At 39.6% G+C, this 65,931-nt stretch overlaps 2 protein-coding genes and 1 non-coding gene across 4 annotated transcripts; all 3 read left to right on the top strand.

Annotated features, from left to right (window-relative positions):
* Positions 1-4,341: 4,341 nt before the first annotated feature.
* On the top strand, positions 4,342-7,763 carry LOC109857005. Its single transcript, XM_020432827.1, has 4 exons — positions 4,342-4,381; positions 5,399-5,632; positions 5,914-6,167; positions 6,954-7,763. Exons 1-4 carry the CDS (start codon positions 4,342-4,344, stop codon positions 7,749-7,751), a joined length of 1,326 nt encoding a protein of 441 aa, XP_020288416.1. The 3' UTR covers positions 7,752-7,763.
* Positions 7,764-19,620: 11,857 nt separating this feature from the next.
* LOC109856993 (mucin-5AC) lies at positions 19,621-59,607 on the top strand. Of its 2 annotated transcripts, XM_020432808.1 has the most exons (8): positions 19,621-20,001; positions 45,148-45,205; positions 48,848-48,888; positions 51,147-51,300; positions 51,419-51,466; positions 52,813-52,928; positions 53,327-57,791; positions 58,191-59,607. In XM_020432808.1, exons 2-8 carry the CDS (start codon positions 45,175-45,177, stop codon positions 58,484-58,486), a joined length of 5,151 nt encoding a protein of 1,716 aa, XP_020288397.1. In that variant the 5' UTR covers positions 19,621-20,001; positions 45,148-45,174; the 3' UTR covers positions 58,487-59,607. The 2 variants fall into 2 exon arrangements, with proteins under 2 accessions (XP_020288397.1, XP_020288398.1); XM_020432809.1 differs by lacking the exon at positions 51,419-51,466 and having other exon boundaries at positions 51,147-51,279.
* Trnaf-gaa lies at positions 43,270-43,342 on the top strand. Its single transcript has one exon. It is a non-coding gene; the product is annotated as a tRNA-Phe (tRNA).
* Positions 59,608-65,931: the final 6,324 nt, after the last annotated feature.

A 65,931-nucleotide genomic window follows, 5' to 3' on the forward strand; every position in this document is an offset into this window, starting at 1 on the left:
GAATCTCTCCGTGACTCGACTCGATGCGTACCGATGGACGTGTCGATGGACCGGTATACAGGTCGTTATACAGGCTGTTCTGGAATTCGCCGTTCAGGATCGAGGGAGGGTGCGATTTCTTTTGTCAGAGAGCGTCGACGGTAATCGTAGTTCTCGATGCGTTTTCAGAGATGGACTTGAATACCTTGTTTAGTTTTTTTTTTTTTTTTATGACGAGAGCTTTTTTTTGTGACGAGACGCTTGATAATAATTATCTTCTCTCGCGCTACTGTGAAAACATTTTATAAACAATTATTTAAATTTTACAATAATTTAAATTAAATTGCTCGCGCGCTTGTGATATAATTCTCTGAAAATACTTAGCGTATATATATAGTATTATAAGTCACGGCTATGTTTGGCTAACGAAAATCCAATCTTGTTCGCGCAATTAAGGTATCGCAATTAAAATAAGTACCTGCAAGAAATTAGAACTGAGTTGATTATACATTTATAATTGTATCACCAAAGCGAAATATGTGTATTTAATTAGAAGCTCTATTTGATATTATATCCCATTATTTAAAAAAACAAATACAAACTAATTTCTCGCGATTATGGCTGAACGATAATAATCTTCTTTGTGTCTTTTATTGTGCGTTAAAAATTGTCACGTGTCTTTTTGTCGGGGTCACCGCGACCGTCGCTAATCTTCAAAAAAACGCTGCACACACCCGCGCACCTAACTATATCTATAAAACGAAGTCAAAATTATCACAACAATTACAGGGTGTTTAAAAAGTTCGATCGACGAGTTCATGCGAGTTTAGTGATATCGTCGCGAGATGCGGATTGCGGCGCGGCTTTTGCTCCACAAACGAGAGAGAAAGAGAGAGAGAGCTCGCATGACAAAGTGTTATCTTCCCACTTTCGCGAGAACGCGCAATGCGAAAGCATTTTATTTATTTATTTATTTTTTTCAAACGGCGCAATTTTCTTCGTTTCGAGAAAAGCCTTGAAGAAGCGACGAAAGCTTCGCGGGAGCGAAGAGCTTTAAAGAGTATAAAGTGCTTATTTAAGAGGCCTATATTACATGGGTGTGTACTTTTTACCTCACACAGATTTTCCTGCTTCTGAAGATTTGCCGCTTTTTCGTGGCTTTCATCTCCGTCGTGTCTCTCTCGAAATCTGAAGAACTGCGCTATTAAAGTAACGCTTTGCTTTTACTTTTTTTGCGGTCGGAGGAAGGCGGTCGCGATGCTAAAAGCAAAAACAGAAAAAACCAAAGGGGATAATTAATATACCGAAATTCATTCCTGAATGTATTCTTTGCAATCTTGCAACTCCTTTGACGCATTTAAAAAAAAAAAAATTCAAATCCTCCAATCCGCGTGTCTTACATTTTTCCGTCGAGTTTTCTCCTGTGACATATCAACGGAAGCAGTCGATTATGCGACGGTCGCGTACAGAAAAAAAGTACGTGACCACACAAACGCGAATTACCACCGTGCGATAACGAATTTTAGCGTCGAATAAAAAAAATAAAAAATAAAAAATAAAACAAACAAGAACGGAATAAATAAGAAAAATTTAATTTTTCTTCTCCATATATTTGTTCTACTATTCTATACGTACGTCGAGTAAAAAGAAATGCATGGCGTTTGTTTTTCTTCAAGATTCAAGCGACTCGCATTCGTCTTGAAAGTTCTCGCAGTTTCTTTACTTTTTCCGTTTTCTCTTTGTCACATCACGATGGGACACACATACACTGTGTTTCAACGTAAAAAGTCTTGCTCCGTGTGCGCATCGTACCACTTAGAGATATATAGAGTTCTACGAGATACAATAGACTTGATCCTTTGCACGCACTTGGACGTCGGTGTATTGTAGGCGAATAATATTTTGTATTGTTGTTGTGGTGCAATCTAGTTATACGATATCCGAAAAAAAAAAAAAACTTAATGAGATAACACAAATACGTACTGATATGTGAAACGAGTGCTCTCTTGTTAATTAAATCGAGCGCGTTATCGATATATCAAAAGAATTTTAATCTCGAATTTTGAAATAAAAATAGAATTTTAATCTTGAATTTTGAAATAAATATAAAAAAAAAAAATAGTTCACGTATGTGATACACTATTGTGTTGTGTTTTTTATACAAGAGTGTTAATAAATAAAGTAATAATTTTCTTTTCAAATAGATAAAAAATATAAAATAGATAAGTTACATCACATACGCTTTTTTATATCCTATCTACATTATATTTTTCATATTTTAAACAACATTTTGTATATTTCTCTCAAATATGTTTGCGTTTTACTCTATTCTTGAATTGGGGAGCGCAATACTAAAAACGACGAGGAATTCGAGACCTTCGTATTTCTTCTTTTCTATTCTTTGTTCGTGCGTGCCTCTTCTCCGGATTTTTTGTGTTCTTGAAATAGAAAAAAGAAACCTTAAAAAAGAAAAAAATTTTGTATGGAAAATGCTCCGCAGAAAACGACGAAGAATTCGAGAACTTCGTATTTCTTCTTTTCTATTCTTTGTTCGTGCGTGCCTCTTCTCCAGATTTTTGTGTTCTTGAAATAGAAAAAAGAAACCTTAAAAAAAAAAGTTTTGTATAGAAAATACTCCACAGAAAAGTGAGAGCACTCGATGGATTTGAATATCCGTTCGTATAAGTAGTACGTTTTTCGAATAATAGGTGATAAATGGGGACGAAGAGTATTTTTTCTAGGAATGTTAGTGGACCAGGCAGCAGGAACATAAAATATCGTAAAACCGCGGGGCAAATTTTCATAATTTAAATTGCAAGAAAACTCCAAAAAAAAAAAAAAAAAAAAGGGAAAGAAAAAGAATGCAAAATCGAAAACTATGTAAGTAATGGAGGAAAAAATTATACAGGCCAAAATAGAAAACGTCGGCCATCGGCTAAGGAGGGAGGGGGGAGAAAGTACGGTGGGACTTGTAAGACAGTCAAATGATACTCGAATGATAGTATAAATGCAGAGTTTGTAGGCAGTAAAAAAAAAACTTTTTTTAGACGTCCTTGAGAGAAAGGGAGAGTGCATGAGAACGAGAGAAAGAGAGAATGTGAGAAAGAGATAGAGAAAGGTGAAAATGTGTATGGAAATGAGAGAATAAAATTAAAAAAAAAAAAAAAAAAAACCAAAAAAAGAATGCAAGTGAGAAAACAAGATAAAGAGAGAAAGGAAGAATGAATTAAGAAAGAGAGGCATTACCAGAGGTAGAGAAACAATATGAAAACGATAATATTATAAGCAACATGAAGTGCTTTTATGAAATACAATATTATTTATACCATCCTGATGACGCGTATACATATATATATATACATATACACACACATATATGTATATATGTATATCTTATATACATTATATCTATATTACGCTAAGTGATAGGATAAGAGAGAGAGAGAGGAATCGTGTATTATGTAACAACAAGGTATAGAGTTAAGTATATTAATATATTACAAATATACATATATAAAAATATACATATATATTAAAAATTATGACCTATTATGACTATGATATATATATATATATATATATATATATATTATTAATATTGTAATAATACGTAGTACTATATTGTGACTAGAGCCAGCATTAAGTAATAAAGGTTGTCCTGTATGTGAACACGAGTATTATTACAGATGCGTGTATTATAAAAAAAAAAAAAAAAAAATACGACTCCTTATTTTTTCCCATTCCACTTTTCTCTTCCTTACAACATTTTCTCATTTTGCGATCGTTAATATTTTTATTTTTACGATTTTTCGTGTACGTTATGCATATTCTTTTCTTTTTTACATCAACAAAGATCTGTGAAGACTGAATTTTACAAAGGTAAGTGCACGCATTCCTGCATAATAATCAAAGTAAGTTTCTACCTTGATTATTACAAAATGCTATTTCACGTCACGTGTCATGGTTTTCGGTTACAAAAGAGATTTTGAGATATGGTGTCTTCCTTTTGTCGATAGAAGATTACGACCGGAAACCATTTTTGAGCCGACTAATCTACATGGAATTTCGTTTGGAAATAGAAAAAGATTTTTGGGGAAAAACGTTTTATCTTTCAGTGAACTGCCAATGTCGTTGTAGCTTCGTACGAACGAACGAAGTAATTGGTCGAAATAATTATCTGTAGACCTAGTATGGGTTTTACCGCGCGTTGATTCGTCTTCTGTAAGAACTGTGTGTGTGTCGTCTGTGCGATTATGTTTCACAGGCTGAGTACAACACACCGTAGTCACTACAGCGCGTTGTACCGCAAAGGTAGGGTAGAGAGTAATATTGTGATTATACGTGATTGTGATATACACAACCATGGCATCGATGACGATCAAGTGTAACATCTCCGAAACACGTATGTATAATTTGAACGTACCTATATACGGCCAAGCGTCGACTTTGGTCACTCAATTACAACACAGGACGCTGAATCTAGCTACGCGGCTATACAGACCGATTAAGTGACGGTACGCAAAACACGTGCGCCGCGCCAAAGAGGTTAAGATAAACGTGATTTGTATTTAGTTAAAATAAAAAAATAAACTATTTGCAATATAATTAAGAATAATTTGGTCACAATATGTTAATATTTTGGACAAAATACTCGACGATCAGATCGCGACGACAAACAATACTCGAAAGAACTTAATTCACAAATGAGAAAACAAAACCAACACGCGTTTGTATCGATTATAAACAAATGTGAAAAGTTATTGTATTTATTTTACGGAATATGATTGTGAAGAAGTTGAAGATCGTTTTCCTGTTTTTTTTTTTTTTTTTTTTAATTTTAAATAATGTTGCAACTTTTATCATGATATCGCAACAGATCTTATTTTTTTATTATCGTATATTTCTTTTTTACGCTTATACAATTATAAATATTCAAAAAGTTTCGAGAGTAAAGTCTTTCATTGCTTAGTAATTAGTAATTACTGGCGTTGCGACGACGCGATAACTAAAATAAACGTTTGTTGCAAAAATTTCTGCAACAAATAAATATTATTTTTATCTTTTCGGTTTTCGTTGTGTAGCGTTTACAACAGAAAACAAAAAGCTATACGGACAACGCCTTGTTATTTTAGTAAGTCAGCGATATTCGAATATCTCAGACGATCGTACTATGCTACGTCAACAAAATTACATTTTATCGACTAAACAAAAAAATAAACCCAGATAATGAAACGTTGGAAAATAAAAAACTTAAGGAAGGTCTCGCACACGTTTTTCTACAAGTTTTTTCATTCAAAAAGTTCGTCATTTGATTTATTGTAATTCATCGTCTGTCGACTGACGTCGTCAAAATCGTGACATCAGCTGTTCCAGGGTAAAAGAGACACGGATAAAATTTGAATACACGTTTAATTTTCAGACACAATAGACAAAGATTCGGCGAAAAACGAAATTTCAAAAAATGACGAAGACGAAAAACATATGGCGGACGAAGATACGGCAAAAAAATTTCAGGAATATTTGAGAAAGTACGATAAAGATGACGAATTAGTGATCGAGAAGATTGAAACCATGAATGGGTCGAAATTCGGTGACAATTACATGTCGAAATTGATCAGAATAAAACTTATCGGCAAACAAGGAAACGGAAGTCGTTAGTATCGTTTTTTTTTTTGCGTAAATGAGTTTTTTTTCAAATACTATTTTTAACGTTGAATTTTAGTCTCGACTGTCGCGATTGATTTATTTTTTTTTTCATAGTTGAAATTAGAAAAATTTTTATTATGAAACGAGCATAATAGCGTCGCTCTTGTTTGTGTGACGTGAGCGATATGCAAAAGATCGTTGCATGCAAACACGCGATAAATGCGTGTCGTAAGAATTATGAGGACTATTTCGAACTATTTTTTTTTTTTCGCACATGTGTGTTAACAGCGTATAACAAAACACTTATATGGAAAAAGTTTATCGATGAGCCCGCGATCACTGAAAAGGTGGATCTCAACCTTTTCTTCTGTCAGGAGCAGCGGGTTTATCAGAAAATACTGTCTGTTCTTAAAAGTTTCGCTCCCGACTGCGTACACGCTGACGAAAAGAATATAATAATGGAAGACCTGGCGCAAAAAAAATACGTTCTCTGCGAAAGGCGCAATTTTCTAGACTTGAAACACACCGTTTACGTTTTAAAGGTGGGTTTTTACACAAAGCGCTGAGTTAATTAATTATTTCTAAATTAATTAACCGTTTTTAAAAATAGTTAATTAGTAAATGTACATTAGTAGGGTTAAAATTAATTTAACGGTTAAATAGTTAAAAATAAATAAAAAAGAGCTCATATACAAGTGTAAACGTATTTGTATTTATTTTTTAATGTTACAACATTGGCGGCAAAACGGATCGACTTTCGGATCGGATCTTCATTAGAGACAGTGGAATCAATGCTGAGATACAACAAATCAAAATTAAGATGTCATGTCAAAAGCAAGTTTCAAGCACAAAGTGCGGCGGAAGTCATCGTAGATTATTTAACCGTTTTGGTCAAATATTTTGTAGAGTGAAATGTATGAGTCATAGTGAATGTTATATTATCTTAACAACGATAATGCCGGTGACATCCTAATTTTGATTTGTCGTATCTCAGCGATTTCATTAATGAGGATCCCATCCGAGGATCGAAACGTTTATAGTCGCTAATGTTGTAACATTAAAAAATATGTACGCTTATTTAAACTCGTATATCGTCTTCTTTCTATTTTAGTATTTTAAACTTTCACACATATTCCTTGTTAATAGTTAATTCAGAATTTCTTGTTAATAGTTAATTAATGTAACTATTTTTTTAAAAATAGTTACTTAAATTAAAAATAAAATTACTTTTACATTAATTATTTTTCAATTATTTTTTATTAAATTAATTTATTTATACAGAGTTGTTGCAAAACACCGAAGCGTATATTTGTTATTGTTTTTCTCAGACACTTGCCAAATTTCACGCGTCGGCTTTGGCGGTAAAAATTCAGAATACACAGCTCTTCAACGAATGGACGTCTGCTTTGAAGGAAGTGATCTATATAGATGATTCGCCCAGTTCAAAGATGAGAATATACACCCAAAAAGCTTTGGAAACAACAATCGGTTACATGGAAACTATCCTGCCGCGAACTCAGGAACTGGAAGATGTCACAGAGCACCTTAAGATCAACGTCAACGCTTACGATAAAATGCATGAAATATTCAACGCTCCGAATCACAAGTATCACACAATCTGCCACGGTGATCCGTGGATCAACAATCTGCTCTTCTTGCACAACGACGAGGGCGAGATAATCGATCTGAAGATGCTGGATTATCAGATATCCCGTCACCATTCGGCGGCCACCGACGTGCTTTATTTTATATACACAAGCGTGCCAATATCGCTGATCGAAGAGAGCTACGAGAGTCTTATCAAGATCTATCACGATGAGTTTGTCGGAGAGCTCGGCCGATTACAGGTGAGCGAGGAAATATTGACGGAGCTCAGTTTGGAGTGGCTGAACGATGAATTGCGAACGTTCTCGTTTTACGGAGCGAATACCGGTTGCTACTTCACAGATCTGATGTTCGCGGAAGAGAAAGACGCGTTATCCAAAATTGAAGCGTCTCGTATGCATGAGATAAAACAGAAGAAATTGAATAGAATTAAACGTATCTTATTCCATCAGTACAGAAGATACGTCTTGGGTATTGTCGAGAAAGATCCCAAACCGATTTTCTCATCACAATTTTTGTGATGAATGTCTTTAATTAGCGACATTATAATGTATTAGCATTTTCAATTATTCACATAGATAAATTTCAAAGTACAAAGTACTTTTTTTGTAAGAGCTTGGATGTAAAGACACTTTTTTATTGTAAATTAAAAGTGACTGAGAGAAACAGCAAGCGAGATTAATCAGAATTGAAAATAAAAAATTGTATTTTACCACAACTAATTTCTCTCTTTCATTCCTGTGTATACATATGTGCGTACATATATATATATATATTTTTTAACAGGGTGCCATTAAATAACGAGAAAAACGAGAGAGAAGGGGAAAAAGATTTGGAACAAAATGGTTCTCTACTTTAAAACACGTAAAAAATTGTATTTTACGCTAAATATTTTTTAACGCTTTGGCAAGGCTGTAAAAGCAAGCGGTATAATTTATACATTGATTTCACGTTTTACCAAAACCCGTAAACTTTCTTAACAAAATCGTTGAGTAACGATGTTCTTAAACGGTGGTAGTTTGTGCAAACAACATCTTTTCTCATTTTGCCATCGAATGTGCCGAAATCTATCTTCAACGCCTATCTATTTCTTTTGTTGCGGTATTATTTCATTGTTTCAAAGCGATATACCGTGATTATCGTTGCCGAGACAAGACCGCATTACAAGATATCTCGGCGAGTGAGGTAACTCTTGATGCTTATTAATCTCATTATTTTATATTACGTGAGCAAAAATTATGCTTACTTAACGACGATATTTGACAAAATTGATATATTTGATAAAAATAACGTAGCGTGTATTATTATTTTTATTACAATCGTGTGTATTTTTATTTTAGATTAAAAGAAAAAAAGTTATTTTAATTGCAATAAGATTGCAATGATAAAAATATGTCAAGGAGAGAGATAATTTTTTGAAGCACATTTTATAATTAAAATAATTAAAAATGAAAACAATAATTGTTGTCAAAACAATGTTATTTGTAATTTTTAATAATAGATTTTGTTATTATTATTATTCTTTAGATATGATATAGATTTTTAATAATATTTTACTTAGAGGAAGGAGCTAATCGAAGTTAAAAAATAAAATTTATCGGCGTCGCGAATAATATTCCGAATTGGCACGACAAATATAGAGAAGAAGCACATTGTTCGACGAGTGAGGGGGATGGATGTGTTCGCGATAAGTTAAAGGTGTCAGTTTCGCAGCGTGTGTACGGGCCAATGTCCCGGGGCGTGGGAAGCGCGTGTCGCTTAATTGCCACACTCTTTTCTTCGTGTCCCACCGCTCTATCACGGCGGGGTGTTGCATTGTGTGCCGAAGGCACAGGCACGCGGAAACACGCGTGCAACACCGAGAGAAGAATATTAAAATGCCGGAAGGACGCGTTTCTCGCGCCTCGACACGTTACGTGGCTTCTCTCTTGTCTTTCCATTGTTCGAGCGACGCGCGCCCGTTCTGTGTCCGCTCGTTGCGGAGAGAAGCTCGGAAAGAGCCATCGATAAGGATCCGAGCAGTCTCGTTGCCGGATTAAGGCACCGACGACGTAACGTTTTTTTTTTTTATATTGTTCTCCGAGCAAGCGATATTTTTTCGAGAGTAATTTAGCTCCGAGCTCGTTTATCTCGTCGGGGGTGGTTTAGCTCGCCACGTGTTTATTTCGGAAAAACCGACAGTAAAGAAAAGCAAACGAATACCCGCACCCTTGAGTTAAATGAAAAATAAATAAGTTATTTTACTAATTTTAATTAATTAATTCAATAAGAACATCGTGAGAAAAACCACGAATCTTGTGCTATATATTTAGAAAAATTACACTAGTCGTTTTGTACATGTCGTTATAATCTCGTATAAAAATGTAAGCGAAGATCCGTCATTACTCATTAAAAATAAAACTTTCGCGTGTGTTTTCAAAGATATTAAACGCGCAAAAAAAAACAATAAAGTCAAAGAGAGAACGTTCCCAAGATTCCCAACTTATTCCTTTGTTTTGAAATGAAATACACACACACACATATATACACATACACACGCAAGAAGTCTGAAATATTTTTTTAATTAATTCGCAAGGTATGGATTATATTTGAAAAATACTCGTCACGGACGAGAAGAATTGCGAGACACACACAGTTTTTTTTCTTTCAATGAATTTCAGAAACCGCGCGCGCGTTTTCTTACAAATTCTCCCACACGTTGCGGAAAAACGTGGTGCCGCGCGCAATCTTTCCGATAGTAAGTTTGTGTCGACTCGCGGGTTCTTCTCTCCGCGTGCGCGCAATGAAGTTCAAAAGAAGATTAAACTCGTTTCTAAACTTCGAACGTAGACGTAGAACTGGAGAGAGAAAACCACCGCCGGTGGTTTACCGATATGCACATCGCATAAAGTCCCGAGGAGATGTGTTTCCGTCTCTCCCTTTGGTCGATCAAGATTCTTTGGTCACCCGTCGACGGATCGCCGCGAAGATCGATGTGACGGCGATGAACTTTCGTCGGCGCGATCGGTAATATCACGAAAGGGCGTCCTATTTTCCGCGACTCGACGAACACTGGTAGGTACGAGATGGCTTTTTTTTTTATTCCTCCCTCTTTCAGCTTGATGTTATCCGCGAAATCCCATCTTCTTCAAGCATAATGGATGTCCCTCCGCGTTCGTCGGTGACATTTCGCCTCCTTCTCCTTACACACAGTGAGGATTTCAGATTGGCTAACGGTCGTAATAAGTTTCACGCGGTGATCATTATTCTCTTATTAGTTCCCCCCCGCGTTCGATTGTTTGCCGCATCGCGAGCGAGCACAACGCAATAGATGCAATATTGTATTACTTGTACCGTTTTGCCACTATCAACAAGCGAGCGGGAAAAAAATCTCAGTTTGTTTCTTCTATAAGTCGCGTCGAAAGGTAAAGTGTAAATACATAATTTTCTAGAATTTATTCTGCGAAAAAAAACCTAACTATTGTGTACAAGAGAGAGAGAGAGAGAGAGAGAGAGAGAGAGAGAGAGAGAAAAGACAAAAAAGATTTTTAATCCGTTAATTTCAATTCCTTTCTTTTGTGTCCCATTTTCTGAAACACACGAGCAAATAGAACGATGCACCATCTTTCTGCCCGCGTCGAAGGAGAGAGAAAATTCTACTGTGTAAATAAAAAAAAAAAAAAATCTGAATATTCAACCCCCGTATAACATTTTTTTTATCGATGTGCCGTCACACTGTTTACGATAGATTTTCCGTGTATTTTTCGGAAATGTTTCTCATGTCGATGGGAATATATTTAAAAGCCTTTTAAAGCTACCAATCCAAACTTTTCTCCCGGAGGATATTTGTCAATATGCATATTTTTTTCTTTTTCGTTTTTTTTTTCTTTTTTTTAGTGCAATCTTGTGTTTCGACAGCGAGACACAAGATTGCACTACAAAAAAAAAAAAAAAAAAAAAAAAAAAACAAGAGAAAAAGAAGAACCACGGTTTCGCGCGCGCGCGCGTAGTTATTGCGGCTGTTACATACGAAGACGCTTGCTCTCTGCTTACAATCCTTTACTATTAGTCACTGCAGAGCCATTGAATTTTTATGACGTTACCAGAGATAGTAAACATCTTTATTCGCGCGGTCGCAATAAATGAGTTTTTACGCTCTTTCTATATAAATTGAACTTGCAAAATGCATACCGCAAACTTCTCTCGTTTTTTTGTCGCATTTGGCTATTAAGCTACCGTGCAATTTATCTCCAGGAGTGTGCTGCACAATGAGAATGAATGAATACGCTGGACAAGTCGGTGATTAAATTATTTAGAACGAGACCGCGAAGAACGAGGAACACAAAGAAGACGTTTTCGCGAAATTCGTTTTGCACGAGTGTATATATTCTCTGTTCGCGCGAGAAGAAATTACATGTGATTTCGCGCTACCGACGTCGTTGGATTCAATATGGTCGGGCCGACGCCGCCGCGAGAAGGGAATAATAGCCTCGAAGCTGCGATACTAATTCTACGTTAAGGCACGCTATTCGATCCGCGAAATTACACCTCCTCGCTGATTTGTTTCCCATTGCTGACATCGTTACGAAGTATCATAAATTCTCATATAACTGCGCGAAAATGCTTTATGCGCCACGTTGCTGTAGAATATTAAAAAAAAGAAAAAAAAGTGATCAACACAAGTACCCACGGGATTCTCGTTGATTGCTTTCTTAGCGATCTGACGCAGTCGTTTTTTATTGCGGCGCTCCGATAATCTCGTCGAAGCGCATTTTGCACAGTACTCTTATGTTATTTCCATGTATACAAAATGTTGATATTTTTGAAATACTTCGCGCGATTTAAAATATTTTTCAATAATTTTACGTACCGCAACGCCGTATAATTTTTAGAAATTTTTAAAAAGCGACACTGATAATAAAATATTTTGAACGTTAATAAAAAAACGCAGAGCAACACAGTCTCGGCAAACGCGTTATTTGAAATATATTTATTACATTTTATTATATTTTATTACATTTTATAACGTTTCGTCGTTATTACATTATTATTTTCCCACCGTATGTATATGTGACTGTAAATAATATTTTCCGCATCTATATTACGGAAGAAACGTTTGTTGTGTGAGATACGTGCAAGAGCATCTTTCCGCACACACGCGGTAGGCGCATTTACGGCGCTTGATTAGAAGATTAAAATTTTTTTTGACATTTAATTAAAATATATACTACCGAAATTCTCGCTTGTTTGAAGATAGCAGATGGCAAGCTAAACGAGAAGGAAGTCGCCGCTAAAAGAAGCGGCGACGCGGAGGACAACGACCGAGAACAAATTATTGTACGTCCCAACAGAGAGAAGAAAGTAAGTCCTCAGACCGGCTGACGCGACGACGTCAACAAACGTCAGCTGTAATTTATAACCCCGCGATGAATAATTCCTCGATTCTATGGTCGCGCGAGGTTGAGACACGCTTGCTTTCCAAAATGGAATTAAATGTTCCGGATTACCGCAACGCGCGTAACGCGCGCAAGACGTTCATCGTCGTCGTGTAATAAGAGTCGTCGCGCGCGAGAACAAAGGGAGGGAACAAAAGACGATAATCAACCGAGAGTAATATATGTTATTAATTAAATCGAGGTTCGCGCGCGCGCACGAATTGTTTCCGAAATAAACCGAAATACATACCGCTACATGTAGCGCTTTTATTTGTAACTCTAATAAGCACCACGTTCCGTAATTGCGTTCGTTAATAGTAACGATTATTATTGTTGTAATCGTTAATAAACACAATATATTACGGATCGTTAAATTTTCAAGCGATACATTGCGGCGACTTTATTAAATGCGCCGCAATTGTACAACCGCGTTCTCTGACCGCTCTCATTGACATCGAGAGCAATATTCGATAATTGCTTATCTTCTCGGCACGAAATTATCGTTCTCGTTGACGAATATTTAATTATTTTCTCGTTTAATTCTCGTTGTTGCGTTGGAAATTTGCGCTCCAATTTTTTTATCGCGCGGATACGTTAATTCACATTGTTTATTAATTTGGTTTACATGTGATATTGTCGTATATTGTCGCAGTTATCACGTCAAGTTTGCGCGGTTTTTTTGTTGATTGTGTTTCGTGTTTTCGTCATATTGTTGCGTTTCGAAACGCCAATGTGTCGAAACAAACAAGAATGTTTTACTAAGCAAAATAAAAAACAACGAAAAAAAAAGAAAAAAAAAATAACACGCCTGCTAATTCAACTCTTAATTCGAAACTTCCACGAGGGGGTTTCTCGTTTCTCTCGGAGTGGCGAGAAACGTACGTTTAAAAATATACCCTCTTTCTCGTACTTCAACGCTTCGCAAGTGTGCCGCCCCGGCGCTTCGGCCGGTTACGTCGCGTTTTAACCACATCCGCATACGTTATTCGAGAAGAATACTTCGTCGCGAGTTGCACAGCCATCTCAACGGTAATTGGACTTTTTCGCGAGGGGTGTGATTTTCTCGTTTTTTTTTTTTTCCAACACGTGCTGCTGTTATTACTGGCACGAAGAGGTGACTCGCGGGAGAGACAATAGTAACAACGCAGCAGCAACGCAGTTTCGTTTGCATGTGTTGCGCGGCAGCAGAAACAGCGTAACGTGGGATTAAATACGAATACTGACTTTCATATCCTCGTCACTTGTAGCGTTCGCATAGATAGCAATCGCTTGTGGCTTGTGTGTGGTGTGTATTATAAAGTAAGTACGAAAACAAAATTTTTTTCAACATTGTGCGAGCGCACGATTGAACCTTGTTGTGCGAATAACAATTGAATTTCGCGTCGATCAGTTTGGAAATCTAAATTCAAGTCGTCGTCAATTCTCGTCTTTTTCCGCGATTTTGAGGTTTTTTATGTTGAATATGGAGATTGGGGATTTTCTTGAACAATAATAAGTTTATACTTCTCGTTTATAGAGTCAGAAAGTAAATTGCGAGAAAAGGAAAAGAAAAAAAAAGCAGAAAGCGATCAGTTTTGATCTTCATCAAAGTTTTAAGCGGAGCTTTCTGTGGCGTAATCGACTACGTATGTGTATTTAATTAATTTTTATGTGTATGTGCGATAGATTGTCTTTCTTGTTTTTTTTTTTTAATATTGAAAAAGAATGTTTCAATAACACTAGCACAGGCGCGTGCTACGCGCACGTTGTTATTGTTTTTATTTTAACGTGGTGTGCCAGTAAACTTAATTCGTCACCGCGATAACAGCTAGTATATACGTCTCTACAAACCATATAATACACATGTCAGAAATAACGCATGAAAATCAAACTCAAAAAATAAGAGAAAAAGGGGAGAATGAAAGAAAAACAACACGTGACAAGGAAAAGAGTAAAAAAGAGAATATTGTACATATTATATATAATATTCTATATCTATATATAATACATACACACATGTATATATCCTGATACGAAAACATTTACAAAATTATGTGACAAAATCTTGCACAAAATTGTAATTTGCAATTATATAGATATATTTAAGAAAATAGATGTAAAAACATTGATCTTTTATAAAATATTTGTAGTTGTTTCCAAAATTACTTTTCAAATACTATTTCGGCAAAAGAATAACGATATTACGAATCATCTTAACAGTATATTTTGCAAACTTAATTTCAAAAAGAAATTGTCTAATTGAAGAAAAAATTTCAGCTATATATATATGATGTTTAAAATATGTAGAAATATAATTGCACACATATGAAAAAATCACAACTCAATTTTTGACAAATATTATTTATAAAATTGTATTTCGACAAAACTGTTGCGTTACGGCGAATCATCTTAGTGCAATCATTTCAGAATCGTCGTTATTCACGATGCCATTTTTGTGCAATATTTTCACAATTTGCCTATTAGGGTATATATATACAATAATCACACGTGACCAAAGTCAGAAACTCCGCCGCGGTCACCCGGCCAAGATCAGTGACCCCGCCAAGATCGCGCGGCCGAGGTCAGTGACCCCGCCAAGGCCGCGCGACCGAGGTCAGTGACCCCGCCGCGGTCACGCGACTGAGGTCAGTGACCCCGCCAAGGCCGCGCGGCCGGGTCAGTGACCCCGCCGCAGTCACGCGACTGAGGTCAGTGACCCCGCCGCGGTCACGCGACTGAGGTCAGTGATTTTACTGTAGTATATATGTAATACATATAATGCAATATAAAATATAATAGTATAAATATAAATAATAAATAATAAATTATATATGTATAATATATATATATATTATATTAAAAAAATGTTATATATAATATAAATTACAGTCACGTTACTTTAATCATGTGTTGTTTTTCTATTCTTTCTTGTCACGCGACTTTACTTTAGTCACGTTTTTAATTTTCTGTTAATATTTACTGTCTCGATTTTACTGATTTGATTCGATCTTGACTCGACTCGACCAACCAACCAAGAGGCAAAAATAGATGCGATATATTTGATATAAAAACACGCACTTCATGGTACATATGGATTTTTTTTATATAGGACTAGCAGACAGTGGATTTTTTTATATATAGGATCATTACGTATTGCAGCACAACCTCATCCGACCAAATACACATATACATTAAGTATATTATAAAATATATCAGAAAGAGAATGTGTGTGCAAATATAAAATATTTCTCCAAACAAAAACCCCTGAAACTTTGTTCGTTGTCGGATCTCTCTCCGCGATTTCGGTTACGTGTAAATCGCAATCTGGAAATTGCAATGCCCACGGCGCGACGTGTAGGAGATGCCATCGATATTTTGTGCCGTGAACTCGGAAGATAGCATTTTCGCTTCTTTCCTGATGCCTGCTCTCGTCTCGGTGTCAAACAAACACCCCGGGGTTAATCGTCCGAGGACGTTTATGGACGACGGTCGGGTTTCGATCGTGTCACGACCGAATCGAAAGGCGAATCGCTTGCCTTCGTTCGCTCGCCTTGGCTCGGCTTAATATCACAGATGAAAGTGAGTTTACTGGCGCGCGCGCGCGATGCGCGTCCATCGGTAAAAGGATGCGGGTCGCCTGCCTCTCGCTCTCTGCCACGGAGGAGAAGACACTTCCTCTCGACCGCGCGCTCGCAACCCGATAGAAGACGGATAGAGAGGCGTGGGAGACCGTGTCATTCACTGTGGGCAATAGCGCTTACTATACGGTCGAGAGCTATCGGTACGTCGCATCGCGAGAAACGATCGAAAAGCTAGCTGTTGCGCGCGCCATGCGGTTCTCCTCCGCGCGCGAGATTCTGCCCGCACACAATATGGCATCAGTTTAATACGTGACCCTCACGGTGCAATTCGCAAAACGTTCCGGATGTCTAGTCGGGTATGACTACATCACCCCGAGGCGTTCTCGCATGCATTTCCTCTTTGTAATCTTTCAGTTCGCGATTCGAACATGACTTTCCATCGCACGAACTCGATTCGCACCGGTCTTTTTCGCACAACTTTTTTTTCGTATCACCTTATGAGAAAATTTTTTTTTTAAACGGTAATAAATAAATTTAATTTTGGTTCGAAGAGTCAAGAACGAGAATCGAGAAGTATATATTGCGAAAAAAAAAAAGAAAGTGAAAAAGAAAAAGAAAGCGATCAGTTGGTTTTGATCCTCGTCAAAGTTTTAATTGAACTATTGACGTTTTCTCATTGAAACTGTTTCACGCCTTTGACATTGAAACGAGAATAGGTACTAGTTGCTGTGTTTTTTTTTTTTTTTTTTTTTTTATTATATCAGCTTCAATACATCTTACCGAGCGAGAGAAAGCGCGTGCGTGCGGAGTACTTGAAACAGTAAAGAACTCGTTTCGTAAGATTTTTGCGATCGATCTTTAGAAACGTCAAGTCTCTGACGAATTTGGAAGGCGATAAAATTGAATTTCTTTCGCGGTATCAAAGAGATACGTTAACTTACTTACTATTTCGTAACGCGCATTATGATGTCATTCGAGATGAGAAGAACAAAACTCGAATTAATAGAAGAGTTAAATACGTCTGTGACTATGAGACTACGTAAGAATAAGAAAAAGTGAAAGCAGCAAAGACTAGATTGGACTAGACAAGCTGTTGTTGATCGCAAACGCAAAAATGAAATATTTCGCACGTCCTTAACATATTATTATTATTATTATTATTATTATCATCATCATCATCATTTTGGGTTTTACGAAATTTCTCTTTTTCGTACACGCTTTTTAGATCGCAATTTTCACGCGTTTCTCTCTTACGAATTTGTGCGCGAACTTCAAGTTTAAAACCGTATAATTACTCCTTGTCCTCGTGCTGCAATTAATAACGATTAGAAAGTAAGAGTTTGAGTCAGTCTGCATATGCGCACGTGTAGCGTAAACGTGATAATAATACGACAACACGTATATATATATATATATATAATATGCACACACGGTAGGATCCTGGAGAAGAATCCTAGATAAGAATCAGAGAGTCGTGACACACCGAAAGTTCATATAGCGATAGAGAACGTGCGCGCGTCCTGAATGGAGCGTTTGCGGTTTTAGATGTAGTCGAAGAAACGCAGTATCGGCGACACACGTAAGTAAAGTACGCTCGGAGCAAAGTATTACGGGGCGGGAGAATTTTATCGGCAAATAAATACTTAACCGCGCGTTTAAATATTTGACGTTATCTTCATTGCGCCCGCGATAGATTTACGAAACCCGGAGGGGTACTTTTAGAAACTTGAAAGAGAGAGAGAGAGAGTTAGAGAGAGACAAGCGCGTTCGGAAACATAAACACGACGAATTTGCGAGATGAAATTTCACGATGCGGCGCATGTGCGCAAATAAACGCACGAATTTAGAAACGTTATTACTCTGGCAAATTAATATGTATTTTGGAATATGTGATACGTGTTGATTTAAACTTGTAAAATGTCTACGTGTGTGATACGGGAAAGAGAATCCGCTAGCATAAGATCTCGGTGCTCCGTATCTCCGTTACTCGAGTATATTCCTTCCTTTGCTCGCGAGTGTGTGTGTTCGCAAGAAATCTATTAAACCCGTGATTTGCTTAGAATACCCGAGAGTAAAGCGAGGAGACATTGTCGATTTGCGTTGCAATTAGTCACATCGATGATAATTTCTGAAATTAGATTTTAATTGGCCGCGTGGAAAAAAAAAGACCGCAAACAGCTCCGACGCTGTAATTGCATTTTATACACAACACACACATTCCCATAATTAATTATTCCATCATCGCGTTCTTGGTCACCCTGTATCTCTATTATCCACGCATTTTTGATATCGCTTACGTAATTTGCATTTCGCTTGAATCGTCTGGCAATCGCCGCCTCCTTTTATGCGATTATAGCAATTAATTTCAGTGATTAAAATTCAAACGGAGCGCACACACTTTAATGACGCTCGAAAATCGAGAATTATTCAGCGTTTAGCGTTAACGGCGACTTAACGACGGTTTAAGTAATCCCAAATATAATGCCTCTTTTTTTTTTTTTTGTGTAACCACCCAGCTTTCTCCGCTAATTCAGCCTCCGAAGATTGCGCGCCTTAGTTTTTTTTTTTTTCTTTTTTTTCGCCACGATCGCGCAACTTCTAATTTTCTCGATCTCAGCTCATTCATTTTAGACGCTGTGCCACGCTGTGTGTCGCGTACGTGTGTTCACGTGTGCGTGTGTTCGCACCGACGATCTAATTACTCACGTAGAAAAAAAAAAAAAAGTCTAAGACTATATAGGAAACGCGATATAATAATGAGAATCTCTCGTGAAAACTGAAGCGTCCTTACTAAAGATAACCATATATATCTTTTTATAACATAGACCTGTGTGATCAAACATAGTGTTTTAGCCTCTAGAAATATATATTATCCCGTTATGTACTTAATTAATTAATTTAATTGACAAAAGAGATACAATGCATTTTATTTCACAAAAAGCGTTCTGTTGAATCTCTCGTAACTCGCGAAATGTACGTTTTGTACGCAACGAATCGATTACTCAGGCGTATGTCGAATATATATATATATACGGTTTCCAAAATTAATTAACTCTTTTCCTATAGAAAACCTGTGTGTGTAATCAACTACTCATGTGACTATTAGCTCACCCAACTCGTTATCGTATCGCTCGACTGTATCGTGTTGCGAGAACGTGTTTCTCGGCTGCGAAAGGGTTGATAAACCTCTTATCTCGTTCTTATCAGAACGCGCCGTCGTCCTCAGGACGACGATGTCGTGATCACGATCTAAAGCGTTGGAATCGTCGATCAACTCTCGGCCCTGCTGAATGTCGACGGTGCGCCGCGCCGCGCGCTGCCACGCTGCCGTCGTCGCCGTAGTCGGTGGGGATGGAAATCCTGGCGGCATGAGGTCCGCGCGCCCCACGGGCGACTCGTCAGTATCGTGCCGCGACTCCCTCGACGACGAGCGAGTCCGCTCTCTCCAAGTTCCTCTCGACGGCTTCTCGACTCGGAGACTTCTTCGGAGACTTCTTTCTTATCTTCTTTCTTCGTTTCCTTCTCTTATTTTTGTTTATTTATTTTTTTTAAATTGTTCTCTTCGCCGCCGATCGTTCGTTTGCCTACACGGGATCAGGCGCGCCGTTCGCGCGCGTGCGACGTTTTTTGTTTTCACCACCTTCTTCGATTGCCGCGGGGGACTCCGATATCGGCGTCCCGGAGCCGGCCGCGTGTGTGATCCGCGGGAGAGAGATTTAGACGAGGTCCGAGAATCCAGGGATAGTGGATCACCGCCGAACACTTTGATTCACGAGGCTCGAGAGAGAGAGTATTAGGTACGGCATGTTTTTTTTATATATAATTTTGCAGATACATCGCGCGCGTTAAACCTCTGAATGTTGATAATTTACGTCGACAAAAGGTTTTGGTCGAAACACAGGGACGTTTGTTCATTTAACCGCTTGTCTCAACAATTCGCATTATTCTTCACGTTCGAGCGGATCTTCCTTCCGAAATCCGGAAGAGCAGTTAAATTTGCTTTTAATGTATTGATAATTTTGAATCGTACGACGCGACAGTACAATGAGATCCAACGGAGGTACATACAATATTTGCGCAATTTGAAAAGTTGCTAAAAAAATTGTGAGAATGTTTATTCAATCAACGGCTTATTTTAACATTCGCATTTCTCTTCGCGTTCAAGCGGCTCTTCTTTCTTGAAATCCCGAAGGGCAATTAAATCAGAACAAACATGCGAAAAGAGAAGTCTTATATTTCACTTTTAACGTATTGGTAATTTTGAATCGCACGAGAACGATGAAATAACGCTGAGGTATACAATATTTGCATAATTTGAAAAGTTGCTGATAAATTTTTGCGCGCGTATAGAAAATTTATAGTTAGGTCTTGCGATCAATGAATGTGAAATGTAAGACACACACAATTTTCTTTAGACAGACGTTAGGAATAAGTAGAATGAGCTGACATTTGAACCGACAGGTACGTAAAATTGAAACTGACATTTGCATCGGAGAAACGATTGCAAATGAAGAAACGATTCTATATTCGCAAAGGATAAACACACAAAAATAATTCTGCTCCACATCCGATCGATTGTCACATTTATTCTTTTGCGCTTTAAATAATAATAATCAAAGTCTCAAGTTGCGGTATATATTCGCGATTTCGCGCGCGTGACTTTGAACATATAAACGAAATTATAATTTCTCGTTTAAATATTGGAGCGCGCAATTTATTCCCATCCCCCCCCTTGTCGGGATTTGTTCGCCGTCGTTATTTATCTTAAAAAGTGATCAACGCCGCTCCTCTCTTTAAAGTAGCGCGCACCACTTACGAGAGGATTTCGCGCTCCAAGTTCTCGCACACACAGTTCGTTATTCGGAGTAGAAAAGGAAAAGGGCGATTGCAAATAGTATCTCGCTCTCGTTGCGAGATACGCAGCGCGCGGCGGTAAATTTCGTCGAAATTCACAAAATTGCGCTCGGCACGAAAATTGTTCTAATGTGTTTTCGAGTGAAGGGTCATTTTCGCGAACTCTCGGGAAAATTTCAATAGCTCGGAGAGATAGCACCCGCGAGCTGATGCTACTCTCATCTCGCGACGGAACGGTCTATTGTTTTTTTTTTGTTAAGACCGTTGAGTTGTTTAACAAGCAATCTCTCTTCTTCAGGCTCTCTTGGCAAGTTTTTTTTTTTTTTTTATCTCAATGATAACGGGTCGAATATATCGCGTGACAAAAAATTTGCGAAAAGTTTTTGTTCTCCGCTGTTTTGTTGTCTCGTTAATATTGATTTTAAAAACGCGGGGATGTAAATCCTGACGCCTCCCCTCCGCCCGCGTGTTGTTTTTATGCAATAAAAATAGCCGACGATATTCCACGTTTATTTATAAGTGCGCGATAGAGAGCGCCGCGCGTATAAAAGCCGCTGCGTGAATGTTGTACAAAAAAAAAAAGAAAAACTATATAACACACAAATGAGGAAAATGTTTGCATGCAAAATGTTCATCTCTCGGCGCGCGACACACTCTAGCAATTAACTTGGGCGTGAATCGGATTTTGATTGGAAATCGTTTTTCGCATTTAAACACCATGGTTGTGAAACTTTTTCGCGACTATATATTTCCGAGCGTTTTGCCGCTTAATTGAACGACACTATTACCATTCGCGGGAGAGGGTTACGCATCTCTCCTCCGTCATCGATTCGGGGGTTTCCCGTTCCCGAATCGAACAAACTCTTTGGCGCGTTTCCACGCATGTCGCTCCCGCGCGCACATGCAGCGCCATTTTTTTTTTATCGCTCTCGTCGTCTCTCGACGCGCCAGGAAAAGCGCAGTTTTTTCAAATTTACATAGCAGTCGCCGACGTCATGAGGAACGTTTTCCGTGCGATAACTTTTTATTTGTTGTACGAATACGGTTCATTACACGTACGCGCGCGCTCGACATCGGTGATATATTGTTCGGCGTTCGTTTTCGGATTTACGAAAATGTTTATCTTTTTCGCACATCCCATGTTTGCATATCCACAGGAGTAAGAACTCCGGATAAAAATGATTTTCGAAATTAAAAAAATAGTTCAACCATCGCGGAATATTCGCGGGGAATTGCGTTAAACTTTGATTTCGCGTCAAAGGATTTCAGACAGTTCGTGAATAGTTTAATATGGAAATGCCTCGAGTATTCATGTTATTTGTAATACATCCGACGTCACATATACGCGATACGCTCGAATACCGGGGATACATTTGCCTCTTCCGCGTCCATTTGTTATGTTACGCGAAACTGGAATATCGCATAACGCGGTTTAATAATCGTAAGATTGAAAATCATTGGCTGTCAGCAACGTCATGTCGGCAATGACACGCACTTGTCAGATTATCGTTATTGCCTTTTCGTTGTTGTTGACAGGCTCGGTTCAGCCGAGCCTATATATATTCGCTAAAAGGCTAGTTCGCGCGCGCGCGCGCAATATAAAGGAAATTTCACTGCTCCATTATTACAACAACGAACTGACAGGTCCTTCCGAACGTCCTTCGCTTTCTCTTCTATCTCTCTCTCTCTCTCTCTCAGCTGAAAACCGCGTGCTTATTAAATTATGGCTACGACGTTCGTCGATTAGAACTGAAACAGTTTTTGCATTTTGTTTTGGTTTTTTTGTATTTTTATATAAATTTTTCACGTGACGTCAATTTTTTTTATAAAGTTATCTCGATTTCGTTCGAATTAGCTTGAGAGCAAATTTTTTTTATAAACATATTGCTCTTCACGTTTGGTATTTCAACGTTTGAATTTCAATTTTATACTTGGAGTCACATGTGAAAAAAGAAATTTGCTGAAAATTAGTTACCGTTTGGCTGGCAAAAAATTGGTTAAAACTATTGAGATATTGCCGACAAAACTGTTTGTTTATGAAACAAAAACCACAGTAAGGTCAACCATTTTTTTGCCGATCGCATAACAGCAAAACTGAACTTTTTTTCGTGTAGCAGAGAGAGAGAGAGAGAGATAGATAGATAGATAGACTGCTTTATTTATATTGCGCTCTTTGGGATAATCCCCTCAAGCGCACAAAAGTAACAAAGTTCAATGATATATAAAAACAAAATTAAAATATGTATAACAAAAGAGAGAAAGAGAGAGAGAGAGAGTCTGCGAAAGAATTAAGTGCGCAGTAATTACTTTGTACTTGACAATTTATCTGTAAGTCTCCGGGCTAATGTTTTCTTTTTATTTCCTCTGAGTGGAGATAGAAATAATACATTATAGAGTAACTTGAAAGCCTGCAGGTGCACGGTGTAAGCTAAATTTCACTTTCTTATTATCGAGGCTCTTATAAGCAGACGGGGCAAACTCAATTTGCACGATCACGCCGACAGATCCTTCCAAAAGTCCTTAACTTCAGCTTCTCTACTCGTTAGAGAGGAAACCGATGTTTCGCATAGAGTCTGAATATAGTTAAAATCCACACAAGATGCAAACACGTTTGATCTGTATACTTTTGTGACATATCACGTTCTTGTGAACGACGCGTAAATATATATACGCGTTTGATATATATTTTCTCTAATTACTATTTTAATTGTATATTTTTTAAATTACATTATCGCACATACACGTGTACACAAATCTTTTTAACGAAACGTAAATTATATTATTATACGAAACGGTAATAAATTAATTAGCAATCAGTATTACTGCAATTCAGTATTATCTTCACATATATTATATGTATAGATAGTAATTATAATAATCATCGAGCGCGCGCGGGATAAATTGCGGAATGCAAACTAGCGGTAGAAAAAAAAAATTGTCGAAAAAAAAATTAATTTACAATTTTTTGGAAATTGTTGATTTAAAATTCAGTGCAAAAATTTGACACTGAGATATTACATTTTACGCGTTGGCCTTTAGAATCTCGTTCTGTCTTACAACTAGGTTACACTCGTAAAGAGATATTACACACTTACATACATATGCTAATTAATACACGAGCGATCTGATTAAAACGAATCTCTTTAAGTTTGGTCTCGAGTCTTTGAAATGAACTCACGCTCTCGATGTCGGGAGCTTCGTGCTATAACGGAGCGCCGCCCCTGGGTCGAATTCTCGTCGAGGGTCGCCATAATTAATTAATCCGGTCTGGCTAATTAATCTGCGCTCGTCCGGGCGCCAGGTGAATGAAGCGCGCGCAGAATGCGGTGTCGTCGGACAAAGCGCCGAGGGATCGTTAGGCAATACGTCATAACGAAATGTGTGTGTGTGTGTGTGTGTGTGTGTGTGTATGACCGATTTTTGCACGCGAAGTTTTAGAACGCACGCAAAGTAGTCTGTGAAAATCTCGTCTCTTCTCGCTCGTCCTTTTCCTTTCTATACTCTTTCATCCTCTCTCTCTCTCTCGTTTTGTGTAGTCCTGACAGAAACATGGCGCAAAAGAGTCTCACGCTGTGTGTGGGGCCAACACCGCGCCGCAATTACAAACGAGCGCGACACGGGTGTAACCGCTGCCGCTCGTCGCGCTTCTCTTCTCGCGAGAATGCGAGAGAACGGCGACATTCTTGGCCGCGTTAATAAAGCAATCGAGAATTTCTTCATCTCGTTAATTGTTACACGTGTACGAGGTCGGAGAACGTTTTTTTACCTTCGCGCGACCCCCAACAAAAGCGACAACAAGTTTTTTATTCGATTTATATATTCGCGTGTGTATTTCGCAAAAATTTAATTCCCTAAGTTTCGCGAAACGCGTTCTAACCCTGAGACATCTTTATGTGTTTGCACTCTGGGGTTTTTTTGGGGTAATGCGCGGAATGTTCTACTTTCTTGCAATTATATAGCTCCTGGTTGTTTGCCTCGTTCAAATCTCTCGCGCATCTGATCAAGATCTTTTCTCTCCGAGAAAAACATTCGATTTACAAAATTAGTAAAAGTTACAGACAGAGAGATACGCGCGGATTACAAAGTTCAGAAAATGTTACATAATTTCGCGATGAACAGACGTTTTACACATCTCATTTCGCTCCCTAATTGCAAATTATAGCTTAATTAATGAGAAATGAGAGATATATATACGCGCACATTGAGTGACATATCGTCTATTCGATCCGTCTATTTCTCCATTTGTCTTTATGACTGTGATTTGGCACGTATCAGTTTCCGAGTTATTATCTCTCCGGATCGATTCAGGCGGAGATATCACTTGCTGCCGCCAACACGGCGCGTGATCAGATTAGACTCGCGGATTGCCGCGATTAAATCCGGATTTTAACCGTATTTAACCCAATTCCAAGAGTGCGACACCTCGAGAAAGAAAAATCGCGGAAAGACGATCGTGAGAATTATTAACGGGCGGTTGTTCGTCGTCAAATCGGCCGTTTAATCGAACAAAACAGCGGACAAAAAAAAAAAAAAAAAACGATTTTCCGGCGCAATGAATTAACGCGATTGAAATGAGCGAGAATAAATTCGCGCATGGATATTTATTTATAACCATATCGGCGAGATAAATTCGCGCACTTATATTGATTGTAAATGGCTCGCGAGATATATATATATATATTTTTGCGTCGCTGTGATACATCATTTTATTGGAGTTTTTTTATTTTAACGTGAAATTGCACCTCGCGACTCGATATATTCTCGAGTTGCAAACCTCCCTGACGGACGCGTAATCACGTTATATCGCAAAAATAGAATCCGCGTATCACAAAACAACACAAAATGTTTTCCATTTTGTGATTAAAACACATTCGCGCGTACGATGTGACAATAACACATTCGCGCGAATGAATAATTTTGCGTTTTTTTTTTTTTTTTTAGTTTTTATTTTCCGCGAATCGAACGTTCGTCGCTTTACAGAGATAGAGAAAAGCTTTGGAAATCAAATGGATATAAGTATATCCACGTGTTTTCCTAAATTGTGCAATTATCACAACGATCGCGGCGATCGCGTTCGATGATAATATCGCGCGGGCGCGCTTTTGATATGTAATTTAATATGTAACGCACGAATCACAAGACCACAAAACGTAATAATGAGATCTCTCTCTCTCTCTCTTTCTTTCTCTCTCTATAGCATATCGAGATCCGATGCATTTTCGAGGACGTGCTTTTGCTCAATAATTCGGCCGAGTGACGTTAATCGCGCGCTCTATGTAAATGCCTCCTGCTTAGCATTACGCGCCACGTTCATAAGCTCGTTTTGTGACAAAATTGTAATACAATGCGTGTGTATGTGTGTGTGTGTGTGTCTGTGTGTCTATACAGAGTATAACATAGGGATTTATTTAATAATCTCTCATGAGGCAGAGGGTCTATGATGGATTGCGACCGCTATTTTATACCGCAGTTGTACAAATAATTGAAAACCAAAAAAAAACAAACTGTCTCTTGTTTCTCTTCAATGTGTTTTTGTTAATTACAAACAAAAACGGAAATGTGTGCTATCTCTCTCTGGTGTATCAATTTGACGTTGAACATTGTGCGAGAGAGAGAGAGAATTTAATCGCTCTCGATTATGTCTCGAAAATCTGCGATAAATTAGCTATTTGCTCCCTTCGGAAATTTCATTCTCGTGTATCGAAGATGCGCGCGCGCGTTTATTTCTTGGCGATTGCACGCGCGAGCTTGCATTCGTACTTTAAATTGAACCGGGAAATAGCGCCGGGACTCGGAGGGGAGGAAAGGGGACTTACATCAAAGTTTCGATATAGCCGTAATTCCCAATTTGCCGAAGGTACTGCGCGCGGAACGTCGGCGGCCGGTCGTCCGCTAATGCGATAAACGATCACCGGACGCCTGGTTTCTGGGCTGTACTACTAGCTGCGTCCGGCCAGTTTCCACATCAAAGTGGTGTGACTCCCCCTCCCATCCGCCCTTCGCCGCCACGGAACAGGATTCGCGCGACGGACGCGAATCCTGTTATCGATAAAATGCAATAGCTTTGACGTGGGTATCGAATATAATTCTTCGCTTTATGAAATCTTCCTTTATATTTGAAATTGCGGAGATTTACTCCAACGATGCGTAACGACAAGGTGATTTGCGTGTACGAGAAATAATGGAATACTGAGTATTTTTTTTTTTTTTTTTTTATAAATGTGCTGTTTGTTTGTTTGTTTTTTTTTTTAACAAAAGACAAAACGATTGATTAAAAATATTATGTATGTGCATCGTGCGACGATTTTGTAAATCTATATTTTGTGTTGAGAAAGTCTTTTTGGCGAAGGTGTGATTGTCTCATCAGAGAGATCTTTCAAACATTACAAAAAGATCAACGTCTTCTATTAAACGGGACGATGAGCAAACTGCGGCGCTAAATTTATGCGTTAGCCGGTCGGTGTTGCGTTATTATATTTTCTGATCTAACAATATACGTATGAGGGTGTGTATATAGTTAAGTAATACATTTATAACAGGAGGACGCAATTTAGATAGATACGATAAGGAGAAATCGATGCCATCTTGCTTTTCCAACAAATCTACGCAAGATGTCAATAAACAAGAATATATTCTAAATATATTTTTATTACTTTTAGTATATATTTTTTCTGAGAAAATGACATTACACACGAGGGTGTCGATATAAAATATGAATTTTCAAAAAATAATAATTAAAAATATAGAAAAGTTTTACCTATCGTTCGCGAGATATCCGCGAGTCGATTTCACTTCGAGATACATGATAGTTCGCGCATCTCAAAGATTTCTTTCGAGCAAAATACACTGTTGTTCGAGTACAGAGTATATGTGTGTGTGTTAGACAACTGAAAACTTATAAAAATTCAATTCAATCAATGCTTGCTGTATAAATTTTTTCTGTTCGAAATGTAAACAGGTTTTATTTCAAAGCATTTTAAATATAAAAATATTCTATTCAATTAAAACAAATTGTTAGGGGAGCAATTTTTTATGCTTGGAGAAACGCCGCGGTTGTGGGACGCGTATCGCACACGCAAAATTGTTTATTAAAAATATCGTGCGCACACAAATTTTATTAATATCAAAATGTTATTAATATTGACATGTTATTGGTGTCAAAAGCAAACAAGTGCGCTGCTATGTTTACACGGGGATCTTTGAATTTTTCGTGGTATTTGCCAGTAGCTCAAGTTCGACGATAACAACGACCGAACAACATTGATCGACACTCGTGTGCCACCGAGGGAGTATATCGGTGAACACTTAAAGTTATTGATCTGATGTATATCGATATATATATATATATATTGTATATATAATATATATATATATATAGCGCGCAATGTGCAATGTGGATCCCGCACGTACGCGACTTGATGCCGCAACCATATCGATATCGATATTACACCCCGCGGCATGGCGTTTATACTCCGCGCGTGTGTCTGGCTGACAAACTTTACGTGCCAGGTTTTACTTTGACTTCGAGAAGTTCGACGATAAAACGTCGTTGTGGGAGAACGCAATTCCAAGTGTTGCCGTTAAATTTCCAAATTTATTGTCCCAAGCGAAATATCGAACGAAATGCGTGCGCACGCATTTTGCGACGGGAAAAAAATAACGTTTACGAAAGCACATTTAAAAGTTAAATTACTTTCTCGAAAGTCATTTGTTCATGAAATTGGCTCTTGAGTTTTTTTTTTTTTTTCGTGCGCGTCTCTTTCCTCATACTTGCGCTCCACCCACTTCTCTTCTCGGTTAAAGCTGAAATAATTATCGAATTAGCATCACAAAGAAGGAAGGAGATGTGTGCGTATGTTAGCCTTCTCCGAGCTAAGACGCGCTTAGGCGCTTAGGTTTGCCTCGCGTTATCTGACCGTCTTTGTTCCGACATCGGACTTCCCTTCTGAAGCGACTATCAGAAACGTGAAACTCGCGTTGTGTGTTCGGAGAATCCCCCAGGCTAGTTGTGTCGCGTTAATTTCAAATTCACGCAGTGACTCGCGTAAAATCTCGTTTGACTCAAATTCCGAACTGTTCTGCTCCTCCTTCTCTTTTGAGCAAAAATTTGACGACAATTTTTAACATATTCGGGAAATAAAATTTGATTAAAAAAGTGCGGAATTTTTGACCGTAATCGAGGAGAGATTTAAAGCTGCAGATATATATATATATATTCGTTGTTAAAAGCGCGAGGATGGACGGAGAGAAGATTTCCGTGAAGTGAAAAACTCGCTACAGTCAAATTAAGCTACAAACCGCGCTAGTTAAGAGATAACTAATAGAACATAAGTGAATTAAGGCTCGAATTAAATCTCCTCGCCGCGGATATTACAATGCAAATTAGTTGCGGAATATTTTCTCCTCGTTACACGTGATGTCCCAGATCCACGTGGACGCGTTGCGCGTCCCTCTTCCCACGCATTATTTAACGAATTCGGAAATTAATTCTTCCGCGAGAGATGTTCTCTCTCTCTCGTTCGTCTTTTTTCTTTGTTTGCGCGCGCGGACAAAGCGAGCGCGAAAAAATAAAAAAGATCGACGATCGCTGATTCGCGCGAATTTTGAAAAAAAAAAAAATTTCTCAAAAAAATCTCTCTCAGCGACGGAAGTTATTTCTCGCGAAATTGCATTTGCATAGTTTTGCAACATTTAATATATCGTTAAACTTTGCGAGAGAGAGAGAGAAGTATGCAAAAAGGCATTTCCCCGGGGCTGTACAGAGTTGAATAGGTGGACGCGCTAAAAGGAAATCGTTGTTGGTTCGATCTCGAGATTTCCTGAAGCTCTCGGGTCGTGCCGTCATTATGAGCTTTTTGCGCTTGAATACCGCGATATAAAAGAAAAGCTCAATATCTTTGTACAAAAAACGGCGAACAATACATTCTTGCGAAAAAACGTTACAGTGTTATAGAGAGAAAGAGAAAAGACCAGAAAAGAAAAGAGAGAGAGGGAGGGAGAGAGAAAGAAAGAGAGATTGATTGATTGATTAAGCTTCATTTATTAAGCGCTCTGGGAAAAGTCTCTTCAAGCGCAACATAGTCAAAAGAAAGATAACAATACAAACGATGTAAAGGAAGGTACACCAAAGAAAAATTAAAAAATGAATTTATAAAGAGAGAGAGAGAGAGAGAGAGAGAGAGAGAGAGAGAGAGAGAGAGAGAAAGAGAGATTTAGTGTATTGTATAATATTTCTTACAAATTCTTCGACATAGTGTTATGTAAAAGCAATAATTTTACAATTATTACAACTAATATTATGCAATTTTCACATATCATGCAATTTATCATCTAATACGCGTGTATACATGTCTCTCAATTACATGTGGACGGTAAAAATCACGACATTCGTCGCGCACGAGACGCATCATGACAATGTGGATGCGTTGCAACAGACGGCCGTATAAAAGTATTACGTACGCAAGCGATTTCAATTATAAAACACGAGGCGAGATCGACAGGAAACGTGTCAAAAGTTAACGGTGTACGAAGAGAAATGCACAGCCGGGGTATGTAACCGCGAGGGAATTACCTAAAATCCGATCCCTCGTCGAGATTCCGCACGCGAGATCGCGAAGAAGTCACGTGCAATGCGCAAAGTATGGAAGGTAGTGGAAGAGTAGAAATACCCGGAGATCGCGCGACGTCGTCGTATATATCCGCGCGCGCGCGCGCGACGCGTTGAAATCCGCGCGGCGCGGATGATTAGTCGGCGCTCGCCCATGGGTTTTTCAAGACGACGCGCGTGGGAAAGAAAGTCTTTTATTTCGCGTTCGTGAAAGCAGGAAGGCCGTATATCCCATTATACGCGCGCGATTATGGCACACACGTATCTGCGGCAACGCGTCTTCTCTCTGACGTGGTGCCGTCTCGCGTTACCGTTCCTTCTTGTTTGAGTTCGAAATCAGCCAGGCATGCCCACGGCGGCGCTTCGTTACACGCGCGTGTAAAGCGAGCGCGCGCGACGTGTACATGGCGCGCGAGGAAATTTATTGTACCTATACACAATTCGCGCTCGACGACGCCGCGGATCCTCTTTCGCGGATTCGCAACAATTGCGAAAACCGGAAGATTTAATTCAAAGCTGTCGATTTAAATTTAATTCAAGCGCCGTTCGAGATTTAATTGCATGTCATTAGCGACCGGCTCCGATAATTTTATTCATAATGCAACTCTCGAATAATTAGCTATTAAATCGTTATTTTGGTCGTTTTCGACGATGACCGCAGGGGCAAAATGCCCCTGCCGCCGCCGGTGGATAGGAAATTGGGTCACGGGAACTAAACTTTGGCCCCTTGTATCCTCTCTCGCCGCATGCTAAATGCGGCTGGCTTCCCCCATCTCTCGCGCTGTCATTAAACGCGTTGGCCTCTCGCGCGCTCTAGAACAAATAACGCTAGAAATCAGAGATGTGAGAGAGCGCTAAATGCAACACGCTATTAAACAACACTGGTGAAAATACGCAATATGCATTAATGAGTCTTTGGCTTATTGCTCGCGAAACATTTGGTTTCAAACTACGACGATGACAAACGTGTGACGGTATTTTATTTCGCGTCAACAACGTTTGAAGTACATACACGCGCGTATATATGTTTCACACCAACTCGAGATAGTTAAAATTATTGCGCGAGATAAAGTTACAAACCGGATGAAAATTATATCAAAGCATTTTTTTATTTAATATATTTTCAATGTTTCGCAGTATTTTCTATACTATTATTGCACTGTTTAATTTTCATTTTATATGTTATTTAATAAAACGACACAACGGTGTATCATATTTCAAATTAAATATAATCTAAAAAGAGAAAATGATTGAAACTTTGATTTTAATCAATTTTGACGTAACAAAACATATATTAAGAGAAAATTGAAAATATTTTAATGAAACGCATCGGTTCGCGTGGTCTTTTCACGTGTTACGCAGATTTATTTCCTAATTCAAAAAATTGGCTTTTTTCTAGGTTTTTTTTTTTTAATAATTTGCGACTGTACGAGATTGTTCAAAAGTTCTAATCTCGCGCGCGTTGCCAGGGACAATGGCAATTGCCTCTCCATCGAGGAAGGAGAGAATAAGAATCTCACCAACGAATCCGCCGAATATAATAGCTTCTGGCTTATTATCTGTTTTTCTGATCCACTGATGCGAATTTTTTTCGTCGAAGGCGAAACTTTCATAATTTCTTGCTAAGACACTTGGTATTTCGAAAAATTTTGTGGCGCGGCCTTCCTCCTTCTTTTACTCGCGATTGCGTCATTTCCCTTAATTCAAAACATGAGATTACACGAGTCCTCCGCGCAGAGCTTGCGACACAGTGACTCAATATGAGAAAATGTAATACCCTGAGAGCGAAAATTGGCAGTTCGAAAAGCAAAACGACCTTAGGGATTTGAATACGCGGATACCGTGATGATAATGACACGTGCGTTCGAAAAAAAAAAAAAAAAGAAAAAAGTCGCAACGAGCAAAACGACGACAAGCGCGGATCAACAAAAACTCTCGCGTTTGTATTTTCTATTTGCGTTGATAATTTGTATAATTTGTTACAGGAAACTCCAATATGCAGAATAAATTATTTTCTATTTGCTAAAAGTATCAAATAACGATGATAAATATACAAATTTAGGTACGGGCATAAACGCGTTTCAATATTGGATAAACGTTGTTCACATCATGCATCTGGTTTGTGCGCTGCTTGTGAATATTTTATATCTGCATTTGCAGTTAGCAAAGCGGCTCACGACGAATTCGGATATAGCCGAGAGAAAGAGAGAGAAAGAGAGAAATTTTCTCCACACATAATTATGAGATAGTTTTTTCCATGCGAGAAAATTGCATTTGGGAGTTAACGCGATTCGCAATTTCGGAGTTGATTACGAGAACGTCCGCCCTTCGATTGAGTTGCGGTATCGAGGTCTGTATTACCATAAGCGAATGCGTCCGAGTGAAGCTCGCGCGGAGCGAGTATGAAACATTTTAAAAATCGACTCGTTATTTCATTTATTTCGCAAAATAACACGAGACCGTTTTTTCAAAAAAAAATATATATCGTATTTTTTATGTTAAAATAAATGTCAAAGATTTTTCGAAAAGCGCGCGCGCAGTAGGAGAAGAAGCCCAAGATCGTAAAAATAAATCACAATATTTAACACGCTCGTAAAAGCTGTTCTGGCTAATAATCATTGTTAACTCAATTGGATGTAATTATCGTTCTCAAGTGTTCCAAATCAGCATATAACTATCGTTCTATTGAGGCAGAAGAGACGAGAGAGACGAGAAGAGACGTTAGAGCGGGACGCGGGGTGAACGACAGAGCAGGGGAGAGCGTTGGCATTTGCATAATATGGGAATCGCTCCTGAGGCCAAGCCATTGTTCCGAGCGCGTCTATGCGCGTTGGCGTAGTATGTGAGAAGATTCGACGAGCGGAAGAATATCCGAATACGTAACCCGGCGATAATAATTACGTTCCTGTTCCACGTAGCGCGCGGCGTGCTGCTTGGGCAACGCTCTCTTCCTTTCTCTCACACCGAATTGGTTGCACGGGAAGGAAATTCTGCCTCGTACTCTACTTGTTTAAAGACCTCGTTTCGCCACCGATTGATCCGGCGATCTGAGAAAAAGGAGAATTGACGACGTTGAGGGAAGGAAAGAGAAAAAGGAAGGAGAGAGAGAGAAAGGGAGGAAAAATCCTTGTTTGCGGAATGGGAAAAGCCGAGGATTCTGTGCCGGAAGCGACATTTCCGATTTTATTGGCTCTCGAACGACTCATTCGCGAGCACTCGAGCGATTAGCGTCGCTCGCTAATATATATACCGATCAAATGTGAAATCTGTACCATTTTGAGTCCGCATCGCTCTTTGAGTCAAGGATCTCCGCGCACTTTTTGAAAACACACCGATAATTTCCGTGCCGAATTTATAGGTCGTTGAGCGAGTTGACCGAGTACTTATACAGTTGACGATTTTCGCAACCACACGACGTAATCTATTCAAATGACGTAATTTGATTCGATGTCAAACTTCCGATTTCGTTCGTTTTCGGTCGGAACATTACGCAGAGGAAGAAGTTTTTCAGAGCAAATGTTTGTCAAAACTTTGAACGCGTTTTTTTTTTTTTTTCAGCGACACTGATCAAATCAAATTTTAATATTTGCGCTGAGACCCCGGTGTTTTTTAAAAAAATATTTTTTTTTTTAACGAAAGCGAATAAAATTCCGTCGGACACGAACTAGACAATTTGACGTATTAAATTGTCATGTGTTTACATAAACTTTTTCGGAAGGACATTATTTATATTTGTTGGTACTTAGCTTTAACGCGCGAGTTTGTTAATGTTTTTTTCTTTTTTTTTTTACTTTTTCTCGAGTTTCAATCTCGAAACCATGTAGAACATCAACGGGTATCTAAGTACATGTGGTACACGCTAGTCGCTATACGCTATCTTTTCTCACTTGTATGTTTTGCATTTACATACAAACCCACGTTAGGCGTGAATACCTTTGAAGATTTATTTCTATGTGTGTGTTCACAGACGCGCAAGTGCTCTCACGACTAAGTCAACATAACCGCATCGAATTTAACAAAATGATCGATACCAACTGTGTCTCTCTCTCTCTCTCTCTCTCTCATCTTCTATTTACATTGGTACTATTTCCGATAGTACTCGACCTTCCGTTGCATTTAACATCTTATCGCGAATTCACCGAATCATTTGATACTTCTCTTATATTTTCTCTTATATTTTCAAACGAAACCCAATTTTGTGAGAAAATTAAAATGTAATATAAAATATACATAGCCACCCGCGCGCTCTTTTAATGTGTGTTTACAATATAAATGATGTTTAATAATGTTTTCAATTTTCCATTAATATCGCTTGTCCGTAATGATATTTTCTTTTTGCTTTTTTTGTCCTTTTTTTTTTTTTTTAATATAAACTTAATGAAAAACAGGTTTTTAATTTTCCGGGAAAATAACAACAAGATGTTATCGCAGAGTTTTTATTATCTCGTCCAAATATTGAGTTAAAGCTGATTAGTAAATATTATACGTAGTTGTGCGGCGGGTTCTGCGATATTACAAATTCCAGCCGCGTGAACCGCGCGCAAGACAGAAGCGCAGCTAGGGAACTGCAACATCTGCTTAAGCTAATAATGCATCTAATAGCTTAACGCGTCACGTGGAACAATCGTTAATAATAACGGCAACACGTCTCCGTCATCTGTGATCGCTATATCGATTGATTCGTTTCGCGAATCCACGATGCCCGCGGAATATGATGGCGGAAATTAAAAACACCGTTGCTATTACAGCGCGGATTATGAGCTAGGAGGTCGGCGGGTCCTCAATTACGGTATGACCGGTAGCGCGATAACATGACGGGTCGTTACGAAAGCGAACCGTGCGATTAAACGTAACACAACGAGGAGGTGGCAAAGGATCTCTCCGTGTCGTGATCCGCGTTCGTTGGCTGATTTCGGCTTTCCGATCGCCGGCCGACCTTTCGCCATGTCATAATCACACGAGTCGCGGCTTTTTCACCGGAGCCTAATCGACACGAAAAACCAGCTGCGACGAGGAACGTATTTCGTAATAACAATAACAACCGGGTGTACCGAGTATCGGTATAAAAAAAATTTTCCTCTTCTAATAGAACATACGCGGAATTACACGGTACGTTTTTAAAATTCGATACCACGCCGCCGTGATAGTCGCTTTATTGCCTTGAACGAGGATCACTTAAAGCACACTCGCGCGCGATTATCTTGTTTCGTACGACGAAATGCCATGGCGATCCCAGAAAATGTGCGGGGGCTTCTTCTTCTTCTTCTTCTTCTTCTCGGTCCTTCTCGTGCCGCCGATACTCCGTGAGGAGCTATAGAGGAAGTAATCACCCGCGCTGATTGCGAAAAACCGCCAACCGGCGCGAGCGAGGCCCCTCGTCCTTTCCACGGTTGCTTGCACGCCACCGTCTCTCCTTCTCCTCTGCCTCCTCCTCGTCTGTGCTCGCTTCGTTTTTTTTTTTTTTTGTTTCTGTTGCGCATCATGTAGAACGGTAATCGATCATTTACATTGTGTCGATTAAACTGTGGGATCGAGCGTTTCTCTTCAACGAGACGGGATTTCGGTTCTGTTGATCGACAAGACTGATACATCTTCGTTGCCGTATTATTTTTCTCGAATTTATTTATTTTTATTTTTGAAAATAATCCGCAACTATTTGCGCGACGCGATTTTTATTTTTATCTAAAAAAAAAAAAAACAAAAAATCACCACGCAGAGATAATGAAGTAGAAACCATTTTGTCCGTTTTGTGACGTGAAACGTTGATATATTTGTGTCAGTAACAATAAACTTATTCCATTATCGAGAGAGAGAGAGAGAGAGAGAGAAGGAAAGAAAATCAATAAAATGTTTTTAATATATGATTTATACGATGTATAAAAATATACAAAAAACGAAACGCTTCGAACAAACAAATAAATATGTTACATAAAAACAATTTTAAGCCAATAAGAGAATGCTCTTCTGGGGATTGTTAATTAAATGAGATTTATCATCTCTCTCCATTTGTGTGTTCTATATTTGTTCGCTTACAATGTGAGAAGAATATGAGTAATCGCACATCAAACTTTGATGTCGCAATCGCGAACAAATGGGACTTCGTTATTAGTTCTAATAGAGGAGCAATTGCTGTTTCTTGTTTTAATTAAATTACGGATTCGACAGTCGCATTGCTTGCATTTGCATTGTTAACCGATGACGTGCGCAAGGTGCGCAATCAAATCTTCTTCTATTACATCCAATTATATTTTTTCTCTCCTTCCGTTGCTTGTTTGTTGTTTTTTTTTTCCGTATGAATGTCAGCGCGTCCAACTTGACGAAAACACAAAAGGGACTCGACTCCTTCGTTTGATTCGTTTTTTTTCCTTAATTTTTTTATTATTTTCGAAAAGGGCGTGCGATAAACCGTGAACTTTCTCGACGTGTGTGTGCGTTGAAGAAACAAATTGACGCTCTGACGTAATCGCACTAAGGTTAAATCCACCATTAAAAGGATTCTCTCATTGATTTCTCTCCCCGTATCTCTTTTTCTTTCTCACCCTCCAATTAGATTTTTTTTTTTATTTACTTTCGCCTCACCAAAGCTGCGAGTTATCGCGTGAAATTCGAGATAATATAAAAATACGTGTGTGTGTGTGTACGTGAGGAGACCTGACCCATCCTCCCGGTATATATATTCTTTCCCAATCGCTATTCAGCGCGGAAGACGCCAGATGGCAACGATAAGCTAACGAGCGCATTGCGCGTCGGAGAAACGCATCGGACGAACTGAAGTGTAACTCCGTAAACACGGGAGAAATGTGCCGCGACAAAGAAAAGGAAGACGCTTGAAAGTATACGCCACGCGGAAACTCGGCGACGTAACAATTATCTCATCCGCGTCATTACTTTCTAAGTTTCTAATTAACCGCGGCGGCGTCGGCGGCGGTGGCGGCAGCTCGCCTGCCGTGTACGCAGTATCGCTTATTAGAGAGAGGTGTTAAACGCGGATCATCATTTCAAAAACCGCAAAATGTTTGTTTCGAGAAAGTTAATTCACATCTTGCATTAGTGAGAGAACTTAAATTCGCGCGTTACAATCTCGTTCGGTTTACAATCGCGCGCAATATTTTTACGATGAAATGTGCGATATTTTTTTACAACACGCGTACACGTAACCCGTGAATGTAATGTAAAATGTGTGCGTACGTTTTAGATGCGGGAAAAAATTAGTTTTAACGTGTATCATACTAGGTAGTAGCAACAAATCATTTTTTAAATTAAAAGTCGAAAACACATCGCGGCTAACATTTATAGACCATTGACGTTTTGTGAATTCTGTTTTTTTTTTTTTTTTTTGTCCGGCATGTTGCACATTTTTGCAGATGTTTTTTATTTTAAAACAAATACAATTAAATTCGAAAAAAAACACAAATCTCGCAACGTTTTTATTTTTAACATTCAACAATTTTGCACGTAAATTTTAAATTGAAATTTCATTGTTAACCGAGTAAATTTTTGAAAAAAAAAAAAAATTAACGGAACAAAAACTAAAAAAACGTTTTTGTTCTCAAAGCGTCAAAAAGTATAATTTGCAAAATGTTACGGATAATTTTTTATTATTTATATAAAAAAAAAAAAAAAGAAAGAAAGAAGACGAGAGATGTGCTCTACGAGGCGGCGCATTGTATAAATTTGCCGGGAAATTTCCTAAGAGACTTTGTGGTGGAGAAAGTGCGCGACTTCCGAGACATTTTGCATTCACATGCAGAACTGTATCTGCGGCGGGCGTTGTGCGCGCCACATTAAGCGCTCCATTAATGAGCAGCGAAGTTCGACGCGGCGAAGCTGCGGCTCGTAAGCCCGGATGGAACAGCCGGAGAGTCGCACTTTCTCGGCCATTCGGGAGTGCGGTCCGTTCTCGTCTCGGTGTTCTCTGATAAACCTGGAAGATCGAATCGTACGGCGGAGTTGCGGAATTTCTCTCTCTCTCTCTCTCTCGTCGCAAAGCGAAATAGAACGAGCGAGAATAATCTCTCCGCGATTTATCGTCTCTCTTAAATTAGACGTCAAAACCGCTTTAGATTTCGAACGTGTTTAATTCTTCATGTTCACAACGAAGAAAATGGACTTTTGTATGAAATTGTGCGGTACACGTTTTCATCATGTGAACGCCCGAAAGCGCGCGCGAGAATGTAGGTGACGATAATCTACATTATCACAACTTCACACCAGAAGAGAAATTGGAATAAACCGTTTTCATAAACCGCTGATAATTAGCGGCACAATTAGGGATGTTGTTTATACGTTGAGTTGGAAGCTCCCCTCTCTCGGTTTTCGTTTGGCACACAAGAACGATTGCGAGCAGCCACGAAGCGAATTAAAATAATAATCGGTCGCCGGCAACCGAGAGAATCGTCAGGAATTCGAAATTCCTAGACCGCCCCTAATGACGGCCCGTTTTCACAGTCGTGACTGACGACAAATGACGATTCCCCTCCCTGTCTTGGCGAAAATCCCCGGGCTTTTCGTCGTCCCTGCGCGTCCGCCTGCTCACTCCCTCTAATCGAGACATCACAACGTGAGATTACGCGATATTACGCGCGCGCGTAAGATAGTCTTTAATATTTCGAATTAAGCGATTGCTCAACTACTTACTTAGGGTGTCTCGCTGATTTCACTTTCGGTCGTCGATGGTTGTTCGTTGATTTTGACACGCAACCTAACGACGATTGCGAAACTCGCGTGCGCAATATGTCACGGGAGTAATTATATCGCGTGTTGGCACTGATAAATGCAAAAGAGAGACGAAGTCTATTTCTCGTAAGAGCGGCATTTTGGCAAGCTCTTTAGAAATAGAAAAACAAACGCATTGTGCGCGAACTAACTGTTAGTTTGTGGATTTTTCACACGAATTGCGTGCATTCGGTTGTTCCGTTGCGCAATTAGCAGTCCAGTCCGACGCGAAAATGTTCGTTCGAAACGAAAAGCGAGAGATGCATACCTATATATCTACCCGGGTCTCTGTTTGCGTGCAGTAATTTTGAAGTTCGTCTGCACGCGTGTCTATATACGCTCGACCGGCCAGAATCACGAATGCATAACGGTTAGCGTAATGCTATCCGACATAATTTAGCATGTAATGTCTCAACACTTTTCAATTATTTTGTTCTCCCGTCATTATAATAATTACGGATTAGTTAAGTTAATTAACCAATTTTTTTTTTATTAATAGTTTAATTATCAAAATGACGTCATCCCGATATTGCATGTTGAAACCATTATTCCATCCCCCTCTCTCTCTCTCTCTATATATATATATATATATATATATATAAATTAATTAATAGATATATTACAATGTGATAAAAGTTCCGCGAAATACAATTAAGAAAAAGATTAACGTCACAAGACGTCGGTGAACTTTAACATTAAATGAGTTTTTGTTTTTTTATTAAACAATTCATCCATTGAGTGACATTTATTGCAAACAACAATAATAAAAAATAATTAGTAAAAAAATAATGAATAGATTGACTGATTAATGTGACAATTGATTGATCGACGCGCGCCGCCATTATTGTATGTGTCTTTTATTGTACGTTATAACTATTTATTGTTTACAATAAAAGTATACGCCTAACACACACGTGTGAATTTTAATTTGTCTCTTATGGACAAATTTTCTACAAATAAATTCATTTTGACTTGCTGAAATGGTTTTTTTTTTGTGCTTTTATTTTATTGATTTGCAGTGCGGGAACACGTATGTGTGCGCGAAACACGCTGTCAAATGCAAACGATTGTGCGACACCGTTCGCATGCACGCTTCGCAATTCGGCAGAATAGCAATGATATAGCACGTTGATATTATTTCAGTTATTTCGCGAAATATGTATATACGACTGCGCACAAAGAGAACCACGAGCATGACTTCACAGAGAGAGAGAGAGAGAGAGAGAGAGAGAGAGAAAGAAACGACACGAAAGTGTTTTCGCTCACAGCAAGAAACGTTCTCAAGGATGATCCCGCACGAGCTCGTCTTCGTTTATACGCGGAAAGGTGAAAGTTGAGGCGAAGCGTCGGTACCGGAGGCTTTTCATATTTAAAGGTCAACCACTGGTGCGCTCGACAATAACTGCGACGTTTCTTCCGCTTACGTGGCAATTTTGCGCCAATTTTATCGCGATACGTGACGATGTCACGAGGCGGAGTGCACCTCGCGACTTTTTTTAATGAGAGAAGCGACACGATAAACTTCGCCGCCCGCGCCATTGAATAATGAAAACAAGAGAGAGAGAGAGAGAGCGGCGCAAATAATAGCTCGAATTTTTCGATACGGTGCACGTTAGGAAAAAAAAATAAAAGCTGCCGCGGTGGGGTGGTGCGCCTGCTGGTTCAAGATGCAGCGCGCGTGCATCGCGTTGAAAAGGAATTATTTAACTTGCACACGTTCGGAGTCAGTCCTTACCAAAAGGCCAATATATTTGAAACATTCACAGTTAAATATTAATTATACGCCTTGAAAAACCACATATCGACCGTACTAATATAATTTACGATAGAGAAAGCGATTGAACTCCAGAGAGCGACTTTGAGTCGCTCAAACGGACGGCTTCTCTCAAACCGGTGCTCGTTTCTCACTTTCTTTCCCGTAAAAAAAAAAAAAAAAAAAAAGTTCATTAATCGCTCCGCATTTCCTCGACCGGTGCTCGAAGAGCCAATACACACATGCGTTTCATCCTCTTCCCTTGCCTTGCGGGATTTTCATCGCGCAACCCGCGCTTTTTTTTCGCGCGGTGATGCTCTCTCTCTCTCTCTCTCTCACGGGCGCTTTAATATCACATCGAACGAAAGTAAAAACTTTCATTCCGGTCCTGCGATGTGTGGTTTGATGTCGTGCGCGATCTTCTTCCTAGGAAGAAGATACACACAGGGGTTACGTATTCGATTCGCGATGCGCATACGTGCAGCAGCTCGTACTTACCGTCGGGTCGCGATTTTTTTTGAGATGAATGGCGCGCACGCGCACTTTCGTGCGGTGAAAATGCAAATTTCTTGTCAGCGAGTAGTTTATCGTTATCGCATCTAAATCACCGCAACGTATCGCACTTTGTAATAATAACAATATAGAGAATACGTTTTGTTGCCGCGCTCTTTACAACTTGTCTGAACACAGTTTTCCTTTGATATATATATATGGTAACGAGACACTTAAATTGCCTCCAAAGAGACGTAACAACGCGCGCGCAAGTTGTTCGTACATCAACTTGAACGTGAACATGAACTTCGCACACATATACGGAGGTAAACGAACAAGCCCGCGCGACCCCGAAAGAAATGTTGCCTCCTTGAGCTTGGGTGGCTAATTTTCTCTCTTCGCCGCGAACGTTTTCTTTGTGTCTGGGGGGGAAGTCGCTTTCTTTTTACAACCTTACCCGTAAGATTCCGTCGTCACGTTCGAATAGAAATTGATCAGTTGTTGCTCCACATCTCCAATTTTCCTTTCTGCCTCTCCTAATGCGGCAGCATCAGCTCCTACTCGAGACTTCCCTGAGGTTTCCCGTCCGGGGAATTTGATTGATTCGCTACGATTTCCGTGGAATTTCCAACGTGGAGTCGTCCCCGACGATATCGACGAAAGGCTCCTCCCCCAGATGGATGTATCTACAGATGTTTGACGACCGAAAAGAGAAGATTAGTTTTTCTTCTTCGTCTTCTTCGTTCGCGGTGAAAGTACGTCATTACGACGTTTGTCGTGATCGCGTCGTTGGACTTTGCTTAAATTGCATTGGAAATAAGACGCCCATCTAACGATTTCCACGGTAATTTAGAGATCTTCTCCGGACGAAAAAAATTGGGGGGCAGGCAACGGTTGTGGTGGCGAAAAGAAAGCAAAGAATTATTGAAATAATTTTTTCATTCCGCGTTATGTCCGGCTACCGATCGGAAGATATTTCTGTGTGTTTTAAAATTAATTTTGTATGACGCTCATTTGGTAATTAAATTGTAACATTTTTTGCAATACAGTACAGTTCCATTTTGCGCGCATTTTGTTCGTGTATTGAATATGAAATTTATATACACGAAATTTCCATCATCATTGAGAAATGATTGTGTAATCACCTGTTTATTTAGCAGGCACAATAAATTGTAGTCCGCTCGTTATTTTAATATCAATTTTGATTACATGTATATTACACATACAACTAAGTTTTTTTTTTTAGTTAATTAACATAACTTTGTTGATAACATAATTACGTATCATTTTAATGTTTGCGAAACGTATAATCACAAGTCGGATTAGATCATTTAGAAGAACAATAGACTCATTTTTCCTTTCTTGGGACATTTAGGGTTTCGGTCTAATGCTTTCCTGCTTGAGCTATTTCAGCTCAGGGATATCTCCATCACCTCAGGGACGATCGTGAGACGGTCATTCGCTATGCTTCTTGCGGAGTCGAATGATAGCTCAGTTGGGAGAAGAGCGTCAGATCGAAGACCTAAATGTTCCTGGTTCGATTTCAACAGTTGTTTTTTTTTTTTTTTCCCAAGAACCTGCAACCTCTAGGAAGCGCAGAGAACGATCGTCTTATGATAGTCCCCGAGACGGTGGGATACTCGAGCCGAAATAGCTCAGTTGGGAGAGCGTTAGACTGAAGATCTAAATGTCCCTGGTTCGATCCCGGGTTTCGGCAAATTTTTTTTTTTTTTTTTTTTTTAATGTAATTTTTTTGTTTTTTAATGTAAATTGCATAGTAAAAGATTAAAAATACGCATTCAATAACCAAAATTTAAAAGAGTTGAAAAAATTCTCACATATAAGATAATTGAGAAATAATATTTTTATAAATTAAACACTACAAAAGTTTTTAATGTGCAATTTACATTTATAATGTTAATAAAAATATTATCTCTTAATTGTTTTAAAAAAAGTTTTATTTTTTTTTTTAATTTTACACATTTAATCATAATGTGCATTTACATTTTTATTACAACGTGCATATTTTTTCCTCTCTAAGTAGAACTTTTTTATATTTATAATTCTATAAATATTTATATACATGTAGCGTTATAGTATATTATTTTTATTAATTAACTCAGGTATATCCACGTTTTTCGGAATTACAACCAAACGTAAAAAGATTCACGAAAGACCGAATTGAATAGAGATAAGTAATTTGAAGCGTTTCTTTATCTTAATTAATTCGATTAATCAACGTTTTACCTTGAATAACGGATATTATTAAATTATTACGTGTGCGAATCGAAGTTCTCCCTATTGACGAGCTTTACCCATAAAGCCGTCGACCTAGCCGCAGGCTGCGATTGTATCATTTCGCGTGAGAAGGATACGATTATATCGATAATAATGACTGTCTCGGTGTAGAGGAGACCGGTAATACGTAATTCTCGATTCACCGATCTGTTCAGTGAATATCAATCGGTAAACTGCATAGGTTTGGGCGTAAGTGAATCATACGCGCAAATTGCAATTACATGCATTCATTGCGAACACTTGTCCGTAAATGACGCAACCCCGTTGTACGTTGAAAGTGATAATGTTAGATCTTTTTTTGCGTTTAACGAGTTAGAAAATATATAATATGGAAAATAGAAGTTTTTTGAAATTGTATAAACTGACACTATTCTATTTTTTTAATAAAAATTATTCGAAAAATATTTTTTCTGGCAAAACTGTCAAAATAGGTTTTTTTTTTTTTTGAAGAAAATGAAGATAAGTATTTTATACAATGTGAAAAAACATCAAACGTCATAAAAAATTGTACATTATTAAATAAAAAATGTTAGTACATTAATGTTAATACGTTGCTTAAATGTTCATTTGCCGAATGATCGAAATTGAAGTCGATAATCTCTTGCGTAATGTTGACAGGTGTATCGCTGCAACAGAGATCAGATTAGAACAGCGGCTCCGCGTTGCGCAATAGCGCTCCGCATATTTATATCACGACTAATTCTTCATTCTCGTTCATTCGATTCGAGAGAACAAGTTATTTCGTCTTCGGTTCTGTTCGAATCGAAGCTTTGCACGCGCGTTTCTCCTCCTGAAATTTCAGCTACGTGACCGCCTTCTCTTATCTTCGCTTTATTACTTCACCGACCGACAGACCGATATTGCCCGCGGGGATTCTATTCCGAAACGAGAGCCGCGCTTCTCGAACAATTATCGCTTAATTAGATTTCTGCTCTTGAAGGCGGGTATATTTCGCGGAGGGGGAACTTTCATATACACACACACAGCGTTTTGTTGTTTGGTTACCGTTGCGCTTGACACCTTATCTGGTTCACAAGAGAGAAAAAATTCAATATTTCTATTATTTCATATATGTTTGCGCACACACATATTAAGAGCGATCTTTTGTTTGTGGTTTCGTTTCATTGATTAAAAAAAAAGAATTACTTTGTGTTTGTGTGCGAGAAGAGAGAACATTATGTCGATATTATCGCCTTGTTCATAAATTCTTCCCTGATGTTACAGAGTCGTGACTGACGGTCCGCGCCAACCATGTTACGCCTCGTGATCTGTCTGTTTCTATGTAAGTATTATATAGTTGAAACACTTCTTCTGCTCTCTCTCTCTCTCTCCCCATTGAGACATCCCCGCGCACAGATGCGCGCGATTTTGATAAGCCGACAACAATACTTAACTCCGACCAATCCCAGAGGAAGACCAACAATCCCGCATGTACTGCGCGCAAAAGTTTTGACCGAACACTCTGATTACGAAATACAAGCTACATCGTGTTTCCAAAAAAAAAAAAAGATTCGTTTTGTTGGAATTAAATAACAATTAGTAGCAAAATGTCTGTTTGTGCGTTGTACAAGTACGTGTCCTTTTTTCTTTCAAACAAGTAAATTAATTTTTGCAAAGACATTCTCGCGTTTGTTTGCAACGTCAAATATCAATTGAAATATATTACACACACGAGAACAAATTTATTTTACAATATATACAATATGTCTTTCTCGCGCGATTTGTTTTTCCTCGATGAATCAATTCATTCGCGCAATAAATCGACGAAATAAAAATTCCTCGCGGGCTTGCAAGTCGTCGTCGTCGTCGTCGTCGTCGTCGTTGTCGTTTTCTCTTTTTACCGTTCCTCCACAGTCTAGTGTCTAAAGAATCGATGAGAGCATGAGAATACAATCGGCAAAATGGCATTTGCGCGTCCTCGCAGCGATGATCGTCGACGCGCGGTGGACAAACGATTAATCTCCATTGTACCGCGGGATTACTCAATATTTTTTTATTTATTATTTTTCCATATCTTAGTATCGACGCTGCTCATCCGCGCTTGGTGGCCGATAATTACGGGGGCGATCTTGCATATATATATATAATATATATATATATATATATTTCTCTCCGACAAGCGTGGGAGCGCCGTGGCATCCTCTGTCGCGGATAAAGTCAAGGATTCGCTTCCGCGGCGAAGGTAAATCCGACACTGAGAAGGCGATCGTTCTCGGTCTGGGATTTATGGTCGTTTACTCGTCGTTTCACTCCGCATCGAGGAGGAGAGCACGGCACAATCTGCGGTACAGGAAGATCGATGTTGTTGACTAACCGGCCATTCGCGCGACATTTGTCACCGCTCGCGTGTCGTTTGCCTCCATCGCGGAGAAATATGGAGATTTTTATTTTCCTTTCTCTATATCCCTTTTTAGCGTGGACATTTATATATATATGTATACGTGAAAGAAACCACGTACCCAACTCGGGAAAATAGCACACTCGATAGAGCGCCGCGTATAAGGGAAAAGCGTGAGAGGCGCAATTAATTTATATTCATTAACAAGAGCCCCCGCGGGGATGTGCCCGCGATCTCGATCGAGAGAGTATTGTTACAACGTCTTTAGAAACTCAACAAACAATACACGCGAGACGCCATCTCATTAATATATGAAAGTTCCACATCTATCTATTGTTTCGTGAATTTTTAATTAACGATTAATTAATCATAATCTTTTCGAGTTTGTTAAAAAAAAAAATACTTCTTCTGCCTAATTTCGTTATCTATGTGGAACGCAAATATACTATTGACACTTTTATTAAACAATGCAAATATAATCTCGGTAGAGATAGATCTCATGCGAAGGAAATAAAAATTTTTGCTTAAATAACTCTTTGAGAGAGATATGTGCGCGAAGGAAAAATAATAAATACATGTTTTTGAGATCTCGCACAGCGCGGCGAGCGCTTTTGAAATATTTCATGCGCAAGTTCAAGCGTGCCGCAACGCGTTATTGTCGCGACGCTTGTCATGCGTCTCGCGCGCGCGCGCGCGGCACAGTTCATAAGCGGGGAATGGAGAGATATCGGATTAAGTGAAGGAGCTACCGAATAACGTTTGAGAAACCTCTCGACATACAGCAAAGTAGAAAAGTTTCGCGACTACTTCGTTGGAAACGCGAGAGATTCGATATCCGGGAGGGACTTAGCGCACAAGTATGCGCTCGGAAAATTTTTCATCGTCGTGAAAAAGTTTGTCGCTTACCTTTGCGCGAAACTTCGCACGTTTTTTTTCCGCGATCCCGTAAAGAATTTCGCGCGGAGAGAGTGCGAGAGTTACGACCTTCTCCTCCCGTCTCGTCCCGTATCACTTTTTATTCATCTTTATCAGAGCGTTGCGTCTCTGTATTTTTCAATAGCGCGCCGTGTTGTAATGAAAATTTTTAAAACGTCGTTCGTTTTTTATCTTCACAAATTCCGGTTTCAAAAAAATGCTCGTGACAACCACAAGATCGACCGTCAGATTCTGTCAATTTCTGTCGCAAAAAGAGAGAGAGTTTACACTTTTAAAATAATTTATATATTCGAACGCGCTTTTATTCTCAGATCGTACAAAGACGACGAAAGAGCTTTATAAAAAACCAACACACGACGACGACAAACCAAATATGTGCTCGCGACGATGAAATATATAAAATCAGATTCCACAAATTGCCCAGCGATATTATTAAATACCGCGCGCGCACACACTTCTAATATCGTTACATCGAACAACAAAGTGTGGCCTCCGTCGACCTCTGAACTCCGCGTGCGCGAGCTTTTACGTTTCGTTTACACATGTCGCATAGATATCATGCACTTTCTCTCGACTGCGAAAATCTTTCGGCAAACTTTTCCGCTGCAACCTTTTTTTTTTTTTACATTGCATTATTTTCCACCGCATCGCGAGTTTCTCGTCGTTGCCAGCTTTTAACGTTTATCTTTGTGTAAAAAAAGCTTCTCTTGAAATTAATTACTAAAAGCAAAGGAAATAAAACTGCGTTTCTTGCGATCTTCGTATGCAGATAGAAAAATACAATCAAAGCGTCAAAGAAAGAATGAAAACAAGAAAAAAAAAAAATACTTTTGCATTTGTTTAACGGTAAGGAAATAGATTTTGCATAATTAAAAGCAAACCGAGAGATGAATCAAAAATATGAAAAACTCTCAAAGCGTTACCGCGTATAAAAAGATTTTCAACACGTGAGTGTGTTTTTATGAACGTAGTTTTTTTCTTCGCTTTCGAGAGTTTATTTTTATTTTTCGTACATCTACGTGTGTTTCGGTCTCGAACAACGCGTAACGTTGTTCTCGATATATCGACGAGTATCCGAAGCGCTATACTCTTGAAAAAAAAGGAGAAAAAAAGCATTTTGGCTCGCGCGCATTGTGACGAATATATAAAACGAGTTGTCTCCTGGCGCGGGATAAAATTGCTCATGAGAGAGTCGAAATAAAATTTGACAAGTTCGACTCAACGTTCGATAGTTGTGTGCTAGATCCTTTTCCCGCATTCGCGCGCTTACACGGAGACAAATAGCAGCAACGCTGCAGGAAAGAGTTTTGCCACATATAAAATTCCATCATGCGATTGTAGGCGGAAGTATCGATCGCGCGATTTTGCCGGTTTGTGTTCGTACGTTGATAAAAAGCTCTTTATTCCCAACAATGGGAAACGACTCGGGGGGACGAGTCAATGGTTGTTTTCGCTCACACGGATTGCGCACACATACGAATGTATACAGTTGTATAAATATGTCATACAGTTGCTATAAAATACAGGTAGTATTATACAGAACACTCGGATTTAGCGCGACCGCGCCTCTCCGACCCAATTCTATTCCACATAGAGCGAAGCGCACGATTGTTTAATCACCCTACGCTAATTCCGGCTTTCTACTTTCAGATATCGCCGCTTCTTACACGCCCGGTCACTGCGAGGCAGGGGTGAGTCAGTGCTTTCTTTAATTTTCACACCATTTCCCACGAGAAATATAAAATCGGCAAGTCATATACATGACATTCGCAAACTTTCGTCGTTGTTTTGCGCGCGTCTGCAACTTTAATATATTTATTATTATTATCATGATGACACTAAAAAATAATTGACGAGAAAATATTTTATCGAGTTATATCGCAGAATTTAAAAACGGATTTTATGCACGTAAGTACTTCGTATGATTAGAACGATTAAATATTTTTATCTCTCCCCGGTTGGCTAAAAACTTTAGGTTTGTTGAATCGCAAATTTAATTTTATGACTCTAGTTCCGGTTTTTTACGTTACTTTCAATGTCACTTCTTCTACGAACAGCCGTGTGTTTGAGTTACCACGCAGTGTTAATTTTCAATACAATTCGTCATATTTTCCAAGTTTTTTAATATTAAAATTCTGACTTCCACTTGGCGAAGTTGGCACGCGGACGATAAAGTCTTTATATTCCATCCATTATCCTCTCTCTCTCTCTCCTCCGACAAGTGACTTTCGCGGATTTGTCGGATGCGCGAGAGTTTGGTCGATAGTTGAAAAATACCTTTGGAATATTTATCGAACTGACTTTCCTAATTCTATAGAGACTAAAAGACCGGTCTCTCTTTCTCTCTCTCTCTCTCTAACGATGTTCTCGTAAATATTCAAGCTGGCGCTAATCTCAAGACCGAGCGGTTCCAATCAGACGGTTCCGTGCACGCCGAACTTAATTAGCGACTAAGTAATTAAAGTCCTTCCGCGGCCCTTATTTCAAATAATGTAATTTAACTTTCGTGAAATTCCGCGAACTCACACACACGAGTTTCAATTCGTGCGCGCGCGATGTTTATTGCGACGATTTACGATGATCGTGAGCGGCAATTTTGATTTGAAAATCGAATGCTGACGAAGCGCAACGCGCGCGCTATATATACTGGCAACTGCGCGTCCGATATAAAGCGTAAAGTTGCCAAGTTCTTTCTTCCACGAACGAACATTACGAGAGATTCTTCTTACTCTCGCTCTTTATGGATGTGAACGCGCGCGGATTTTAATTTACGGTGCGCGCGTGTCTAATTACAAGGTCGCGCGAGTACAGCGCGCGCGAAATTCTTCTTTCGTTCGCCGCGATCGCGTGAAAAATCTCTCTCGAGAATGGAATTACGACGCACTCTCTTTTTTTTTTTTTTTCGTGAGAGTCCCTTTGAAGTCGCCGTTTTAACGTAGCTAATAAACGCGACGCAAAACGGTCAATGTTCGGTAACGCATGGCCGGATGCGCGTTTACCGGCTAGTCGTGATTTACACGCGACGCGTGTGCAGGTATAACGGCGCGATCGCCGCCGACCGCTCGTAGTCCAGTGAAATTTAATCAAACTTTCGGTGCCCGTCGGGATGTGTGTTGCAGTATCGAATTTCATCACAGTGTGCACGGCGAGAGGAGCATTCGTTCGCATTTTGTGCGTGCGTAGGCTCGCGCGCGCGCGCGCACAAAATCGATAATAGTCAATGCTGCATACGCGCGTTGCGCTCTCGTTTAAACGCGGGAATATATAAATTGATTTTCCACATAATTAACACTTGACTATATACACGCGCACGTAGTCGACGAAATAATCGAAAAGAAAATCCTTTTCACGCGGCCAGCTGAGGAATTAATTTTGTTCGGCGAGCTAGAAACACTATTTTCATATTTTCCAATAACCATGGCCAACGTGTAAAATTTCGTCTCGTTATATTTGAGCGTGTTTTTCGCTCAAATTTTGATCGAAACAAAAAAAATATATCGCGAACTCAATAATCGACCGCTTGACCGTCATAAATTTTCTGAAACGAAATAAATACCGAGTGTGTTTGATATTTTGACAAAACAACAACAGGATGATGCAAAAAAATATGCTTTGACAGAAATAAATATATCAGTTTATAACTTGAAACTCGTATCTTCAAATAACGGACTCGAGTTTGAATGAAAATAAAATGACAATATTTTGTAAGTTCGAAGTATATTAGAGATTGCATTGCATTTGTAATTACAAATCAAAGAAGACGATAAGAGCGAAGAGACGAAAGAGATCCGAAAAAGCACTAAATCAAATTGAGTCGCGATTTTGAAGTTGAATTTGAAAGTAGCGTGCCGAAAGTACGTTTCCAAAAGACCTCCCCCGCGGAGGCTCGCCATTTACAGAGGCGCTTTCCGAAAGTAGTTCCACATTCTGAGAACGTATTACGTTGCAGGCATCGCGAGATGTCGAGCGACCGAGACTACCAGAGTTCCTCACGGAATTGGACTTGTCGAGTCTCGAGGCATCCGAGGAAGACGTCGAAGCGCTCAAGAAAATCGTGAAAAGGCTGGCACCGGAGAAAAACGGCGAGTACCAAGTTTACCAAGGTTGTCTTTCTGAAACTTCTGTCCTACTAACCCCGAGACTTACGTTGTTTAATTCTTTTTTTCCCCCCTTGTCGATCTGACTAAACCGACTCGCTTTTTTTTTTTCTTCCATTGACAGTCTTCTTCGGTAACGAGGACCTTCTCAAGGAGTGGCTCAAAGGAGCGGGTATTATTACTTAAAACGTGCTTCTCTCTCTCTCTCTCTTTCTCCGCATGTTGCATTTCTTTGATGTAGCCGTCCTTTCTCCGCGGCATTGCCTCTTTTCCGTATAGAATAAACTATTTTGAAAAAAAAACTCTTTTTGTAAAAGCTGTTTTATATATAAAAACTACATTTTTTTTAGAACTCGCGAGAGAAAGCTGTTTTTTTTCTTTTTAATAAATTAAAAGCTGTTTAATTAAACATCGAAATTGAAATTGCAAATAGACGATCGGGAAAAAGATCGTGAATATGGATAAAAGATTGTGAATAAATACGTCTGTGTTTTACCAATATATTCTTTCTTGTTTGTTGCGATTTTTCATTTCGATGTTTGTTATCTTTTCTATGGCATTGTAACATTTTCATTGTGCATGTGCATATAATTGTCTCCCTCGGGTAGCAGACGTGTAACGTAACATTTGCGTAAATATATCTGTGTCTCCGCGGGTTATATCTATGCAAATGTTCACTGCAAATTTACCAAAACCTTCTCTCTCGATAACTTGAGAGAGGAGAATTCGCGTGTCGCGCGCGATATCGTTTCGGCCGTCAGACACACACACACACACACAGAGAAACAGAGAATGAGAGCATCCGACTGTCTTCCACAAGCAAACGTCGTCCTACCAAACTGTCAGATATTACGTAAAGCTCCGTGTAAGCGAAAGTCATTGAGTGCGTGCGAATATCTCGCGGCGATCGGACTGCGTTTCTGCTTTCCCACGAAAGTGCAATTTTTCGTTTTACGATGATTGTGCGACGCGCGATGCTTCGTGACTTTCCGTTGTATAGTGACAGGACTTTCTACGACTGTGCGCTGCTGCTATTTTAGTCGATTCGTCGTTATTTTTCTTCAACTTTTTCTTCTGTGAACGCAAGTTGCATTATTTTTACGTATGTAATTAGATTTAACGATAACGTATTTATCGTTCGATTAGTCGCGAACAACGAGCGTATATGTATCGACAACTAATTTGTCATTCATTTATCATCTTTCGCATTAAAGCGAGCCGCAATGTGGCGGTTTCATATTGCGGTCTTCGGCGTTATCGTTCTCGTCGAATCGCCGCATGTATATGTACACATATACATGTATATATATATATATATATATATATGTGGAAAAGTCGATGGCATATCTCTCGCATGGCTCGTAAAAGCTTAAGCGATTATATCGTAATATTCGTACACATTAAACACTACGGTCGCGAGAGCGCGCGAGGAAATATTCCTGAGAGCGCGCGTCTCTCGCGATGATATATAACACGAGCGTTAATAAAATTTAACAAAATATTCCGCTTCGTGCTCAGGCGTGACAGGACAGCCCGGGGTGGATTATCCGGCCCTCACATCGATTCCGGCCACTTCATTCAGCTGTCGCGGTCTGAGAGGTGGATATTACGCGGATTTAGAGACAAATTGCCAAGTAGGTGACATTGATATTACGTGTATTTCACAAAAAAAAAATTGTACAACGAGATGCATTTGGATCACTGTAAGAGATATAATGTGGTAAAAGTAAAAAAAAAAAAAAAAGAGATTAAATAAAAACATTTTAAAGAGAGCAAAAAGAAATTCGAAGAGCAAAGATTTATCTGTTTGCAATAAAATTTGTGTTACAATATTGTATTGCAAATTTTCTATTACATTGCGATGTTTTTTTCAAATTTTCAAATCTCTATTTATAATTAAAATCTAAAAAAGTTTAATTTACAAACTTTTTACAGTAACGAGAAAATTGATAAGGATGGCGTTTACAGAAGTTTTGCGGAATCTTCTTGTCTTCAATAACAAACAACGTGTTATCAACGATTATTATTTCAGGTATTTCACATTTGCGACAATGGCCGCAAGATCTCGTTCCTGTGTCCCAACGGCACCATCTTTCAGCAGTCGCAGCTTATATGCGATTGGTGGTTCAAAGTTGACTGCTGCAAGTCGACGGAGTTGTACGAGCAAAGCGCGGAGCAACTTGCCGAGGAGGAAAAGAAACGCGCGGAAGCGCGCAAGATGCAGTCCGAGTATCATCGTACGGCGGAGCAGGATAATAACGCGAACTATTACGAGAGTCAGAACAACGATTACGACGGAAGACAGAACGGCCGAACTAATCCGTATGGCCAGTCCGCCAGTCAAAATCAAATTCCGGATCGACAAGAGGAGCCGAAGTCCTCCACTCAGCAGTTCGGATCGAATAACGTTTTCGACAATGCTCGGGATTCCGTTCGTCACTCCCAGGAGAACAATGCGAACGCGTTGCGAACCAGTGACAAAACGATTCAGACAACTGACAACAACAAACAACGACAATATCACCACGACGGATCGAATTATCAGGCCGTGAGCAGGCAGAGAAATCAGTTGGTGGACACGCAGAGCACCAGTAAGTTCACGTACGAGCACGGAAAGTTCCAGGACACTCGGCAGAACTATCAACAGACTCATTTCCGATCGAGTCAGAACACGTCGTCGCGCAACAACAACAACGAGAAGCCGGAACTCAGAAACACCAAGTCGCGAACCTCGTCGCGAAACAATCTTTTTGGTAGCAATCAGTCGGTGGGCCAGAAAGCTACGCCAACTTATATGGAAACGACGACCTTCAGAACCACAACTTCCGCGCCTCCGAAAGAGTATCAACAGTTCGCGGAGAGCGCTGCGTTCGTGTCGAATCGAGGAAATCGTTTCAATGCGGGTAAATTTGACGGCGCGCGACAATTCTATTATCACTCGTACGATCACCGAGAACACTCGACAACAGCGGATTACAACAGTCGCGAGTCGACTACCCTGACACCGGAGAAGAGCGAGACCGAAACGGTGTCTTTCACGCCAAAAACGGGCGCTCCGTCGTTCCCCGGGCCTACGTTCTCTCCCATCTACAAGCCCAGGACGACGACGCTGCCGCCTTACGAAACGACGTTGCAGTACACACCGACCACCGAAACGTCATTCTACAGTACGTCTTATTACAGACAAGACGATGTTCCGGAAACCACGTATACCAATGCCGCCGACACCACAACCGTGACGTCGTCTTCCGCTGAGGACTATACAACCACCACCGAGTTCTTTGCCGCGCACAGCGATTTCCACACTCCTCCCGCGATAGGAAGAGTACCTCCAGCACCCACGAATTATCAGCAATATCTCGATAAGAAGGTGACCGATCAGAGAGACGTCAATCGAGATATCGGGTCTTTTGCGACCACACGTCCTTACGTAAACACCGAGAATTATCGGCACAATACGGCCAACACGACGTCGACCATCCGCCAAGACACGTTCTCTTCATCGACGCCCTTCTTCGAGGACTCTCGCAGCCAATCGGTTGCCGGTCAAAGTAGTTCGACTCGTGCTAGTTATCAGAAAGAAAACAGCGTGTCGAATATCGAAGTTAAAGACACTACGAAGGATCCCTGGCGCGCTTCCTCGCAAACTATCAGGCAGAACTCTATCAGTTCGACGGAGAAACCATGGAGAAGCACCAGTGCTTATCAGCCAACTTCCACAAGAGAGACTTTGAGTCCTTACGACACCAGTTTTACTTACAAACAAGGAAAAGTGTTGTCTACCTTGGGTCCTTACGTTCCTTTTACCAAGAACTACGTGTATTCCACAATGACCACCACTCCGACACCGAAGTCACCGTCCACCGTGCCGTCTTATACTCCTACTGCGAATTATCGTATAACGGCGAGCAGCTTGATACCCAAAGTTAAGTCGACAAGCGTCCCAGTCACGAGCAGACCCAAAGACAGAGCGACTTATCTACCTGAAGCTAGTAGTAAACGACCGACAACATTGGACGATAGACCGTACAGCGAACGAGAACATGCGCTCAGCATGCTGCATTCTCTTCAGGGTCTAGGGAACAGCCCGAACAGTCTGACTGATTCCGACAAGAAAGACGTATCTAATAGAAATCATCTTTTCGCGCCTGGTCCGTCCACTTTGCATTCGTTGGCTTTGTACTTTGCCACAGCAAGCGACAACTTCGAGTCCAACGAAACCGCCGAGTCAAACGCGAGCGTCGAGAATCGCGAAGTCGAGAGTAGAGAAGGTGGTTCCCTGCTGAACTCATCTGTCATCCAGTTACCGACTAGTATTCTCACACAACACACTATTACATCGTACGCCGATCTGTTCAATCTAAACAATGCGCTTGAAGGTAACGCCACGATGACCGAACTCGTTGCGGAAACTGACGATGTTGGGAGTGAGATCGACGATGATCTCGATATCGAACAAAGCGAAGGTCCGCTGAACGGCGCGAAGAGATCGAACAGCACCAAACTGCGCGAACTGGCGCAGGTTTTCACTCACGCGCTTTCGGCGTACTTGCAGGATCCGGACACCTTCAAGAAGGTGTTGACGGAGATCAGACCTACCGAACCGCCGATAACAACAACCGAAAGCGGTGAATTCGAAACTACAACATCATATTCGACCACTGCTGAGGAATACTCGTCGGTGACCAAAGAGAAGGATGAGGTTTTAGATTTCTCGGACGACTCCGACGTTTCCAGGAGACGCAAACCGTCCACCCTATTTCCGACCACTTTGCAGCCACCCACTACTTCTGACAGATCTTATTACACAACCACGTACGACGAATACTACTCGACTACCGCGGGCCAGACCCGAAGACCGATATATTTCCCAAGTTCGACGTTATTACCGCCAAGCACTTCATCGTACGATTCGGGAGAGGAATTGTCGACGCAGGGCGGCAACACCTTTGCCTTCGAAGTGAATCGCGCTTTCACCACCACGGCAAACGACATTCAGAATTACGAAAGCGATACGAGAGATTCCACCGATCTGTCGCCAGTTTACGACAATTTCTTCCCAACAGACGAGGACGGGAATCGAAATAAGATCAGTGACTTTCACAATAACACCGCGAGAACATTCCAACCATACGGCAAGAATGTGAAACCGCCCGACGCTACTCCCATAACCAACTACGTGGCGTCATCGACACCGGCGTCTTTTCAGCATTCCGTAGGAACGACCTCGAATACCGTTTGGGGCAGAGGTTCCGCCGGTGACAGACCTGTACAAAATCTAACACCACCTCATTATCAACGTTTCGGTAACGTGAGAAGCTTCGAGGTGTCAAACAGCATCGTACCGAGTCAGGCGTTGAGATCGACGACACCTTTGTCGAGGAGCAAATCTAATAGCTACGAAACGATCAGCAGCACTGTTCAACCTTTCAGAATACGTTACTACGACACGACGACAACGGTGCCTGAACGAAAGACCAGTCCCGAGTCTCTCGTCACGGCTCGCAGTTCGTATGTCAAATACAGAAATAGTTACAATCACGCCGAGGCAAATCGAGAAGAGAATACTCGCAAGCCCGCAGGAGAGGTAACAACGTCGACGACTCGGGACACAGTTGGAACTCTGGATCCTATCACCGCAACCGTTACCAACGGCGATGTCACTCCGTATACCGCCACCGTTGCGCGCGCCACCTCCAGCAACCAACCGACCACCACGTCCGGCAGACAATCCAACTTGCTGGGCAACGATCACTGGACATCTTCGCCCATGGTCACTCAACTCTGGGAGACGACGGTGTTCGTGGATCCTCGGCATATTAATCACGGTCTGGAATCGAGCGACGACAGCGTCAGCACACCAATTACGGAGGCCAACGTGAGAGAGGAATCGGAATCCGCGACGGCAACCACTGCGAGATCGCCAACATTGTCAACCAACGATCTGGACGAGGCGACGGAAGATCAAGTTACCACCACCAGTACGCCGAGTCCTTGGCAGTGGGCACCAAACACTAATGATTCACCGGTGGCGTTCACTCTTCTACCAACCACGTTCTCGTCCGCGGAGAACACGGCTACACCGACTCCGATTATCACGACGCGATCAAGCATAACGACCACGATCACTTCCTCGGTGACGTCAACTAATACTCTTCGGGACAATCTGTCCACCTTGTTGCCGTTTGCAGCGACCTCAGACAATATGCTGAATACCACCGAAAATGAGATAATCAAGGCGCATGAGATGTTTGGTAAATTAAACGAGACGAGCACCAACACGCTGATGCGCGTGATGAAGCAAGCCGATAGCAACGAGACGGTGAGGCAATTGGTATTGCTACTGATCAGCCATTGCAACGGACCCAGAAATAAAACAATGGAGCAGGAAAGAGAGCAGTTGTTGGAAGCTCTTCTAAGAATGCCCGTTAACGAGTTCAGTTCCGAGGAATCGAGGGAAATTGTCGCCAGTATTAATAGAGTCAATCTTCCTACCGGTACGTTAAATTATATTTGTAACAACAATATTCACACAATTATAAAAAAAAAAAAAAAATAGCTTTTAATCTAATTTTAATTTAAATATTAATTTAATTGATTCCCTTTTGAAATCATGATAACCGTATAGAATTTAATTGTATGAGTATTGAATAGTGAGGAGATAATAGGTGTATTTAATATCTTCGGCAATTAATTTCAACCGCGTTCGAGTTGCCATACAATACCTCCGAAATATAATCAATCACGAAATTTCGGTATATATAATCCTGTCTGCTCTACCGAGCAGGCAATCTATGCGCGTAATAAAAGCCGTTAATATATTAACATAATATAAATAAATATAAATACGTAAAGAGATAAATTATTATGTTTCTGTATATCGCGCGCGTTTACAGGCAAAACACGAGTAGCTGCTTTATCGAGCTCGACGACGGCATCTCCTACGAAGGCTTCTCGAGGATCGTCGGTGAGACCTACACCGTCTCATCCGTCCATCACGACGTTTCGTAGCAGAACAGGGCGAAGGTTCCGGACAACGACCGAGAGTGCCGCAAACAGTTTCGCCCGAAGATCGGACGACGTTGTCCCGGACACGAACAATTCTTTATCGGAAGATGAGAACACGGCGTCCGACAACCGAGCTCTCGAGCTTCTCAGATCGCTCTACACGATAGCCGCTAAGTGGGGCTGAGGAGCCCGACAATCGACGACCGATCGGAACTACGCGCACGTCCGCAAGACTCGCGAGATGAAGATCTCGCTGGAGCGCTAGAAGACGTACACATCTGTTGATTCGTCGAAGATTAGTTTAGATAGATCGTTCCTCTGTCACTCGTCATCATTCCGATTTAGCCTAAATTTCTTGGGTGTCGAACTTTGAACTCGATTCGGTTTTGATCTCGGTCCGACAAATCGACGCAGAGCGACGAAACAAAATCTGATCTTCTTTGAGAAAGAAAAACACGATTGCGTTGCACTTTCTTGAATATGATTTTAAGGTTCGATAACGGAGCGGATAATTGTCCCGCTCTCTGCTATTTATTTTTAGGGGAAACGAAATTCTTATTTTAACATTTTGTTGAAAAAATGTGGGGATTTGCGCTAATAATTTCGATTTTGAGAAGGGGTCTTCTGCAATCGATAATTAACGTTAACTATAAAGAGTTCGATTTAACTTAGGATCGAGATTGACACCTGCGCTCGCGGATACTAAGTAGGTCATCGTCATATATACAGCGCAACCAGTTTCAGATTTGTAATTCGAGCATCTCGGCTGTGCTTGGTATCCGCGACCGAGCGTAACTCGTGTCGGTTAATATGCGGAGTCCCGATCGATCATCGGTCGACAAAACATCGCAATATAACAATTAACCGGCTTTAAGTCCGAGGATAAGATTATATTATGTATTGTGCTCGCCGTCCTTCTTTATTAAGAATAAAATAATTACCGATCGCCTCATCGAAACATCGGCAAATGTTATTTGCGAAAAAAAAGGCCTGCCATATTTCGTCCTTTCTGTTCGGTGACGCTTTGCGTGAATGCTGTGTATGAATATTTTTCGTTTAATAATTCTGTCATTCTCTTTTAATAACGTTTTATTTTAATGTGCAGTAATAAAACTTATATATTTTAACGTGCAATATAACAACTTTTTAAAATACTTTTCTCACACATACAATACACGAAATGTAATTTCTTAAAATAAGTTTTCGCGCGCGCGATTAATCGCAATCACACAATTACTCCGTGTGTTCAGTATTTATTGAAAAAAAATTATTTTATTGTTATATAAAAAAATATATATTGTTAAAATTTTTCGTGAAAAGTCTCTTTAAAAAAAACAAATAAATCTTGATATATATTTTATTGTATTTGGAGTGCGCGCGCGCGCGAGAGAGAGAGAGAGAGAGAAATCTATTTTAAGTGCTCATACACATCAGAGAAAGAGATATATATATAGTATATATATATATACAAGGCTATCGATTGCGAATTGTAATCAGAGAAACATGAGCATACTCAGTGTAAAATCGCGATTGTTCTGCATGCCGACATAAAAGGGTAAAAGCATTTTATACGATTCGCTCCTATCTCGTAATTTTCGCCAAGCACATCCTCTGTATTTGCAACTCGTCTTTGAATTGCACGCGAAATTGGCGGAATGTGACGGCACGTGGTATATTGCAACGTACGCTTTGTGGTTATTTGTACCGGTTAAACTCTCTACGTGACACAATTCCACCCTTTCTCCCTCCACTCTCGCGAATCCGCCTTTTCAATGAAATCATTTTCTTACTCTCTTGCGAGAGATTCGGGTTAATTCCCATGGCTTGTGTATTAATATTCCCCCCAGAGCGGCATCAAATTGATATTCACGCCGAGTTACGTCACAAATATAAACTTCTTCCAACAAAACCCCGAAACTGCCGTGAAAACTGTGTTGTATCATACATATATATTATACACGTTCAGTATTACGAAAAAGACTTCCGAATTGGATTCGCGCAGCTTTCTGTCGGATCCGCTAAATTATTTATTTCATCTTCTCTATATTGCGATTCCTGCGTACTGGCTAAAACAAATAATAGCAGCAGCAGCAACAGCAGCTACTTACTTGTATCATTGAAATTACGGTGTTGGTAACATTCCCTTTCGTTTAGACAGTTCGAGGTCGGCGACGCGCTTCCGCTGCGATCCCGAAACGTCCAAACGGGGTTTCTAGGTCATTATTTAAGTACGCGATGAATATATGTATACATACGTATATATATATATATTTTTAGCGTGTAGTTGTACCGATTTTATGTAATATACCTTTGTACAGTGTATGTGAATAAATATACAGGGTTTTGTTTACCTATGTTTTACCTGTCAAACGTTCCTCTTTTTATACTACGCTGTTTTTTTCGCTTTAAAATTATTTACAATAATTATGCAGAAAAATCGCGTGATGGAAATTAATAAAATTCGCTGGTTGCGAAAAAAATTAATACGATAATTCTCATGAAAAGAGAAAATGTTTTTTATACGCGCTAATCATAGGATATGCATAACCTTAATTTAAAATCTATATATTGCAACTATTGAGATATTATTATAAATTATTGTTCATTTTATTAGTATAATAACATTATATATATATATATATTAATTTTGACACCGTTCATATAAAAAAAAAAACAAATAATAAAATAATAAAAATAGTCAAATAAGTTTCTTCTTCTCTTTTGACATTTTAATTGACGAGTCCAACTGCGTCCTTGGCAAGGATATCTGTTCCCGCGCTCGCGTTTCCGGAAATTCTCTCACCCAAGTCAGAAACGTAACTTTGTTTCAAGGTCGATTCGACAATTGATATTATTGCGCAAACAACTTCAAAAAGAGAAGATCCTCTTCTCCGTTTCTTCTTCTCGTCGTTCGCACACCGACATCGTGTGTGGTTACGTTCATAAATACACACGTTTAAAGGGCGCTCTCGCGATTCTCTCTGGATACGCGCCGTTTAAATATGAATTAACGTGTCTCTACATTGCGCAATTAATAGAGATTTTAATGGCGTCGGGAGACGATTTCCGTAACACGTCGTAAAACGTCTGGGAGAATGATTAGTGCAATATTTTAATCGATCTAACGAAGAAAACGAGAGATGGAGAACGAACATGCGCTTCGCGATGAGAGAATTACACGGCGGGTCGAAGGTCACTTGTAAATTGCTGATTAATATTTCTTACAAAGGCATATATGCTTAATAGCCAGATCATCGTGAAAGAACAGGATGCAGAATGTTCTATCACGTTACAAAATTACTTTGCAAGGACGACACTTTTTCGCGTTACGCTTCATCGCTTCGCGGGCTGCTGTCAGAAGCCAATAAATCGCGAAGCTCGTGCGAGAAAAAAAGCACATTGTTATTATGGAAAACCAATTGAAAACTTAAAACTGGTTTTCCTTTTGAATTGAAAAAAAAAAAAAGAAAAATGCATAAAAAGAGAAATAATTTATGTTGTAGATATAAAAATAGATATTCATGAGTGTGTAAATCAATATATGAGGGAAAAGCATGTATAAATGTTGACTAACGTGACGTGGCCGTGTAGAGTCTTTCGAATTCAAGAGTGCTTAAGTATCCTGTGACGCAATTTCTGCCACAATACGAAAGGACATCCGCCCTCTCGGCAAGACCGAGACCGATTCGCCGCTTCTCTCGACGCAACATATTCAAATTAATGTCCGGAGATCGGTATCGGGGAAGAAGAGTTGTTACAAGAGGCAGGAAGAAGATCGTTGCTCCTCCTTCGCTTGAACATCTGCTTTTTCCGTAAAACGCAAATAAAACCGTCTCCAATTTCGCAATTGGGATTTAAATCTGAATATTATATTTGTTCACACACACACACATACGCGCGCGCGCGCGCACAAGAGATGTATTTAAAAAAAAAACTGTACAGAATCTTATACAGACACCATTTTCAATTCTTCTTCCGCGAACTTATCAAACGTTTCTTTCTTTTTATCAAAAATTATAAACAATTTTATTATAGAAAATATATAGTCTAATATACTCACAATGGTAAATAATAATAATATATTTATTTTTTTTTACTCTAAAGTAAACGCGCGCGCATATACGTTAACGTAAAGTTTTTTTTTTATTAAGTAACCTGCATCGAGAGATTATCTAGAAAAATCTATTAAGACAAAGATGCGTTCTGACAGCGGTAAGTGCATTCGCTTGAAACTTTAAAATAACGCTTCAAGAGACGTGCATCGAATGCAAGTATAGTATGCGAGATCGAAATATGAAGTAATGAGTGTCAGTATTCAGCATAGCAATTTCACGTAATGGATGCTACCACCGTGTGAACACACGCGAATATCACGGCTGCGAGGAGATTACAAGTTAGTTCCTTGCGCGACAGACACGCAGAAAAGAGAATATTCTCTATACGCACAACTCTCTTTTGTGTATCAAGCATAGAGCTAAAATATCGTTAGTCTATTAATCGCTATCGAAAAAAAAAAAAAACAAAAACAAAGAAGTACTTAAAATTATAACATGTATTTACTTTCAACAAAGAAGATAAAGACGCGTGACTTCGCGTCGCGCCGAATCGTATTTTCTCTGCCACGATAAAAAGAATTTAATTCTTGGCTTTTATTTAAAAAAAAAAAAGCCGATAAAGTGTTAAAACTAATTAATTTTTATTTTCCCATGTGTTTGACTGCGTTTTTGCAACTAAGAAATTGTTATCAAAAAACTTGTCGAATATCAATTTTAACACAATCGTATTTGAATAATAGAAATAATATAACAAAGTTCTAAATTATTTTCGGATATAAAGAATATAATCTACGTGTCGTGTTAAGTGGATGTAACCACGTAATGTCTACTTGTCGGGAATAAGTGCGGCGACGTCGATCGAGCTCGGTAAGATGCGCGCGCGTACATTCTCTTTCTTTTTGCCAACCTTCGGTAGCAGCTTCGGGAGAGTGAAAATCAAAAGCAATTAGGATCGATATTTAATCTGAGTTCGTCCGGCAAACTGATTTGGAAACTCGCTTGCTCAAGAAGGTCGGGATTTATTTATTTCTTTTGAAACAAATGCGAATATACTGACCGCTCGCTCGCGTTACGCATTGACCTAGTCTTTTTTTTCAAACGACTGTGAGAAATTGCGCGGGTATAAGTACAGTCTGGAAATAAACAAGTGCGCTTTTGAATAACTAAGAAATAACGCTTTTTTTTAACCGCGCGTCACCTGATTGGCGCGAGAAGTAAAGTTGCGATTCAATTATCAAACGTTTCCGAATATAAAATTGGACGAGAAAATTCCGAGCTGGCTGGCAAGAGGATTTGAATAAATCGTTGGATTTTTTCCGACATTCGGACGATTTTTCAGATGAATTTTATTCGAGCCCCCCTCTTCTTCACCCCTTCCCGAACGCGGGACATCTGGGATCGAGGCCGGTCCGATTCCGAACGTGGATCTCCCCGTCTGTACAATTATCTCCGCGCTCTACTGGTGAGGCGGTAAAAGGTCGCGGTTGATGCAATCGACCACGATGTACCCCGCGGAGCACGCGGTTTAGATGACGGCGTATTGGCCAATTGCTGCGGAGCTCAATTAAGGCTTTTTAGTTTTTACGCGGTAGCTTATCAATCGCGCGCGTAACATCGAACCGCATTTATATCGGTGTTTAAATATTATGTTGAATGTTTGACTCTCTTGATTGCGAGGGAGCACGAAAAGTCCATCTATTCTTACATAAAACATACATCTTTATGTAACACACGTTCGAAAACACTGTGATAATATTGTTACCGCTCGCTTTTAACATATACGGAAAAAGGAATGTGCGTCACACATGTTCTTCCAACGAAATAAAAACAAAAAAAAAAAGAACACGCTTTATGTTTATATAAAAATTGAAACAGAAAATTTTTTATGTAAAATGTTGATTTTTATTTTTGTTTGTACAAGCTCGACGTGTGGTATTGTGATTTTATCGTTTTTACTAAAACTCGAATTGTTTATTTAGCGCATCGCGTATTATTAGTGAATCAAAAAAACACAACTTGTTGATCTGATTACACAAAAGATACAAATGATTTTTTGAGAGAAGAGAAAGATATTGCGATTCAAATTCTTACTGATTGTCGAGTAATTATTGTTTCTAATCGACGTTAAAATTGAATTTGTCGAAACATTAATAAGTGCATAGAAAAAAAAAAAAAAAAAAACTAGAATCGCTTCAATTAAAGTCAACGGGGGCTGTCATAAAAATTAATGATTCATTCAATTGTATATGCAATTAATTTAATATCTAGATCTATATCTATATTTGGTCAGAGCAACTATTTGCTGTACGTAGTTCAATAATATTGATGTTGCATCAACAGAGAATATATAGTTCAATTAAACTGATACTGTTGATTCAAACGTTATTTTTCTTCCGCGCGTGTGTGTGTGTGTGTGTGTATAATAGTTTTTGTTTTTTAAACTCGTGCTATATAATTCGCGACGTAAACGTGAGTGCTCTGTCATTGTTTCTTAAAAAACGCAACATTTCGTAAATGTTGTTCCTCGTGCGTTGTTACAATTCGGTATTACGGTTCAAAAGTTGTCAGAGATAAACGCTTCGCGCTCGCGCTTTTACATAACCGATAGAATACACACACACACACAAAGTCGAATTACATTAATAACAATAATATTTTATTTTTAGACGCTCTCGCGCTAAATGTATATACTTCGCAATTGAGAGTTGCCATTTCTCCGTCGGTCGTGCGCGTTTACCGAGCGCTTTCACCGCGCCGAAGTACTTGTTGCATACCGATTCGGATCGCCGCTTCTTTTTCGTGCTGATGACACGGTGTGTGTTATCGAATCTCGAAACAAGAGGAGTAACTTTCGGCTTACAGAAGGAACAAAATCTCTGGTAACGTAAGGTCAGTCGCTGTACTCGCGGCAAATGAAATAACTACGCGAGCAACGAGTCTGCAATTAACCCTGCACATAACCACAGAGTCTCTCCCTCTTCTTTTTCGATCACGTTTCGTTAGGCGAGCGCCCGAACATATCGGGAGAGGATAAAATGAGCTTACTTCGTGCGCGTGTTAGCGCATTTTCTCTCGGCCTCTCGTGAATTACGAGAAACCTTCCATGGCGAACGATTTCTCATCATAGTAGTGTATTACGCGAATTTTAAGCGCGCGCGTATTTAATAACGAATGTGTACGCGCCCTACCATCATATTCCCGTGAATAACTCAGGGGGTTGGGCATTCACGTATTTTAAAACACATGAGAAAACAATTCGGCTTCTCGGGCTTTGTTCGGGCGCGCGCAGGGAGAAAGCTCTTACGTTTTAATAATAACATCGTATAATGACGCGCGGATGAAGTTCCTTCCTTATTTTGCAATTACATCTTTTAATCACTAATTAACGTCAAAATTGATGCGATAATGACTAATTCTTCTCTCACCGTTGAAGAATCCCGCGTCCACACCCGTGCGAAATTCGACTCGCGCGAATTACTTTCGTAATAAAATTATTAAACGGCTTCCGACGCTCAACCCGCGTTCGTGTGTTCCTTTCTCCCTGAACAACATATAAATAAAAAAAAAAAAAAAA

The sequence above is a fragment of the Pseudomyrmex gracilis genome, unplaced genomic scaffold (assembly GCF_002006095.1).
Source record: "Pseudomyrmex gracilis isolate BER0280 unplaced genomic scaffold, ASM200609v1 scaffold_139, whole genome shotgun sequence".
Lineage (NCBI taxonomy): Eukaryota > Metazoa > Arthropoda > Insecta > Hymenoptera > Formicidae > Pseudomyrmex > Pseudomyrmex gracilis.

What these genes read in the sequence shown, in the direction of transcription:
- LOC109856993 (XM_020432808.1), top strand. Translation starts at nt 45,175, where the DNA reads ATGTTACGCCTCGTGATCTGTCTGTTTCTAT. An exon ending in CGTGATCTGTCTGTTTCTAT is followed by an intron (nt 45,206 to 48,847) that starts GTAAGTATTATA and finishes TTCTACTTTCAG; the next exon opens with ATATCGCCGCTTCTTACACG. An exon ending in GGAGTGGCTCAAAGGAGCGG is followed by an intron (nt 51,467 to 52,812) that starts GTATTATTACTT and finishes CTTCGTGCTCAG; the next exon opens with GCGTGACAGGACAGCCCGGG.
- LOC109857005 (XM_020432827.1), top strand. Translation starts at nt 4,342, where the DNA reads ATGGCATCGATGACGATCAAGTGTAACATCTCCGAAACAC. An exon ending in CAAACAAGGAAACGGAAGTC is followed by an intron (nt 5,633 to 5,913) that starts GTTAGTATCGTT and finishes GTGTGTTAACAG; the next exon opens with CGTATAACAAAACACTTATA. An exon ending in ACACCGTTTACGTTTTAAAG is followed by an intron (nt 6,168 to 6,953) that starts GTGGGTTTTTAC and finishes TGTTTTTCTCAG; the next exon opens with ACACTTGCCAAATTTCACGC.